Here is a 72,089-nt window from a genome sequence, read left to right as displayed (position 1 = left end):
AATCAACTGAAATATTGCAAGCCTTTTATTATTTTAATATTGCTGATCATGGCTTACAGCTTAAGAAAACTCAAATATCCTATCTCAAAAAATTAAAATATTCTGGGAATCTTAATCTTAAACTGTAATCCATAATCAGCTATATTAAAATAATAAAAGGCTTGCAATATTTCAGTTGATTTGTAATGAATCCAGAATGTATGATAGAAAATAAAGAACTTTATCACAATATTCTAATTTCCTGAGACAGTCCTTTAATCTATTTGTGCTAGTCTATAATCCTGCTCAGCAACCCAGTGTTAATACAAAGAGGTTTTAATTCATGATTCATGTCATTTTCTAAATGTACAGGCAACAAATTTGATGGTAAAAAAACTGACTGTAGATCAGTTGTCTTTTATTTTTGAAGTGATTGCAAAATGAATCAAGTCTGATACAACTGTTGCAACTTGATTTAATGGCCACGAATCAAAGACGGTCCGATAGATCGGCTTCAAGATGAATCACTGGAAAGTTCACTTATTGTTGTAATAATCCTTTAAAAACAAAACAAAGCAGAAATCAAGCATGTAAAAGTTGAACTTCCACGTATGATGAATGCCTTTGTGATAACCTACTTTTTGAAGATGTTACAAGACCAGATGTCTTCATTACTTATAACTTCAATATTAAAGTCATAAAGTACTTTTCAAATCAAAAATGGCATAAAGGATTATTTTTTTATACAGAAAGCAAGACATGTAGTTTGACACAAACAATTATTTATTTTTGTAATTATACTTGCAGGTCATTGGACAGTATGACAAGGACTAATTATCAAGTTATTCTTATAAAAAAAAAAAAAACTTTTTTCATGGATTGCAGCCTTTTCATAGTGACGCATTGTAAAAATATTTGAATTAGAAGCAATCTGACTTTCAGTCCCTGGTCTCTGTCAATGAAGATGCACTTAAAAAACAATTGTAATGTTTTAAGTAATCACTAAATCCCCATTTCAGTTCAGTGCATCCAGTGTTAAATCCAGAAGGGCTTGATTTCCACAGCAGAAACGGTTTCATGGTTTTCTTGCAGGAATTTCTGATGCTGTTCCCTCCATCATTGTGTTTTGGTTTGGTAGTTGCAAGCAAGCGTCTGTGGGTAATCAGATTACTCCTGGAACTGAAAGAGGCAAAGGCTCAACAAGAAGACTCGTATGAACGCGCGTGTTCCTGTCCAGTGCTTGTTTTCATCCTAGGAGTAAATCATGCTGGTTTCATTTCAAGACACATGTTTAGCAGGAGAAATGCAGAGGACAGAATTGTTTTGCAACATCTTTGCTCTTATTTCAACTGAGAAAATAACTAGTAGAACAAGGTGTTTAAACAAGGTGCAGACTCTGCTAATAATCCTTTGGAATTTGAGACCCCCCCAAAAAAGTCTCTACCTCATTATCAAACAAACTCGTTCAATTCTAATTTTGTTTTAAGTGCGAAGAATTTACTCTCGAATAAACGGTTTGTAAATGAACTTTTCCCTCGAATACAAAGAGTTTTCATTGAAATATTCATGTGAAAAGGTGCTCGAGTGCGCTAAACATCTTTGATCCTCCGTATATATCCAGGACCTTTGCCTTGAGAAAGAAAAAGCTAAACTAAAATTCATCATCTGGCGTGACATTAGCAGATCAAAGCACCATTAGTTTGAATACAATTACATGATCAAAAGGCACATATTTCCAAGAGCTGGGAGGGAATTCATGAAAATCGTGCACTTGGTGACAAGTTTTTGATATTTGGCATGGTGTTAGTTATGGACATAAGGTTTTCAAAAACCACCGCAAACAAATTGGGATTTGCGGTTTGCAGAAAATTCAAAATGAATCAATAAGCGAGGCGATAGAGGCAGGAATTGTAGGTGTTGAGTGAGTTTAAACATACACAGCTGATGGTTTTTGTGTGTTATTTTAATACAATCCTATTCTTTCACTGTGACTTAGTTCTGAGGTTATTGTTCATCTTAAATGTGAATGAAGGCCACTGTTCTCACGCAGTGATGTTATTGACACTACTGTCCAATAAACAGAAAATTGCATTCCTTATGGGTGAAAATAGGAGTCTAGAGCCCTCTATAATCTTTCTATGTGACTTCATTCTAGAGATATGGAGTTTTTTGGGCAAAAAACTGACCTTGAAAATTTAATTTGACCTTCAACATGACCTTGAAATAGGAAATATATCTCAGAATTTAATTCCTAGCACCAAAAACATAGAGAAAGTGACAATATTCAACAATCTAGGACTAAGAGGTGAGATATGACCTTTGGTCTTTTCGGCGAGAGCCATTTAGAATTTTCTGCAAACCGGCCACTAGGGGGCGTCACCAATTTGTTTGCAGTGGTTTTTGAAAACCTTATGTCCATAACTAACACCATGCCAAATATCAAAAACTTGTCCCCAAGTGCGCGATCTTTATGATTTTTGACATATTCCCTCCCAGCTACGATAAGGCTTTGCTCTGTCCTTCTTTTCCTCTCTCATTCATATCCACACACGCACTGACTAAGGTGCTGAAGCAGTTGCAGGTATATGAAGGCGTACGTGCACATATACGTGCACACGTTCTAGACAGCAACAGAGGACGAGCATGATTACAAGGAGGAGCATATTGTTCACAGAACAACACGCTGACATTTCCATACAGACACAAAGGAGCCGTCCTTCCACTGAGGGGACTGATTATTCTTCATTACACAAAGAAAACAGATATGTCTTTGATTCTTACGCTGATTAAACTGCTGCCTAAACTAAATGATTATGACCCACCAGTGACACATGGATGATGTGACGACGGTGCTTTTGTTCTTGCATGAACACGGTCAGCACACCCTGACGAACATAGGAACACAAAACCTTTCATCCCACGCTGCAGAAACTCTACATTTTAACAGGAAGATTTGTCTTATTTCTGGTTAAAATGTCTCATTTTTAGTCAAAAGAAATCTCATTACACTTAAAACAAGATTCATCACTGGAAAAAAACAACAATTTTCACCTGTTTCAAGTAGATTTTTACGACGAGTATTAGGGCCAAACTAAGACAAAAAAAAAGGAAATTACGAGAATAAAGTCATAATAATATGAGAATAATACGACGGAGTATTAGGCCCAAACTAAAATGGAAATTACGATCATAAAGTCATGATATTATGAAAATGAACTCGTAAAATTACGAAAATAAAGTCATAATGTTGCGAGAATAGTCATAACATTACGAGAATAAAGTTGTAATTTATGAGAATAAAGTCGTAATTTATGAGAATAAAGTCGTAACATTACGAGAATAAAGTCATAATATTACGAGAATAAATTCATAATATTGAGAGAATAATGTCATAATAATATGAGAATAAAGTCGTAATATTACGAAAATAAAGTCATAATATTACGAGAATAAAGTCATAATGTTGCGAGAATAAAGTCATAATATTACGAGAATAAAGTCATAATATTACGAGAATAAAGTCATAATATTACGAGAATAAAGTCATAATGTTGCGAGAATAAAGTCGTAAAATTACGAAAATAAAGTCATAATATTACGAGAATAAAGTCGTAATTTATGAGACTAAAGTCGTAATATTATGAGAATATAATTTATGAGAACTCTAACAGGAAGGGCAGTCCTGTGTTAAAATGAGGAATATTGAGCATCTTGTGAAGTTATATTTATATATTTATAATATATTTAATATTAAAACTTTATTCTCAAAATATTACGACTTTATTCTCGTAAATTCCATTTCTTTTTTTGTCTTAGTTTAGCCCTAATACTCCGTCGTAGATTTCCACTTAAAATAAGTAGAAAAATCTGCCAGTGGAACAAGATTTTTTTGCTTGTAATGAGAAGATAAATCTTGTCCCACTGGCAGATTTTCCTACTTAATTCAAGTGAAAATTTACTTGAAACAGGTGAAAATTGTCAAATAACAAGTTATTTTTCTGGTAATGACTCTTGTTTTAAGTGTAATGAGATTCTTTTGACTAAAAAAAAGAGACATTTTAACTAGAAATAAGACAAATATTCCTGGTAAGATTTGTTTGAGTTTTTGCAGTGCACAGAACCCTGCACAAAAACATCTATATTAAACGCTCACCACTTAGAAAACTTGTGAAGCCAGCTAATGTATTAACAGAGTCAAGTGAGTGGGGAAAACTGAGAGAGCGCATGACCAAGGCAAATGTTCCGATAAATCAAAGGTTGGGGAGGTTTACTCTCCCACATGGCTCTGAAAAAAAGAAGCCAAACATTTTATCTTTTTGTTTTTGCCCTGGACATATGAATTGTACTGTTGATGTGAGGTCAGGAGGAGCTGACGTCAGAGGTTTTCCTAATGACACTTGCACGGATCTCGCTGGTCCTGATGTCGCTGGTCCTGCTCTCGCTGGTCCTGATCTCGCCGGTCCTGATCTCGCCGGTCCTGGGCGTGAGAGAGTTCTGGCTCCAGCTGTCGATCTGGTAGCTGATCAGCGGCGTGGGGTCCCGCGTGCTGGTCACCCTGAAGTTGGGTTTGCCCGGATTCACAAAGGTGGCCATGCCAGGGAGGGAGCAGGAGGGGATCCTGAGGACGGGTTTGCTGTAATCCTGCTTCCATGCTGCACTAACGCCCTAAAGTACATGGAAAACATGAAGAAGAGGAGTCAGGGAAGCAACATAGATTCATACACTGGCAAAAACTCTAAATGACAAGTACAGGACTGTCTCAGAAAATTAGAATATTGTGATAAAGTTCTTTTCTGTCATACATTCTGGATTCATTACAAATCAACTGAAATATTGCAAGCCTTTTATTATTTTAATATTGCTGATTATGGCTTACAGTTTAAGATTAAGATTCCCAGAATATTCTAATTTTTTGAGATAGGATAATTGAGTTTTCTTAAGCTGTAAGCCATTATCAGCAATATTAAAATAATAAAAGGCTTGCAATATTTCAGTTGATTTGTAATGAATCCAGAATGTATGACATTTTTGCATTACAGAAAATAAAGGACTTTATCACAATATTCTAATTTTTTGAGACAGTCCTGTATTTGTTTCACCTTTAGTTGAATTTACTGAAAAGAATGAAGTTTTGCAATATATTCTAATTTTCCGACCTTCACCTGTATATTATGACATCAATAAATAACAGAGAGCGAGCCAACACATGTTGCTGTCTTTAATGTATCCTGTCCTTTATTTTGTTCATTATTGTTGGTTCGTTGTTTATGTGTGTGTGTGTGTGTGTGTGTGACAGACGTGCATGGGACAATTGTGAAATACGGAACGCAACTTTTAATTCCCAATTACGTAACAATTCCGTATTTCAAGGGACGGGTAGCAACCCTGGTTGTCATGAAAGTGAGCGTTATGTGACGTTATGTGACGTTTTCTTAAGCTGTAAGCCATAATCAGCAATATTAAAATAATAAAAGGCTTGCAATATTTCAGTTGATTTGTAATGAATCCAGAATGTATTACATTTTAGTTTTTGTAATTGCATTACAGAAAATCACAATATTCTAATTTTCTGAGACAGTCCTGTATAAAAATGGGGAGCTCTAAAGAACGTAATTTACCTTCCATATGCATTTCTTTGATTATTATTGTGTTCTTTGTGGGATGGATTATATACACGATACAAATGTAACTGCCTGCATTCAAGGCTGTTCGTGGATCATTGTAGAGGTGACTGGGAGATTGGACTTTTGAATTTAGGATATTGTAGGAGACCGGTTCAATTATGACTGATCTTGTTTATTGGTTGTTTGTGTTGTATTCATTTTTTGTAATTTTGTCTTCTCCTTCTTTTAATTTTTATTTTTATAGGTTATATATAATATGATATAGTGAGGAAGGGACAGGACTAAATATGCGTTTTGCTTCCTCCTGTTCCCTCTCCAACACATTGTTTTGCTGTGTGTTTTATTTTTGAATGAGACTGTTAAATTGTTTTGCTTTTTTTACATTTTGATGCTTTTAATTTGATTGCGTTTTGTTGTGTTCGCACAAAGCCAACAATAATAAAATAATAATAATAATAAAAAAATCTTACCAGGAATATTTGTCTTATTTCTAGTTAAAATGTCTCATTTTTTTGTCAAAAAATATCATTACACTTAAAACAAGAGTCATCACCAGAAAAAACAACAATTTTCACCTGTTTCAAGTAAATTTTCACTTGATATAAGTAGAAAAATCTGCCAGTGGAACAAGATTTATCTTCTTATTACAAGCAAAAAAAATCTTGTTCCACTGGCAGATTTTTCTACTTATTTTAAGTGAAAATCTACTTGAAACAGGTGAAAATTGTTGTTTTTTCCAGTGATGAGTCTTGTTTTAAGTGTAATGAGATTTTTTTGACTAAAAATTAGACATTTTAACTAGAAATAAGACAAATATTCTTGTTAAGATTTTGTGTTTTTGCAGTGTAATACTATGTAAGAAGTCACTACAGTGGAGATCTAATGAAAATTATGGTTTTATACAAAATAAACATTTGTTTAAACTAACACTGATATACCAGCAATATGTTGTAGTATATGTTGTATAGTAATCTAATATAACTGTAATAACTGTAATAATAACCGATCTGCATGATGCGCAAGATGCTCGGCACGTCACGTGTGAGAACGCGCAAGACTTTTCTATATGAAATATTTATTGATCAATTTTCACCTGTTTCAAGTAAATTTTCACTTGAAATAAGTGGAAAAATCTGCCAGTGGGACAAGATTTATCTTCTCATTACAAGCAAAAAAATCTTGTTCCACTGGCAGATTTTTCTACTTAAAGTGAAAATTGTACATGTTGAGTTTGGTGTCTGTCTTATGTCTATATGTATTTGAGTTGTTTTTTTGTTATTGTTATACTGAACGTCACTATGGTGTGGCACATTATAGAAAAATAAAGTATAAAAAAAATAAAGTGAAAATTGTAGTTTTTTATTTTAACTAGAAATAAGACAAATATTCTTGTTAAGATTTTAAAGAAGAGTTTTTGCAGTGTACAAAGGATTTTTGGGGCCCATTTCTAAGTCATTTTGAGGTGAATGTTTGCTGGATTACTCTGTTAATGCAACTTCAACCAGACAATAGCTAAGATGACTACACAGCTGAAACAATATCTCTGGGAATTATTCAAGCATCAGATGGTTCAAAAATTGTATAATGTGAAACCTAACCTCTTTAATATCTTCTGTATCACTGTCTGTCCCGCTGCCTGTAGAAATAAAAGTAATCACATCATCAGGTTGAAAAATGCAAAAAGGAAGAATTCAATTCAATGTTGAACACCACATCCAGTATATTGGACACCATAAAAAGTCACACAGTGCAACATTGTAAGATACAGTATCTATCTTACTATAACATATCTATGTTAAAGTTTAGGGAATATTTGGGGTATGAAGTACTGATGGGTACTTCACACAATTCCACAATACTGGAAGGTAAGCCAACCTGTGGTAGGTAAGGTCGGCTTATATGAGGATTCCAAATGTGCACTTGGCACCAGGACTGATCAGGACTGACCAGGACTGATCAGGGGCCTCATTTATAAAGCTCGCTTGCGCACAAAACAGGGCTTGAAAGATGCGCACGCCACCTTCTACACAAAGGTTGGGATTTAAAATGAAAAAACTAACCGAAAAATCTTTAAGCCAACCCTGACCCTCACGCAGGAACATTTTGAAGATATGGGGAACTGGCGACGCAGGCGGTGAGGTGGTGAAATGAAGCCAGATTCATGTCATACTGTTAATGTCATCACATATCAGACTTATAGATCCATGAACACCCAAGCCGGTGTTCTGCCGAGGTGTTCTACCTCGGCAGAAAATACTACCGTACCATCCCCGTTTTTTTTTTATCTCAGTTTCTTTTTGTTCAAAGGCTTTTTCATGTAAATAGATGATTTAACAGCAGCAAGTCAGAAAGTGCTTTACATAGATCTATGTGTACGACGCTTCAGCAAAAGAAAAAAACCTGTCAGATGACGCTTCCACATAGATACATGTTGATGTTGATGTCGGCGTGTCCGCGGTGCAGGACACGTCGTGCCAAAAAGAGATTGCCTGCAAGAATCTGATTTCTCCCCTGCTATCGCTCAACGGGCTGCTGTGCGCGCTCCCGCGGCCAGAAATCACATCCTGGCAGGGAATCACTTTTTACTACTGTGACCACCAAATGATGTGGTTTTCCTGCCTCCACCTCATCCACAACATCTCCATCTCAGTCTCCGTGAAATGTATTGGCACGGTGGCTCGACACGTCTCATTCATGCTGACGCACAGCAGAACCAGGCAGGTGGCGCTGTGCATGCTCAGCATTCATATGCAAATACAGTCATGAACTACTTTGCATTGCCCATTCATGGTAGAAAGTGGGCGTGTAGAGGGCGGGGTATGAGGCGAATTCACGTGGGCAACCTTCCAGCTGGACTGTGATTTATAAAGAGAACATTGCGTGCAGATGTGCGTGAACACGGTTTTATAAATCCAGATTTTTATGTGCGCACGCCATTTTCGGCTTTTGAGCGCACGTACACTTTTAGTATGAATCCTACGCACTCTTTTATAAATGAGGCCCCTGGACTGACCAGGACTGGTCAGGATATACAGGACTGTCTCATGAATCCAGAATGTATGACATTTTTGTTTTTGTAATTGCATTACAGAAAATCACAATATTCTAATTTTCTGAGACAGTCCTGTATAATAACTGTATTAACTGTAATAATAACCGATCTGCATGATTCGCAAGACGCTCGTCACGTTACGCGTGAGAACGCGCAAGACTTTTCTATACGAAATATTTATTGATCAATTTGAACTTTTACCTCATAGGCTGTTATTACTAAATGTTATCATTAAGTGAGAAAAATTAATTCCATGACTTTTCCAAAACTTTTCCAGGCCTTTGAAAATGACATTTTCAAATTCCATGTTTTTCAAAATGTATGAACCCTGAGTGTAAAAATGATTGTTCTGTGATGTGTGTGAATATCTTCCCAAGCGTTTGGTGCATGTTTGCGTCTCACCGCAGCACGAGGAAGCTGGAGAGATCTGTAGTGGGTAGGAATGGGAGGAGCTGACGGTCTGCTCTTCGTTCTCAGTGGTCACTTCGATCGTCTGGCACACGTACGGGACCTGCTCGCTGTTGATCACGTGGTCGTCCACTGAACTGTGAATTGCTTCATATAGACAGACGGTATTCATAATGACAAACAAACAAAAAGCAAAAGAAAACAACGAAATTTACAATGGAGATGACGGTATAGAAATCTAGACGCATCAATGGCATCAAAGTTAAAAGAAAAAAAAGAAATCCCTACTCTAGTACCTGATGCACTGTCTGTCACTGTGACCTCTACCCCTTCCTCCTTGATCAAGTCCTGCTTGCTATGATCAACAGGTCCAGGATAAACTTCAGGAGATGAAGAATAGATCTAAAAAGCAAACGGAGAAATAGAGACTTTTAATCATCAAGGAATACTGTAGTTAATTTATTTATTCATGTACACACATTATATATATATATATATATATATATATATATATATATATATATATATATATATAGTGGGGCATAAAAGTACTTAGTCGGCCACCATTGTGCAAGTTCTCCCACTTAAAACGATGAGAGAGGTCTGTAATTTCCATCATCGGTAACTTCAAATATGAGAGACAGAATGGGGGGAAAGAATCCAGGAAATCACATTATAGGATTGTTACTGAATTAATTGGTAAATTCCTGGGTAAAATAAGTATTTGGTCACCTACAAACAAGCCAGATTTCTGTCTTTCACAGACCTGTAACTTCTTCTTTAAGAGGCTCCTCTGTCCTCCACTCGTTACCTGTATTAATGCACCAGTTCTAACTGGTTATCAGTATAAAAGACACCTGTTTTAACTGGTTATCAGTATAAAAGACACCTGTTTTAACTGGTTATCAGTATAAAAGACACCTGTCCACAACCTCAAACAGTCACACTCCAAACTCCACTATGGCCAAGACCAAAGAGCTGTCAAAGGACGTGAGAAACTAAATTGGAGACCTGCACCAGGACCAGGACCTGGACCAGGACTAGACCTGGACCAGGACTCAGACCTGCCCCAGCTGGGAAGACTGAATCTGCAACAGGTAAACAGCTTGGTGTAAACAAATCAACTGTGGGAGTAATTATTAGGAAATGGAAGACATACAAGACACTGATAACTCCCTCCATCTGGAGCTCCACCAAGATCTCACCCCGGGGGGTAAAAATGATCACCAGAACGGTGAGTAAAGATCCCAGAACCACACGGAGACCTAGTGAAGGACCTGCAGAGAGCTGGGACCAGAGTAACAAAGGAACCATCAGTAACACACTACGATTAGGGACTCAGATCCTGCAGGGCCAGACGTTCCCCTGCTGAAGACAGGACATGTCCAGGTCTGAAGTTTGCTAGAGAGCATTTGGATGATGCACAAGAGGATTGGGAGAATGTTATATGGTCAGATGAAACTTTTTGGTAGAAACACAACAGCTGAGTTGCATCCAAAGAACACCAAACCTATTGTGAAGCACGGGGGTGGAAACATCATGGTTTGGGGATGTTTTTCTACAAAAGGGACCAGGACTGCTGATCCGTGTAGGGAAAGAATGAATGGAGCCGTGTATCGTGAGATTGTGAGTGAGAACCTCCTTCCATCAGCAGGACATTGAATATGAAACGTGGCTGGGTCTTTCAGCAGGACAATGATCCAAACACATCGCCACGGCAACGAAGGAGTGGCTTCGTAAGAAACATTTCAAGGTCCCCGAGTGGCCCAGCTAGTCTCCAGATCTCAACCCCATAGAAAATCTTTGGAGGCTAGTTGAAAGTCCATGATGCCCAGCGACAGCCCCAAAACATCACTGCTCTAGAGGAGATCATGGAGGAACGGACCAATCACTGCTCTAGAGGAGATCATGGAGGAACGGACCAATCACTGCTCTAGAGGAGATCATGGAGGAACGGACCAATCACTGCTCTAGAGGAGATCATGGAGGAACGGACCAATCACTGCTCTAGAGGAGATCTGCATGGAGGAACGGACCAATCACTGCTCTAGAGGAGATCATGGAGGAACGGACCAATCACTGCTCTAGAGGAGATCATGGAGGAACGGACCAATCACTGCTCTAGAGGAGATCATGGAGGAACGGACCAATCACTGCTCTAGAGGAGATCATGGAGGAACGGACCAATCACTGCTCTAGAGGAGATCATGGAGGAACGGACCAATCACTGCTCTAGAGGAGATCATGGAGGAACGGACCAATCACTGCTCTAGAGGAGATCATGGAGGAACGGACCAATCACTGCTCTAGAGGAGATCATGGAGGAACGGACCAATCACTGCTCTAGAGGAGATCATGGAGGAATGGACCAATCACTGCTCTAGAGGAGATCTGCATGGAGGAACGGACCAATCACTGCTCTAGAGGAGATCATGGAGGAACGGACCAATCACTGCTCTAGAGGAGATCATGGAGGAACGGACCAAAATACCAGCAACAGTGTAGAAAACCTTGTGGAGACTTACAGAAAACATTTCACCTCTCTCATTGCCAACAAAAGGATATACAGGACTGTCTCAGAAAATTAGAATATTGTGATTTTCTGTAATGCAATGAACAAAAATAAAAATGTCATACATTCTGGATTCATTACAAATCAACTGAAATATTGCAAGCCTTTTATTATTTTAATATTGCTGATCATGGATTACAGCTTAAGAAAACTCAAATATCCTATCTCCAAAAATTAGAATATTCTGGGAATCTTAATCTTAAACTGTAAGCCATAATCAGCAATATTAAAATAATAAAAGGCTTGCAATATTTCAGTTGATTTGTAATGAATCCAGAATGTATGACATTTTTTTTTTTTTTTTTTTTTTTTTTTTTTTTAAATTGCATTACAGAAAATAAAGAACCTCATCACAATATTCAAATTTTCTGAGACAGTCCTGTATAACAAAGTATTGAGATTAACTTTTGTTATTGACCAATAACTTATTTTCCACTTTAATTTGCAAATACATTATTTAAAAATCACACAATGTGATTTTCTGGATTTTTTTTTTTCCATTTTGTCTCTCATAGTTGAGATTTACCTGTGATGGAAATTACAGGCCTCTTTTCTTTTTCAGTGGGAGAACTTGCACTACTGGTGTCTGACTAAATACCTTTATGCCCCACTGTGTGTGTATGTGATATATATATATATATATATATATATATATATATATATATATATATATATATATATATTTATATTTGCATAAACTATATCTACACAAGCCTGCCACCACCATGAGCATAGTCTTCAGTTACTCGTATAACCTTCTACCTTTGAAACAGACGCTCTTCAATCAGTCCAATTCAAACTCACCTGTTAAAACGTCCCTATTTGCTGTGACCCTTATGCAACTTATCTGTTTAGCAACATTGTTATCTAATCTATTCTTTTTACTGCTTTTTGTCATGTCGTAATTTTAAGTGAGGTGACCTTGGTTATAGGAAGGTGAAAACAAATGAAATGTATTATTATTAATATCAAACTGATTATGTCGTAATGATTTTCCGACCTGAAAAAAAATTACATGTATTAACAGATTAAAATAAGCTCACTAGAAATAAAAACATGCAGTATATTCGGTTAGAAACAAAACACAAAGTAAGAATCACTGCTTTTTTTTTAAGATACAATTTTGATTTCTTATAGCTTCATAATGTCCAATCATGATACATAAAAAAAAACAAAAAAAAAAAAAAACCAACCAGTGGTCGTCTGCCAGTCTGTTTATGTTCATTTACCTCTTTCCTTCCCTTTGGGTTTCCCTCCTTATCTGTCTTCTTCTTTCCTAAATGAACACACCGAAAACTGTGAACTCTTACGGAAAAATGTTTAATAGCTAGTTTCAAGTATCTTCGTACAGTTAATACAAAATTATACTGTAACCTAAAACAGCCCCGGCATCAGCAAAACCACCACTCACCCTTTTTCAAGCTTCTCTCCGTGGACGACAGCATTTTATAAACTCTGAAGGCATTGGTTCCCTTTTTGATGCTTTTATCCTTCACCTCTTCGATGTCTGGTAGGCTGTTCATGGCGCAGCGGAAATTGGCCTTCCACGTCTTTGGATCTGGACGGTCGGCCCCCGGCTGATACTTCCCTGAGCACAGAGAATTAGACAGAGCTATTGGGCCGACTGCACTGGGACTAGGTGGGCTGAAGTTAACTATTTAATTAGTTAAGCTAATCCAAAATGCAGCAGCGTGAGTGCTGACAGGAATCAGCAGGAGAGACCACGTCTCTCCAGTGTTAGCATCGCTCCATTGGCTACCCGTAAAATTCAGAATCCAATTTAAAAATCGTATTACTTGCATATAAAGCCCAAAACGGCTTAGCTGCGCATTATTTGCAAGACCTGATAGTGCCTTATGTTCCTGGCAGAGATCTCCATTCTCGGAGTGCAGGTTTACTCGTAGTTCCTAGAGTATCTAAATGTAGATTTGGAGGGCGGGCGTTCTGCTATCAGGCACCATTACTTTGGAACCAACTTCCAATCTGGGTTAAGGAGGCTGACACCACCTCCACCTTTAAAACTAAACTTAAAACCTTTCTGTTTAGTAAAGCCTATAGTTAGTGTTTAGTAAACCTCTAGCTGGTGTTGGTAAATCTCTAGGTAATGTAAACTCTAGTGTGTTAGAGTTGCTCCTGTAGCTTCTTGTGCTGGCCCCCCTTTTCTCCTTTTTTCTCTCTTTTGTACATGGTGCAGCATGCTCTGCCGGTGGCGAAGAGCATCTCTGAATGCACAACACCGGAACCTGCAGCGTGGGAGTGAGAGGGGCAGGGTAACGGCCTGGTCAGGCGGGGGAGAGATTTGTCCGTCAAGAATTCTCTCCGTGGCCCTGCCCCTTCTCAACCTTTCCCCGACCCTGAACCTAACCTGGGGCTTGATGATTGGGCCGGAGCTTCGGGAGCTGTGTGCAATGTTACCAGGGTGTGTGTTACCAGTGTGTGTGTTACCAGTGTGTGTGTTACCAGTGTGTCTGTTACCAGTGTGTCTGTTACCAGTGTGTCTGTTACCAGTGTGTCTGTTACCAGTGTGTCTGTTACCAGTGTGTCTGTTACCAGTGTGTCTGTTACCAGTGTGTCTGTTACCAGTGTGTCTGTTACCAGTGTGTCTGTTACCAGTGTGTCTGTTACCAGTGTGTCTGTTACCAGTGTGTATGTTACCAGTGTGTATGTTACCAGTGTGTGTGTTACCAGTGTGTATGTTACCAGTGTGTATGTTACCAGTGTGTGTGTTACCAGTGTGCGTGTTACCAGTGTGTGTGTTACCAGTGTGTATGTTACCAGTGTGTATGTTACCAGTGTGTGTGTTACCAGTGTGTGTGTTACCAGTGTGTATGTTACCAGTGTGTATGTTACCAGTGTGTGTGTTACCAGTGTGTGTGTTACCAGTGTGTGTGTTACCAGTGTGTATGTTACCAGTGTGTATGTTACCAGTGTGTGTGTTACCAGTGTGTGTGTTACCAGTGTGTGTGTTACCAGTGTGTATGTTACCAGTGTGTACGGCCCAGCGCATGAAGAGCGGAGCGTCCTTCTCCAAGTCCCACCCGTGCCGTGCAGCGTGCATCCATGGGATCTGGAAGATTCTCTTTTCCTACAAACAGTATATAGATTTTAACATGTCAACTACAGCACTGTATAAATACGCGTCTTTGAGATCTTTTAAAAGCTCTATATAAATAAAATTGATTATTATTATTATGATAAATGTATTTGTGTACAAATGTATACTTACTTTGTTAACCCATTTCAGTCCTGGTATCTGGCAAGAATTGATCTGTTCTTCCAGCCACGGCCGCATCCGCATTCTCTCTACTGGCATACTGCCCTGAAAGACAAGCGGCTACATGTAGTCATGGGTATAATTTAGACATTAAAAGATGCAGATATCATGATTGCTGTGAAACACACATCCAATTTTTTGTTTTGTTTTTGATCTGTGGTCTTGTTTTTCGATTTGGGGTCTGTACTGCTGTTTGCACCCACTTAAAATGACACAACATTCCAGGAATATCCTTATTTCATATCAAATCAGAGTTTTATAAGAGGTTATATACACCTGTGTATCCAATAATCATGTCTGACAAATCCCCCATTTGTCTAGCTTAGCATAGTCACTGGAAATTGATCGATATACCTTGCCTAAGTGACAAAATAAACTTTCCAATATCTCAAAAACTGTTTTATTGACATGCTGTGACTTGTATGTTAACTTCTGTAAAAATAACTATAAAATAAAGACAAATGAGATGCAACAATCCTACAAATAGATACATAAAAAGAAACTATATTTTGTCAAGGCACCATTACGTGAGCACAGTGTTAGATGTGACCAGAGTTCACTACAGGACTGTCTCAGAAAATTAGAATATTGTGATTTTCTGTAATGCAATTACAAAAACAAAAATGTCATACATTCTGGATTAATTACAAATCAACTGAAATATTGCAATGTATTGCAATATTGCTATGTAACTTTGAGGAGCATGGTAGGAACCCTTCCACACTAAAGAACTACACATTTTTACGGCTTTGACTGCTTTACGGCATACGTCACTTCCCCCTCCTTCCCCATTCGTAGTGGAGACCAAAGCTGGGCGGGGCGTGGAGCGCAGAGCTCAGCAGAAGCTGGTATCATGGCAGAAGCAGCGGAAAAACCCAAGAAAATACAAGTTTTATCGGAGGAGGTGAAAAAAAGAAAGCGGGAGAGTAACAAGCTAAATGCCCAGACAAGAATAAACATTGTCCCGGCGTTCACTCGCTGGCGTGGGCTGAAAGACGAGGAGGGATGTACAATACAATTGAATAGAATTACAGCACTAGAGGAAAGAATGCAATGCAAAGAAAATGTATAGAACATTTCTACTATTTTTCCTGAGAACTGTAAAGTTGTGCAGGGCTGATCTGCAAAACATTCAGTTATTCACAGGTTATAAAGTATTTTTTTATTTTGTCAGTAAGTATGTTGGACTACTAATTTATGACAAAGTCCCTCTAAAAAACGTGACAGGAAAAAGGTGCAGCAGAACAAAACCAGAGCGTATTTGTAATTTGGGGCGCATTATCTGGCTGAATCAGGACTAATAAAACCAAGTTGAAATTAGTGATTTTCAACTTCGTCATATTATATTGTTTAGCCAAAAATAGATACATTACCTCTTCGCTATCCATCCTGCAAACGACCGCTGAAAACAGAAAAGTAGTTTTGAAAGTCCGTCCCGTCTTATTTCATTCACTATCAAAACAAATGCAGCGACGGGGACAGGAGTTTTCCGGCAGTACGCGCTGGTGCTCATGGGAAATGTAGTTCTTTCTGGTAAAGCACTACCGCTTTTGTCCAAAGGAGCCGCCAAACTCAACAAAAGCTGAAAGTTACATTGTGCTGCTTTAAGAAAACTCAAATATCCTATCTCAAAAAATTTGAATATTCTGGGAATCATAATCTTAAACTGTAAGCCATAATCAGCAATATTAAAATAATAAAAGGCTTGCAATATTTCAGTTGATTTGTAATGAATCCAGAATGTATTACATTTTAATTTTTTTTTTTTTTTTTTTTTTTTTTTTTTTTTAAATTGCATTATAGAAAATAAAGAACTTTATCACAATATTGTAATTTTCTGAGACAGTCCTGTATACCAGACTTTTTGAGTTAGGCCTTTTGAGAACTATTATATCATCTTACTTGATTAAACCTGGGGCTCTTTTTCCATAATATTTAATTATTTTTTTATTACTGAGAATGATGTCTTCTTTGTCAGAGATATCCAATTCAAGTCCGTTTCTAGTTTGCAGCCTATTATTCTTCTCAAATTGGATTCTCTTTTTGATAGTAACATATCTGTGTGAAAAAACAGCAGCTTCAAGAAACGGGTGTGAAAAAACCACAAGTGTGACATGTGAAACCCTTATTCTATTTGTGTACGTTGAAATGGTGTCATGCATTAACTTTTGTTAATGTGAAGTTGTGAACTGGAAGCTAATTATTGGAGTTTACCAACCCCAATTCTGACAGAAACCTCATTCTTTTGCTGGAATGAATAGGACCAAGTATTGTTAACGATATTGACGTATCTGGAAAAGACAACAGTGCACAAACTCTGTGTCAAAACTACAGAAGAATTTCAAGCTAAAACACAGTCTACATCCCTGGGTGATAAAATATAATGGAGAGAAATGAAGAAAAAAAAACATGCCAAATGGACATAATCAATTTAAATTATTATAATAATTATCACAATGCATAATTCACATGCTGGTCTATTATTCTCTATTATGTATTCAAATAACCCGGCAATCACTGTGTCCAAGTGCTGGGCTTCGTTAAAATATAGTTCCCTACTTTTATCTATTAACAAGGTTATGTCTCATTTTACATAGTTATTTATATGCAAGGAAACGTTTAAAATATATATGTCATGAAATGGTATTCTTAAATAAAACTGTTAAAACAGCAATCCTTTCCCATCTGCAGCTCCAGAAAATCTGACCCCAAATACATTAAAAACAGTGGATAAATGATGTTATTTACAGGGGAAACTGGCAGTGAGGAGGGGACTGTATGTTTTACAAATGGCAGGGTTCACACACATTTTAACCAACAAGTTTCCATGAATTTCCCATGACTTGGCAGCAAGTTTCCATGACTATACATGACCCTCTAAAACATCAATGTATGAATGAAATATAGGAATAAAACTATGTAAAAACTCACCACAGTGGAGATCTAATGACAATTATGGTTTTATACAAAACAAACATTTTGTACCAGCAATATGTTGTAGTATACAGGACTGTCTCAGAAAATTAGAATATTGTGATTTTCTGTAATGCAATTACAAAAACAAAAATGTCATACATTCTGGATTCATTACAAATCAACTGAAATATTGCAAGCCTTTTATTATTTTAATATTGCTGATCATGGTTTACAGTTTAAGAAAACTCAAATATCCTATCTCAAAAGATTTGAATATTCTGGGATTCTTAATCTTAAACTGTAAACCATAATCAGCAATATTAAAATAATAAAAGGCTTGCAATATTTCAGTTGATTTGTAATGAATCCAGAATGTATGACATTTTTTTTTTTTTTTTTTTTTTAAATTGCATTACAGAAAATAAAGAACTTTATCACAATATTGTAATTTTCTGAGACAGTCCTGTAAAAGTAAAGGTTCTGCTCTCCACGGCCTGCTGTGATCAAAGTCCAGTTTGACACTCCCTGTTGCACATTACACGCTGCCAACAGACTTATGACAAGAATGAGCTCGGGAACACGTTGAACAGGCTGATATAAGACTAAATATCCTCCCTTTGCTGAGCAGCAGGCCATGAAACTAATCTCAATACTTTAACAGCCCTTTGCTCACAAGCTGATTGTAGTGGAATATTATTGTATCTTTAATATTACTGTTTGTAACTAATTGTAATGCTAAATAACATAACTCACAAGTTTTAATACACATCTAAACTTTACATACAGTATAATATTTATGTACATTTGTTGGTGTTTTAATGATTCTGTTCTGTTTTGGTCTTGTCTATCAAACGCGTTTCAGTGGAGTAAACATGGCAGTAAAGTGGAGACACTAAAGGCTGATTTATGGTTCCGCGTCCGTAGGTTCTCCGTACGGTGCGCGTCGCCGCGTACCATATGCCGTCGCCGCGACGCGGAACTAAAGGCTGATTTATGGTCCTGCGTTACACCGACGCAGAACCTACGGCGTAGGCTATGTGCGTCGATTTGACGCAGAACCATAAATCAGGCTATACGCAGGTCAGATAACACACTGCACATAAACAACTACTGCTGTGGAAAACACAGACAGGAAAAGAGGAAACATATTCAACACAAGCCAGCCCAGTCCTCTTACCGACCCCGCTGTCATGTCTCTGTGAGGGTAATGTTTGGTTAGGAAGTAGAGTTTAGGTCCAAAGTTAACTGCGCTTCTGCCAAAACCTTTACAGCTAAAAGTGAGAACAAATCTAGTCGACAAACCCACTGGAAACACTCTAGCAGTGCTTTCACCTGCAGAGCGGAGTGTGGGTCTGTTATGTCGAGCTGCAGGAAGTGAAGTGTTTGAAAGCAGGGTTTATACGCGGAAATAAACCTACCTGTTCGTGTGGACGGCCTTATCGCTTCACTGTGCCGGTGTCGGGGCGACAAGTGCAGCCCGGGGAGGGAGGGACAGTTCGAGCTGGACCGGGGCGAGGGTGGGCAGCCTTAGTTCTGTTTATCCATTCAGACCGAAAGCAAAACAACTGCTGCTTCGGGAAGTGTGAGCTCGGGCTGGAAATCCCCCTCCCGACCGCTGCTGAGCTCCGGCCTGGGTTATGGTTCCGCGTCGCGGCCACGGCGTAGGGTACGCGGCCACGCGCACCGTACGCCGTAGGCCTCTGCGTCGGTGTGACGCGGAACCATAAATCAGCCTTTAGGGTCGGCTTCAAGCAACATCGCGGAAGTCGCAGCAGTAGAAAAAATATTTACACGAAGAAATCTCACTCGGATATTATTTCTAGACCCGATAGGCCACCCCGTCCCTTGAAATACGGAATTGTTACGTAATTGGGAATTAAAAGTTCCGTATTTAACCAATAGGGGCATATACAGGACTGTCTCAGAAAGTTAGAATATTGTGATAAAGTTCTTTATTTTCTGTAATGCAATTAAAAAAACAAAAATGTCATACATTCTGGATTCATTACAAATCAACTGAAATATTGCAAGCCTTTTATTATTTTAATATTGCTGATTATGGCTTACAGTTTAAGATTAAGATTCCTAGAATATTCTAATTTTTTGAGATAGGATATTTGAGTTTTCTTAAGCTGTAAGCCATGATCAGCAATATTAAAATAATAAAAGGCTTGCAATATTTCAGTTGATTTGTAATGAATCCAGAATGTATGACATTTTAGTTTTTTTAATTGCATTACAGAAAATAAATAACTTTATCACAATATTGTAATTTTCTGAGACAGTCCTGTATCGTGTTTTTATGCACAAGTTAAAAACAAGAACACAACATTTCAATTTATTTTGATAGGTTCGACAATAGTCTTAAAGCTAGTTTGAAATGTAGATATATGAGCCTACTTAAGTAAATAAAGCATAATTGACTCCTTTATCTACCCTATTTTTTCAGGTTCTCATTTGGCTACCCTTTGTGCTTAAATTTGTTCAATGGGTTGGCTATCAGAATCTACCATACTCAGAAATACATCCATAAAAGTATGCGACCCCACATGTGAATAGACGATCTTTGAAGTGGATTTCGTTTTCACTTCCTCGTGGGCCCCGCCCCCACCTGATCCACAACCGGCCGTTTCTGAGCGGCGGCTGCTGGAAACGAAACCAGAGACTCACAATAACAACACACTCAATAACACACTCATAACACACTCACAACACACTCAATAACTACACACACTCACAACACACTCACAACACACTCAATAAAACACTCAGTAACAACACACTCAATAACAACCAGAGCTGGTAGAGGAGCCAAAAATTGTACTCAAGTAAAAGTACTGTTACTTCAGAATAATATGACTCAAGTAGAAGTAAAAAGTAGTCATCCAAATAATTACTTGAGTAAAAGTGAAAAAGTACTTGGTGAAAAAACTACTCAAGTACTGAGTAACTGTTGAGTAACGTCTGATTTATTTTTTTTAACACAGCCATTCAAACAGACAAAAGTACAAAATAATCATCTTCAGGCAAATTAAATCAATAAAATAATAAAATAAATTAGAATTAATAAAAAATAAAAAATAACTTAAATTAAAATAATCTTAAAGTAAATTCAAGTACTTTAATAAATAATAAAATAACAGAATAAAAAATAAATTAAGCACAAGTAGCTACTCCTAAAAGTACAACATTTCCCAAAACTTACTCAAAATTTCCAGCATTTGTACTTTTCTTTTTTAACCAGGCAGAACTAGAACAAGCCCATGAACTCATAGAAACTCTGTGTGTGTTTGAGTCTGTGTAAATGTGACAAAACATGCAAAAACAAACATTTTTCCCAAAGAATCACTCAGTGATGTCATGAGATTGACGCGTACGCGGATAAAAGGGATAAAAGAAAAGTAACAGCTCAACGTAGCCTAATGTAGCGGAGGAAGAGGAACAGTTTCTTCTTCACAAATCTACTCAAGTAAAAGTAAAAAGTATAGTGATTCAAAACTACTCCTAAAAGTACAACATTTCCCAAAACTTACTCAAGTAACAGAGTAAATGTAACTCGTTACTACCACCTCTGCTCACAACACACTCAATAACAACAATTCCTGGAGGATTTGAAGCAGTTAGCGATTAGTTATACGTTTTATTCTTTAAAGAAAGATATTGAAAGTTTGTTTACTCAATTTACTTCTGCGAAGATTATATGTAGCCTACCCATTACTGTGCTGTTTCACCATCATCCACAGGTGATTGTGGGGGCAGAAGGAGAGTTGGGGTCATCTGAGAGGGGGAAAAAGTGACTTAGTTTCCTGCATTTCTGCATACATTGAGACTACATAGTGACTCACTTTTATATATTTTTCTGAGTGATTTCCATGCTCCAGGTAAAAACTATGCAACAGTTGTGAGTGCTGCACATGTTGTGGATTTCTGTGGCAACACTGTTATTCAGATTTCTACAGGAAAATGGATTTACTGTAGATGATTTAGGACAGAGAGCTGCAAATTAGGCTTCTCTCAGGAAGAGATGTACATTTTGCTTATTTCTCTGATACTGTAGCAGGATGAAGCACGACTCCAGCGGTTAGACAACAAGTCTTTATTCCAGACAACAAAATCCAAACTGCCAATGCAGTCCTGCATTGTCCAGGGCAGACTTAGCCCCCTCAAAGGCACTGATGCGGTCAGGAGTCCAGTCTACTGGGTCACAGCCTTTCTTCTGTTACATAAAGTGGCTGCAGGATGTGGGCGGCGCCAGGGAGGTTATAAAAATTAATCATACACAAAAACTCCTGCAGCACCTTAAACGAGGCCGGGCGGGGAAAATCCTGAAGAGACTGGTCCTCCACCACTTGCCCCCCTGGGCTTGAATGAACGCTTTGTTTCACAAAGCAGGTTTAGTGAAAACTCTGAGTCTGTTAACCCTGAAATGAGGGAAACTCTGAGTTTTCCGTTTCACAAAGGGAGGTAACTCAAACCAGAGAAAGAGAGGAAACTCTAGCCTGTTTCACAAAGAGAGGTAACTTAAGCTCTCGGTCAGTTACCGTAGTAACAGACTCTCTGAACCTAACCTGGTCAGTTACCGTAGTAACAGACTCTCTGAACCTAACCTGGTAGGGACCAGGTTTATCTCAATGAACCTGGAGTTTCTCTGTGTCTCCGCCTCTTTCAGAGCCGCACGGCATGGGCGGCGGGTAATGAAGGCTAGGGAAGGCTAAGCCTCCCCAAATACAATGCCAGGTATTTTGCAAAAAGGATATAATATGTGCGCAACATTAATAAAAAGCTGCAATATTGAATGTGTGTTGTTGCTTCAGCTCCCTAGTGACAATGCAGTGATAATTCAGCAAGGCTTTGGTTAAAAAAAATGAAAAGTAGCCAGTCACACCCCCCTGGTCTGCGGACCGCTCAGGTGATCAGAACCGCAAATGTTGCTCAAATTATGCTCGAATCATTACGCAACTGTTTTGGGTGAAAAAAACCTCACAATTTTCGCGCGCCCGCGCAAGGATTCCTCCCTGTATTTAGCTTCACCAAATATTTCAGTCACCCGCTGCCTATACCGCACGCACATTTGATTTCCTCATTCATTCAGTCAGCAGGCGAGTTTTGGTGAAGTTCTGCCGTCTGTCATTAAAAACAGAGTCAGTATAAATATTAGAAGTCCATTGTCACGAACATGGCATGTCCTTTTGATGAAGACACAATTGATGAAGGTGCAGAATTAATGCGCAGAGAATTAAATATTCATCGGGAGATGGTTATCAGACCGCGTAATACATGTACATTATACATAGTCTCATTACAGGCAAAGCAATATATGTTAATCCTTTATTTGTTATAATTTTGATGATTGAATTGTTTAATGATTTCATAATATATTCTAATTTTTTGAGATTTTTTATTTGGGGTTTTCATAAACTGTGAGCCATAATCATCAAAATTATAACAAATAAAGGCTTGAAATATCTCACTTTGCATGTAGTGGGAAATAATATTTGTTTCACCTTAAGTTGAATTTGCTACGAATGAAGTTTTGCAATATATTCAAATTTTCCGACCTCCACCTGTATATTATTACATGAATAAATCAGAGCATAATACAGGGGTCTCAACTCCGGTCCTGGATCCACCTATCCAGCATGTTTTAGGTGTCTCCCTGCATGAACACACCTGATTCTAATCAAGAGTCGTCATTAACTTGTCATCAAGGTCCGGACAGTTCTGTTGCTGACACAGCTCCTTGTATCATGGTGTGCTGAAACAGGGAAAGATCTAAAACATGCTGGATAGGTGCTCTCCAGGACCAGGGTTGGAGACCCCTGGCATAATATGTGTCTGTATTGGTTCAATACGGAACACAACTTTTAATTCCCAATTACGGAACAATTCCGTATTTCAAGGGACGGGTGGCGAGCCTACATAAACCTGTCCAAGCCATCAAGGAGTTCCACAGGATAGCAGGTGAATGATGTGGAGATCTGTTAAATTAATTTTATATTATTCTGTGCTGCGGTGTTACTCTTTTTTCGAAAAACATGTTCAAATTTGCCGTATGCGCACATTAAGATCTCTAATTCCATTCGGGTGAAAACGGACACGGTGTGTGTGAAGTATGTGGATGTTCAGATGCAAACAAATGTTTCCTCAAAGCGATTTTGTAAATTGAAATGTTAAATAAAGTAAAAAAAAAAAAAAGTATGTGGATCTTTTGCCGTTGTCGCCGGTTGCCATGGTGAATCGTTGTATCAGGGCGCTATAGATACTGGCTTTTGATAGTTGTGGCGCACAAGCTTAACTCCAGGTGAAACTACTTAGAGTTGAGTAAATTAACTCAAATCTGCTGTTCTGGAACCGAAAACTCAGAGTTTCCGATCTCAGAGTAGATCAACTAAGAGTTCAGGATTAGACTCAGAGTTTGTTGAACCTGCTTTGTGAAACGGACCCCAGGTCTACAGGAAGTTTTTTCCACCAGTGAGGAGCAGAATAACTGAACGCTGCCTCACCTTGCTTGGTTCTGGTTCTGGAACCACAACAAACCAGATCCAGATGAACCTCAGGGGTCTGGGAGCTTCATAGGAACTAACAGATCCAGATGAAGCTCAGGGGTCTGGGAGCTTCATAGGAACTAACAGATCCAGATGAACCTCAGGGGTCTGGGAACTTCATAGGAACTAACAGATCCAGATGAAGCTCAGGGGTCTGGGAGCTTCATAGGAACAGATCCAGCATGTATTTTGGTCCAAGACCATTCAGGTCTTTGTAGACCAGCAGTAAGATTTTAAACTCTATCCTTTGACTCACTGGAAGCCAGTGTAGCGATTTCAAGACTGGTGTAATGTGGTCCAGTTTCCTGGTGTAATATGGTCCAGTTTCCTGGTGTAATGTGGTCCAGTTTCCTGGTGTAATGTGGTCCAGTTTCCTGGTGTAATATGGTCCAGTTTCCTGGTGTAATGTGGTCCAGTTTCCTGGTGTAATGTGGTCCAGTTTCCTGGTGTAATATGGTCCAGTTTCCTGGTGTAATGTGGTCCAGTTTCCTGGTGTAATATGGTCCAGTTTCCTGGTGTAATGTGGTCCAGTTTCCTGGTATAATATGGTCCAGTTTCCTGGTGTAATATGGTCCAGTTTCCTGGTGTAATGTGGCCCAGTTTCCTGGTGTAATGTGGTCCAGTTTCCTGGTGTAATGTGGTCCAGTTTCCTGGTGTAATATGGTTCAGTTTCCTGGTGTAATACGGTCCAGTTTCCTGGTGTAATACGGTCCAGTTTCCTGGTGTAATGTGGTCCAGTTTCCTGGTGTAATATGGTCCAGTTTCCTGGTGTAATATGGTCCAGTTTCCTGGTGTAATGTGGTCCAGTTTCCTGGTGTAATATGGTCCAGTTTCCTGGTGTAATGTGGTCCAGTTTCCTGGTGTAATATGGTCCAGTTTCCTGGTGTAATATGGTCCAGTTTCCTGGTGTAATATGGTCCAGTTTCCTGGTGTAATGTGGTCCAGTTTCCTGGTGTAATACGGTCCAGTTTCCTGGTGTAATGTGGTCCAGTTTCCTGGTGTAATATGGTCCAGTTTCCTGGTGTAATACGGTCCAGTTTCCTGGTGTAATATGATCCAGTTTCCTGGTGTAATATGGTCCAGTTTCCTGGTGTAATATGGTCCAGTTTCCTGGTGTAATACGGTCCAGTTTCCTGGTGTAATGTGGTCCAGTTTCCTGGTGTAATATGGTCCAGTTTCCTGGTGTAATGTGGTCCAGTTTCCTGGTGTAATATGGTCCAGTTTCCTGGTGTAATATGGTCCAGTTTCCTGGTGTAATGTGGCCCAGTTTCCTGGTGTAATGTGGTCCAGTTTCCTGGTGTAATGTGGTCCAGTTTCCTGGTGTAATATGGTTCAGTTTCCTGGTGTAATACGGTCCAGTTTCCTGGTGTAATACGGTCCAGTTTCCTGGTGTAATGTGGTCCAGTTTCCTGGTGTAATATGGTCCAGTTTCCTGGTGTAATGTGGTCCAGTTTCCTGGTGTAATATGGTCCAGTTTCCTGGTGTAATATGGTCCAGTTTCCTGGTGTAATATGGTCCAGTTTCCTGGTGTAATGTGGTCCAGTTCCCTGGTGTAATGTGGTCCAGTTTCCTGGTGTAATATGGTCCAGTTTCCTGGTGTAATGTGGTCCAGTTTCCTGGTGTAATATGGTCCAGTTTCCTGGTGTAATGTGGTCCAGTTTCCTGGTGTAATACGGTCCAGTTTCCTGGTGTAATGTGGTCCAGTTTCCTGGTGTAATATGGTCCAGTTTCCTGGTGTAATATGGTCCAGTTTCCTGGTGTAATATGGTCCAGTTTCCTGGTGTAATATGGTCCAGTTTCCTGGTGTAATGTGGTCCAGTTTCCTGGTGTAATATGGTCCAGTTTCCTGGTGTAATGTGGTCCAGTTTCCTGGTGTAATATGGTCCAGTTTCCTGGTGTAATATGGTCCAGTTTCCTGGTGTAATATGGTCCAGTTTCCTGGTGTAATGTGGTCCAGTTTCCTGGTGTAATATGGTCCAGTTTCCTGGTGTAATGTGGTCCAGTTTCCTGGTGTAATGTGGTCCAGTTTCCTGGTGTAATATGGTCCAGTTTCCTGGTGTAATATGGTCCAGTTTCCTGGTGTAATGTGGTCCAGTTTCCTGGTGTAATGTGGTCCAGTTTCCTGGTGTAATATGGTCCAGTTTCCTGGTGTAATATGGTCCAGTTTCCTGGTGTAATATGGTCCAGTTTCCTGGTGTAATATGGTCCAGTTTCCTGGTGTAATGTGGTCCAGTTTCCTGGTGTAATGTGGTCCAGTTTCCTGGTGTAATATGGTCCAGTTTCCTGGTGTAATATAGTCCAGTTTCCTGGTGTAATGTGGTCCAGTTTCCTGGTGTAATATGGTCCAGTTTCCTGGTGTAATGTGGTCCAGTTTCCTGGTGTAATGTGGTCCAGTTTCCTGGTATTTGTAAGGACTCTGGCAGCAGCGTTGTGGATCAGATGCAGCTGCCTGATTGATTTCTTGTTCAGGCCTGTAAAGATGCCATTGCAATAATCCAACCTACTGAAAATGAATGCATACAGAAACAAAATCCCCTTAATTCTAGCAATGTTTTTTAGATGGTAGTAGGCAGATTTAGTGATAAACTTTAGATGGCTGTTGAAGTTCAGGTATGAGACAATAATTACACCAGGATTTCTGGCTTGGTTTGTAGCTGTCAATGACATGGAGCCAAGGTGAATGCTGGTGTTAGCTGGATTCCAATATTTACAAGTATTTTCATCCTGTCAGTGAATTCCAGAAGTGGGCAGTCCTGACTGCCTGGAGAGAGAAAGCTGGGTGGGCTCTGGGGGGGTGAGGGTTTGGTGTCTCCTGTTGGGGCTGGGGGAGACTCCCCCTGTTGGAGTGAGGATAAGGATGATGACCCTGCAGTTTCTCTCTTACTCTGTTCTCCGCGGTCAGTCCTTATCTCAGCGTTCTCACCATAGCGTCGTCTTATCGGTTGTTTTTGAACATCCTGACCCTTGTTCTTCTTCTTGACGGGGGCTTGTTTATTTATTTATTTATTTATTTATTTATTTATTTATTTATTTATTTATTTATTTATGTTTATTTGATATGGACATAGCAATTACATTGGACAAACCAGATACATTGTTTAAGTGTTTTAGCACAAGTGCTAATTCGCAACACTTGTCCAGTGGCGCAGATGATAAAAAATGTTGCTGCTTAGCAACTGTCCTCCAGCCTTGTTCAAACGGGAGCCACCTACCTCCTTAAAGAGATGTCTGCGACCCCAAAATATGTTGAAATTGTCAATAAAATTCATTGATTGAGCAGCAGATGCATCTTTGAGCCATCTGTTCAGCATCATCAGCCTGCTGAATCTCTCATCTCCTTGCCAAACCGTTGGTACTGGTCCACTGAAAAACACCTCAGTATTTAAAGGAGCATGAGGCTCTTTTTAAGAAATGAGACTCTATAGCGCCACCCTTCGCCACGACGGCCGTCGGGGGTACTGCAGCCAACAGCGAAGCCCGCACGGGAGAACGGGGAGAACGGGCATGCAGCGTCATTTGACGTCACATCCGCAGGACAGCGCGGGAAATTCCGGCCCGGAATTGCAGCACATTTTGCAGCACACAGCCTGTTCCAGGCAACGGAGAGATACGGTAGAGGGCTCATTCTTTTTGGTTTGGAACGCTTCACCTGACACTATTACTAGAAAACTTAAAACGTATACGAATTCTTTTCATAAATCCTGCCTCAATCCTGCCTCAAGCTCCTTTAAGCATGCAACTGTGCTCATCAGATCAGTGAAGTCTTGCTTTAATATCTCCAATTGTTGCTTCACAACATCAAGGGTCCTGTGTGTATGACGACAGCTTTAGCTGTCGGATGCTCCGCAGCAATGCTCTGGATCTTCTTTGTGATATTAGACTACTTTTGTGTACTTTTGTGTTTTTGCTGCAGAAGCATTTTATCTCATTGACAGCTCCGTCGCCCACTATCAGCGTACGAGGCCCAGTCATTAGCTCTGCCTGTAGCCCTTTAGCAAGGGATTTAGCCTCATACCTGTGTCTGGAGCCAGAAGATGAGCCTTCTCTCAGGGAGTCTGGAGTTTGAGAGAGTGGAGTAAATCTGTTCTCCAGTAGAATCCCTGGGTCTTGGGGAGATTTGCGCTTAGCTTTTGTTGTAGCCTTCTTTCTCTTGCCGGGTACTGGGGTTGAAGACCCCAGTACCCCATTCCTGTGCGATGGTAGTGCAGGCCACTCGGTGTCGTCAAAAGTCAGCGGATGCTGGGTTCTGCCTGATAACCGTCTTCTCAGATCTGAGGGAGGGGATTTGTAATGCTTTGGCTTCACACCAAGAGAGTTCCAGGGAGGACTTGTTGATTTATTTCCATTTATACCCGGCTCCTGTTGCGTCGTGGTGGTGTTAGTTAGCTTTCTGTTAGCCTGCTCCCTTTCACTGTTTTGGGAAATCGTCAGAGTAGATTCATTCCCATATTGTCCATTTATCTCCCCATTCACTTCAAGCCTGTGAATTTTTGTTTCCAGTACTGCTATCTTCTGGAGCAGTTTGTGGTAATCATCCATGGAAGGGGAAAAGGGAGGCATCTTGCTCCTAGTTAACTTCTGCTAACTGCTGCTAGCTGAGATCCTCAATCCCAGTCAAGATAGCGCAGGCTTGTGCTGCTGATAAGCTACGCTCACAGGGCCCGATTTACTAAAGGTTTGCGTGTGTTAAAACGTGTGCAAACTTGACAGCACCCGCAAAACAAAGTGCCAGCTGATCTACTAACAGCGTGCAAAGACGACTGCGTCTCTGAAATGCGCAAAATTGCACACGCAATCCAGTTAGTACTTTTGCCCTGATGAATAATCAATATGGGGCGTACCCCATAGAAATCCTAAATACTAAAGGAACGCACCACGAGATGTTGTAGTGTCGCGAGAAGCTACGAGGCAGCAGAATCCAACATGGCGAGGTAATACTCTCGTTTTCAATAAATGCTTTAAAAACGATTATATACTCAGATTAAAATAACGAAAGGGCAGTTTATAGGCAGATTATATAGTTACGAACCCAACCTGGAGCAAAGCGAATCTTTAGACCTATCCATAGACGAGTATTTTGAGAGATTTGTCATGGTGAAGAAGTCCGGGGGCGCGTCCTCCACGCCGAAGCGTTCACGACCTGAGGATTCCCCTGGAGCAATATCTCCTCCAGGAAATACCACCGAGGACATTCTGAGGTCTATCGACACCCGTTTGGCCTCCCATGACGCCCGTTTATCCCTGGTGGAAGTCCTGCACAAGGAATTCCAGTCATTAAGAGAAGCGGTGGAATATGGTTACCAGCAGGTGGAAAAATTGATGGCTGAAAACACCAGTCTGAAGGAGTCGGTGAAATCTATGTCAGAGGATTTTAGCCGGCTCCAGAATGAGAATAAATCTTTAAAGGAGGCCGTTTTAGACCTTCAATCGCGGTCCATGAGGGACAACCTGGTATTCTCAGGGATCCCGGAGAAACCTGATGAAGATCCTGAACAATCCGTCCAGGAGTTCATCCGGAACCACCTGAAGCTTCCAGAAGACCTGGCGAACTCCATCACATTTCACTGCGTCCATCGCCTAGGAGGAAGAAGATCCGAAGCCCAGAGACCCAGGCCCATTGTTGCTAAATCGAACACTATAAAGACAAAGAGCTTGTGAGAAGACGGGGGCCACAGCTACGCGGATTGCCGTTCTCCGTGAACGACCAGTTCCCCCGGGAGATCCTGGACCGTCGCCGAGTCCTCTTCCCAGTCCGGAGGAGGTTCATGACGGAGGGATCTCGTGCTGTCATCACCGTGGACAAGCTGTACGTGAACGGACAACTGTACCGCGACTCCAACATCACGCCCTGGCTCTTCTGAAAAGGATGAGTACAAAATGTACTTTCTTTTCCTCTCTTTCTTTCTCACTAACTGGTGATTAGGTTAGATATAGTTTCATACAATATTCTCGGTATATATTAAAGTATTAATAATTCTTGCTCTGCTAGTCTCGGTAAGTTATAGGCTCACACTGGTGATTGCCTTTCTCTCTCTTTTTTTTATTATTTTCTCTATTTTTTTTTCTATTATGTTTAGAATTATCTCCCTCCCCCCCACCTCACTCCCTTTCCCCTTTTTTTTTCTTTTATCCCTCTATGTCCCACTCTGCTGCACTTTCTTTCTCGGTTTGGTAAATTGGTACAAACACACATTTCACACATTTAGAATAACATGGCACACACACATACAACAGCTTCTCATGCAACATTACCACTTACATATAATGTTACTTTCAATGATTGGATTATGGATAAATTAAAGTTTGTCACCTGGAATGTAAACGGAGCCGGGAACACTTTAAAGAGATTAAAACTTCTTAACCAGATACAAACTCTGCAGGCAGACATTGTCCTACTGCAAGAAACTCATTTAGTTAAAGCTTCAGCAGATGCATTGGCCACGGCACATTTTCCGCATGTTTTCTCCGCCTGTTACAACTCCAGACAAAGAGGGGTAGCAATTCTCATTAATAAAAGAGTAAATTTCACTGTAAAGGACACACACATTGACTCAGAGGGTAGATATTTAATTTTAGTCTTGCAAATTCAAAGCTTGAATTTATGTATTTCCAATGTATATGGTCCAAATGTTGATGACTCCTCGTTTTTTCACTCTTTTTTCACCTCACTTTCTGCTCACCTAGACAACACAGTCATCATCGGAGGAGACTTCAACATGGTTCTGGACCCTGGAGTGGACAGGCTCAGTAATGCAGGTGGACACAGGAGTTGGCAGTCAGCAAGTATTGTTAAGCAATACATGATTTATCTGGGTCTTTGCGATACATGGCGCTCTTTACACCCAACCCTTAGGAACTACACTTTTTTTTCAGCCGTTCATCACTCATACTCTAGGTTAGATTATTTTTTAGTCAGTAGCTCTCTGATGAGAGATATCTCGGAATCACAAATTCACCCAATCATTATTAGCGATCACGCACCTGTTTCTTTCACTCTGGGGAAGAGGGGGAGCGTATCATCCTCCAAAATTTGGAGATTTAATACATCATTGCTCAAAGACCCCAACTTTACTAATTTTTTTAAGAAAGAATGGGATATATTTTTACAAAATAACGACCAGCCGGAAATATCAGCGAGCATTCTATGGGAAGCAGGAAAAGCAGTAATGCGAGGCAAAATAATTTCCTTTTCCTCAAATAAGAAAAAAAAAGACAACTTAAAAACAAAAGAATTAGAATGTGAAATAAAGATGCTAGAGGAGGCCTTCCAGACCTCTGCAGACGAACTTATCCTTAACAGAATAAGGAAAACTAAAATAGAATTAAATAAAATAATTGACGCAAAAACACAGTTTCTAGTACAAAGGCTTCGCCTGGAAAACTTTGCACATGCTAACAGATCGAGAAAATACTTAGCCAATCAACTAAAAATAAACAAAGAAAAAACAACCATAACATCCATTAAGGACCAGTCTGGGGAAGTTACACATGATCCCTGTTTAATAAATTCAGCCTTTAGAGACTTTTACTATAAATTATACTCGTCACAAATTGAACCATCTGATCAATCCATTAATGAGTTTCTTGGAGACATTAATCTGCCGAAGTTACATCAGGAACAGGTTACGAATTTAGACTCACCGCTCTCAATAGGAGAACTCCATGAAGCTCTTCAACATATGCCCAATAATAAAGCTCCGGGCCCAGATGGTTTCCCAGCTGAATTTTATAAGGAATTCTGGAGCATATTAGCACCAACATTTTATAAAATGATTCTAAATGCTAGGGAGAATAAAAGCTTACCCTTAAATATGAACTCTGCTAATATTAATCTTTTATTAAAACCGGACAAAGATCCCTTGCTCCCATCGAGCTACCGCCCAATTTCATTGATAAATGTAGACCTTAAAATAATTAGCAAGGCCCTTACTGAACGTCTGAAAAGAGTCACCCCTTCTATTATACATCCGGATCAAACAGGCTTCATTAAAGGTAGACATTCCTCTACTAATATTCGCAGATCATTGAATATTATAGACTATTCGAGTATCAATAAACAGGAGACTACTATTATATCCTTAGACGCGGAAAAAGCATTTGATAAGGTAAATTGAAAGTTTCTATTGGCAACTTTGCATAAATTTGGATTTGGCGAATCTTTCATTGACTGGATAAAAATATTATACAGCTCTCCCAAGGCACGTGTAAGGACAAATGATCAAATCTCTACAAGTTTTACCTTGCAAAGAGGCACTAGACAGGGTTGCCCTCTCTCTCCCTCATTATTTGCAATATTTATTGAACCTTTAGCAGCAGCTATTAGACGAAATCAAAATATTAAAGGTATACAATGCAAAATATTAGAGCACAAAATAAGTCTTTATGCGGATGACATACTCCTCTTCCTCCAGAACTCACGATCTTCACTATCACAGACAATTGCACTTATAGAGGGATTTTCATCTCTGTCTGATTATTCTATTAATTGGTCTAAATCCACTGTTTTGTGTGTTAACTGCAATTTTAGGAATATAACCAATACTCAATTACAAACATTAGATATTTAGGCATAAACATCTCCCCTAGGCTGTCAGAGTTAATAAAATTAAATCATGTTCAGCTTATAAAGAAAATAGAAGATGATCTTTCCAGATGGAGCTCTCTCCCCATCTCGCTCATGGGTAGAATAGCCACCATTAAAATGATGGTTTTACCAAAAGTAAATTATTTTTTCTCAATGATACCATGCAAACCCCCTCTTTCCTGGTTTAAATCGTTGGACTCATATGTTTCAAAATTTATGTGGAAAAATAAAACTCCACGTATTAGTTTAAAGACATTGCAAAAATCCAAAGAATATGGAGGTTTAGAGTTACCTAATTTTCAGTATTACTTCATAGCCAATAAATTACAGTATATTGTAAAATGGTCAAAAGATCATCCTTTAGATAGTCAATGGCTGGACTCAGAGCAAGTGTTTTGTAATGAACTAGAAATCTCAGAGTTACCATTCATTAGTCAAAGTATCAAACATCATCAATGTTTCAAAAGCATTAATATTAGCACAACTTTATCAGCTTGGTGGGAATTTCTTAAAGTAGCTAAAATTTCACTTTTTCCATGTGACCGTACACCCATATGGAACAACCCAGACATTGTGAAAAATGATAAAAAGATGGTTAATTTCGTTCAATGGAGAGATCAAGGAATACGGTATTTACAGCACGTAATTGTAGGAGGAGAGTTTGTACCTTTCAATACACTTATTGTTCAATACGGAGTTAGCAGGAATACATTTTTAGAGTATCAACAACTCAAGGCCATAATAAATAAAACATACAAAATTAGCCAATTAGATTTACAACTTCCCGCTAAGATAACAGATTTATTGAATCTAAGCACTCTAAAGTTGATATCAAAACTCTACAGGTTAGTGTCTAAACTGGACGATTCAATCTCTCTCCCGGTCTCCAAGTGGGAGGCGGATCTCTCTCTGAATACCGACCAGTTTTCTTGGTCACAAATATGCTTAAATACGTTTACTATGACTAAAAACCCAAACTTACAACTTATACAGTACAAAGTTCTTCATAGAATACATTATACTGGACAAAGGATGTTCCAGATGGGCTTTGTCACCTCTAATATCTGTTCACAGTGCACAGAGAACACTCCTGATAATTATATGCATGCTTTATGGTTCTGTACACCGGTACAGAGGTTCTGGAAGGAGATTTGTGAGGATTTATCCACATGGATCAACCACAGAATCCCAGTGTGCCCCACGGTATGTATATTAGGTCACCTGGGAGACACTCAAATAGAACCTAATTGGACACACCGGGTTCTCACTGCCTTATGTATCGCAAAGAAAACCATTCTAGTAAATTGGAAACAAAAATCCAGTTTATGTATCAACCATTTTAGGAATCTTTTATCAGATCATATTAGTAGTGAGATAATGTCTGCCTCCACTGAACAACATTCGGCTGAATTGCACTCTCTGTGGTCCCCGATTATTGGCTTCGTTACCTAGTGGGGGCGGGGGGGGTGGTGATCTCGTAGCCCTTGGGGTTGGGGGTCGGCTTGGGGGGTCTGGGGCGCGGGCCTCCGGTGGCCCCTGGGGGGCGGTGGGGGGGGGCCGCGGGGCCCTGTCCCTGGCCGGTGGGGGCCTGTGGGGGGGGTTGCCTCATGGCGGTGGGGGGGGTGGCTGGGGGGGCTCGGGCGGGGGGCTGTGGCTTGGGCATCTCCGGGTCTCCCGGGGGGGGCTGGGCCGTGGACGTGGGGGTCCCACTCGGAGGGCCCGGCCCTGCCTGGGTGGGGGGTGGCTGTCTGCGCTGGGGGGGCATTGCTGCCTTGGTCTTCCGTCGCTGGGCGGGGGCCGAGTGCCCCTGCGGATGTGGGGACTCCGTGACCCTTGGGGTGTCCGCCGGGGTGGCCTCGGGGAGGGGGGGGGGTCAGTGTCAAATCGATACTTGGCCCTCCCCCCTCCCTGTTTTTATGGCATTAATCACATGCACTCAACACCAGGGGCGGGAGGGGGTCCCACATCACCCGCGTTCCCTCACCGGCCTGGGATAGGTGGGTCGGGATACCCGGGCCTGGCGGGGCTCGCCGTGCAGCCTGGGGCGCCTTCTGGCGGTGCTGGACCCCTCCGGGGAGGGGGAAACGGTGCGTGATTGTGTGTCTGTGTCGGTGAGAATGCGGTATGGAAGGGCCCTGCCATGGAGGATTCGGGCCTCCATTGGCAGGACATCAAAACTTAATAATTTATCATTATTATATTATACAAAGATGGTTATTATTATTATTATTATTATTATTATTAGTATTATTAGTATTATTATTATTATGTATAGTATATCATATTATTATTAGTATAGATATCGGATAGGTGAATGGATGAATGAATGGGATGCCTGGATCTGGGGCCCTCCGTTGTCGGGCCTGCACGTGTGTCGCCTTGTTGGGGGGTTCCCTCTCTCCGGGCCCGTCTCCGGTCCCCCCCGCTGCCTCTGCGGCGGGGCGCCCCTCTGGTCTTGGAGGGCCACTTCGTGGGGGGCGGGTGTGCCTGCCGTGTCGGCGGCCGTGGCGGCTCTCTCTCTCCGGGCAGGCTGGCCCCCTGCCGGGTGGGGGTCGTTGGCCTGAAGGGTGAGGGCCTCCTGGCCGCGTGTCCGGCCCGGACCGGGTGGCCGGGGATTGCCTGGGGCGCGGTCCGCCGCCGCGGGATCCCTGGCTGCTTCTTCCCGCGCCGCGGGGGCCCCGCCCGCCGCCGGGGGGGGGGGCTCGCAGGCGGTGGGTTGCCTCCCTCCTACTTCTCTCCTCTGTGGGGTTGCCGGTGGCCTGGGTTCCGGTCTCTTCCGTGTCGGCCTCTGATCTCGCGGGTGGCGGGGTTGCTTCCCCCCCTCCCCCACTATAGATACACTTCAGGTGGAACTTTGTTTGGTTTATTACACACACACACACACACACACACACACACACACACACACACACACACACACACACACACACACACACACACACACACACACACATGATCATATACATACACACACACACACACACATAGACACACACACTGGCTTGTTCACCTGCATGCTGGCTCTCTAGTTTTTGGGTTTAGGTAGCGGTAGCGCTAGCTTAGCTCAGACCTGCAATCAGATCTCAAGATTTAGGTCGATTGCTGTTATTGTTTTGGTTGGCTCCGTGCCGGTTTCGTGCTTTGTTTGTGGTTTTTTGTTGCAGATTTCCAGTGCTTGACGTGTGTTTCCGTGTGTTCCTGCTTCCTGGATTGGCAGTGGATGTCGTCACCCCCCCCCCCCCCCAAAAAAAAAAAAAAAAAAAAATCACTGGGTATGTATGTGTACGCATATGTATGCGTATATATATGTATATATATTAAATATAGTAATAATGCACATATATATACTTTCGGTTTCTATCGTCATGGTATCAATCATTAATATGTGTGCAGACAAGGGGAAAAAAAAAAAAAAAAAAAATCCTAAATACTGGGAGGGGAAGATGCAAATTGCTCCATTTACCACGCGCAATGAGATTTACCGAGCCTGAAAGTAATTGCGCGTATTGTGATTGCGTCTGTATTTAATACGTTCGAAAGGAAGGTGCTAATCTGCTGCTGCTGTTATTGTGGCAAGGAGGCGACATCCAAAATCAAAGAATACGCAGAGAGAGAGTCTTTATTCTGCTGCATGCTATTTTAAAAATGGTTGCACAAGTTTTATTAAAGGCCACTTTTTCTTTAGTTCTCCGCCTTATATCTTGCCACCTTCTCTTATTGTGCCCCCCTCCACTCGCCCACAAGCAGGCCAAGCCTTTGTGCCAAAACTTTGTATTTTATTGATTATTTATCTTATTGAACGTGAAATCATCCTTCGTAAATTACATTTAATTAAAACCCGTGCTTATTAATCACAAAACACAGGTTAAACATCATGACCAAATCCACTCCGACCCGCTGTGTCAGGATCAGCGCAGAGACTGCAGCTTCGCCTGAATTATGCTTCTGCGTTAAATCGACGGCGTAGGGTCGCGGTGCGGTGTGCGTCGCCGCGTAGCCTACGCCGTCGGTTCTGCGTTGGTGTGACGCGGAACCATAAATCAGCCTTTAGTGTGCGCTCTGTGCGCTGTTCTGAACACTTCTCTTCTTTCGGCCATATGATGGTCCCGTCTGTCACACATTTACTGTCAGTGTTTGCTATATAATATATAATATTTGCAATATACTGTGGACATCTGAATAAAAACTTAACTCATAAATAGATGAATCAAAGCGCTCTCCAGCTCTGATTGTCTTTTTCTCCTCAGATCATGCCGAGCACCGCGGGGTCACGTTAACCCGACCAATTCAATATTAAAATCAAATTCGGTCCTGTGGCCCGTTTCTCTATTTCGTATTTTTGATCTGTGCCTAAAATTGAAATATGAAAAACCAGACGTTTTTCCGTTTTTTGTGTTACCAACTGCATTTATTCTATCGCAGGTTTTCTCCCATATTGCGTTTCTTTTGGTAATGTTTAAATTTCTTTGCTGTAGTTCATGAATGTGTTTATTTGCCTCTTCCACTAATATCTCTAACTCCAACTCGTCAAATTTCATTTTGCGCTTGTGACTTGTGACTGTGCATTCCATCCAGACTCTCCATGGCGCAGAGTTTGCGCTCGCAAACCTTAAGACACGCAACACCTCATTTAAATACTGCTGTTTGCACCTGTTATCAATTGCGCACGCAATCTTAGTTGATCACCCGCAAACCACACGCAAACAGCACGCGCAAACTTTTTCAGTGCACACGCAATTTAGTACTCTTTATTTAGGATCTTAGTAAATCGGGCCCACAGAGTACTAAAACGGTTTTAAATAAAAGTGGTAGTCTTCTGTAACTATCATAAATTAAGCTCCCGGTGGTAAGGTATCCAGGTCCTGCTTTCCAGAAATTGTTTTGCAGAAAAGAAAGGATTGCAGTGGAGAGAAGAAAAACAAAGTGGGGGAGCAAGAGAGCGAAGCGTCATACTGGCGCTCACATGGCAGAAGTGCTTAAGAAGGTTACAGAGGAGTGGAAGCTCACAGAATAAGAGCCAGTAGTGGTTACTGACAACGCAGAGAATATGTCCGTAGCTGTTGAGATTACAGGATATCTACACGTTCGCTGTTTCGCACATGTGTTGAATCTCGCGTGCCCTGAAACTGCCAAATGCTGCTCGACTGTTCGGGAGAATTAGGAGAATTTGCACGTTCTTCCATAGGAGCAGCCCAGCAGCTGAGGCCCTGAAGAGGAATCAGAAGATGCTAAACCTTCCGCACCACAAGCTGATAGCTGATGTTGTTGTCCGCCGGAACAGCCTTTGAGATGATCAGGCGGTTTCTTGAGCAACAGCTGTTACTGCTGCCCTCTTATCTCTAGAGATAAGGTGTTTATTATATCTTGTTACTGAATTGTATGGAAAATCTGTAGTGTGTGATGAGTTTCAACATTTATGAATGATATACAATGTAAAAAATGGTGTTACTTTTATAAAATACACGTGCAGGGCTTCAGGGGGGACAGGGGGGGTGGTACTCCCCGGCCCAAGGGGGCCTGGGCCGCAGGCCCCCTCCGCCCCGCAAGATTTTTAATTTTTTTTGGTAGCACCACTTGGTTCATATTAGGTATAAAGCATTGTATAATATGTTTTGCTGAGATTTTCACACAGAGTTAACATTTTTTTTTAAACTTTGTTTATTAACATTTTCAGTTTTTTATAAAGACAGGTACAAAAAACAAGATTATGGTCAACATCTAGGAGGAGGCCGAACATGCATGAACTACAATATAAAACATGGTATATACAATAAAGTAAGTAATACCCTCAGCAAAATGTAAAGTCAGAGATAACAACAACAAAACAAATTAAAGCTGCAAGCAGCAATGAACGGGCCCTCACGCGTGCAAATTTCCACCAATAAAGGTCAAGGACTCAAAACCGAGTCTGATGACACCACCCACGAGTCTTTATGTCAAACCATTCAAAAGTTATAGCAGAAAATAGGATCTATCAAATATCGACCAATCAGAAAAAGGGGCGGGGCTATTTTGCACAAATTATGTTCAAGGACTCAAAACCGAGTCTGATGACACCACCCACGACTCTTTATGTCAAACCAGTCAAAAGTTATGGCAGAAAGTAATATCAAATATGGACCAGTCAGATGAAGGGGGGGCGCGCTTTTTGGCGTCTAGCGTCGCCAAAGAAAAGTAATGACTGATAAAAGTAATGCGCGTCGTCGCAGGATGGAGACGCACATTTTGATGTATAACACACCTGGGTGCACGTTACGGTTCGAGCCGTATTAACGGCCGAAGGAATGGCATAAATTTCGCCAAAATTACACGATTAATTAAAAATGGCCGACTTCCTGTTCGGTTTTGGCCATGGCGCCAAGAGACTTTTCTTTAAGTCATGCCATGATACAGGTGTGTACCGATTTCCGTGCATGTACGTCAAACCGTATTGTGGGGCTTGAGGTTTTCTAGGGGGCGCTGTTGAGCCGTTAGGCCACGCCCATTAATGCAAACCATTAAAATATCAAATTTTTCGCCAGGCCTGGCTTGCGTGCAAAATTTGGTGACTTTTTGGGCATGTTTAGGGGGAAAAAAGTCCCTCATTTCGTCAAAAAAAACGAGACAAATTCCTACAGATACAATAGGGCCTTCGTACTGTCAGTGCTCGGGCCCTAACAAGAAAGAAAGAAAAAAAAACACAAGTAGGCACTGTCACACATGGTGCATGGGGATCAGAAGAAATGAAGCATGGTGGTTTTTAAATTGGTAGACAGGATTAAATAATTATGGGACTGCAGACAATTGAATACTTTCTTTAATGTGTTTCAGGAAAGGGTTCCACAATTTAGAAAAGGTTTTAGCAGAGCCTCTTATGGAATGCTTTATTTTCTCTAGTTTCAAAACATAGAGTAAATCCCTTATCCAGTGAGTAAAGGTGGGGGGGTGCGCTTCCTTCCATTTGAATAAAATTAATCGCCTGGCGAGCAGAGTGGCAAAAGCAGTCGGCCTCTGTCTTTGAAAGTACAATTGTATCTGGGGGAATGCCGAAGATGGTTATAGATGGGCACGGAGAAATTCATTTATTAAGGCAATCAGAAATTGTTCTAAAAATAAGAGACCAAAATTCTTCAAGTTCAACACATGACCAGAACATGTGTGCATGAGTGGCAGCATTAACTTGCAGCGATTGCAAGTTGAACTCACATCTGGAAAGAATTTTGACATCTTGGGCAGAATTAATTTAGAGCAGAGTTGTTCAAAAGATGAAAAAACGTCATCTGAGTAAAGATCGTAAAAGATACCCAAATTCTGCCACTCTGTGAAAGTTTTATGGGATAAGGACGGTTTAAAAGCATGGTTGGAGCGAATAGGGGATTTAAGCGAAAATGATATCCAGCCAAAGTGTCGTCGTATCTGTGTCCAGATCCTCATGGTTGATTTAACTATTTTATTCTTAGTGACTCCTGTGAGGGATGTAGAGACAGAGGAGTAAACCAAGGCCGGCAAAGATGAAGGCCGACATGACAAAGATTCGAGAGTGTACCATGAAGGAGCATCAGCACCAGGGTCTTCATACAGCCAATGCACAATCGGACGGATATTGGATGCCCAGTAATACGCTGAAAAGTTTGGCGCAGCCATGCCTCCTTGGCCAGTGTTCCTAATTCGGGGGGCTCCGCCATTCCAAATGAAAGAGGAAATAATAGCATCAAGCCTGATGATGAAAATGATTTGGGAATGAATATAGGAACACATTGAAATAGATACGTGAACTTAGGGAGAATATTCATCCGCACTGAGTTGATACGACCTGCAGCAGAGAAAGGTAAAGACATCCAGCGTTTAAGAGTAAGTTCCGTCTGAGCAATTAGGGGAAGAAAATTAGCAGAGAGGAGCTTAGAAAACTTATCTGTAACACAAACACCTAGATACAAAAACTTATCTGTGACCTTAAAGGGGAGAAAAGTGAATGGGAACAGACGCGCAGCCTCGTTAATTGGAAATAACTCGCTCCTCTGCAAATTTAGTTTATGGCCCGAAAGAGCATGAAATTGTTCTAGGATGCTAAAAACATGAGGTAGAGAGTTGGCAGGGTCAGAGATGTACAGGAGCATGTCATCAGCATAAAGTGAAACTTTCTGCTCCACACCCTCCCTACGGATACCCGCAATTAGTGTGTTATGACGAAGTTCCAGAGATAGGGGTTCGATGGCAATAGCGAAAAGCAATGGCGAAAGGGGAGATCCCTGTCTTGTGCCGCGACCTACGCAAAAATAACTAGAGGAAGTGTTGTTGGTGCGAACTGATGCGGCTGGAGATGTGTATAATAGCCGAATCCAAGACACAAACCTTTCGCCAAAGCCAAAGTTTTCAAGGGTATAAAATAAGAACCTCCATTCTACCCTATCAAAAGCCTTTGCGGCATCTAAGGAAACTAACAGTTCAGGGGTAAACAAGGTTGAAGTGTTATAAATAATGTTGAACAGCCGTCTCACATTGTAAAAAGAAAATCTATCCCTAATGAAGCCTGACTGATCAGCGGATATGATGTTCGGTAGAACTCTCCAAGCGGTGGGCAAGGATCTTCACAAGGATCTTCACATCAACATTTAATAAAGAAATTGGATGATAACAACCGCAGCAGTGAGGGTCCTCGTTCTTCTTAAGGAGACGAGAGATTTGGGCTACACGTAGCGTCCTGGGCAGAATGCCTGCATCAAGGGACTCATTATACATGTTAAGAAGGAGAGGAGACAGCTTTATAGAATTTTTTTTTTAAAATTCGACGGGGAAACCATTGGGCCCGGGACTTTTCCCACTTTGCATACCTCTCTCAAAGTGATTGGGCTATCAAGAGCTGCAGAAGTATCAGCGGCCACTACTGGTATAGGAAGATTTTCAAGAAACTTGTACAAATCTTCAAGACTGGGGTTTTGCCCCGAAGTGTACAATGATACATAAAAATTCCGAAAGGCGTTGTTTATTTTAAGGGGATCACGGGTTAGGCCATTGCTTGTGCTAATTTCTGGGATAAGACGTGAGGCAGACGATTGTCTGAGCTGGTGAGCTAGCAGTCTGCTCGGCTTCTCACCATATTCGTAAACGTTGTGGCTGGACTTAATAAGCATGTCTTCTGCCTGTGTAGTGGAAAGGTTATCAAACTCTGACTTAATAAGAAGTATCTCCTTATAGAGATCAGGCGATGGAGAGCAAACATGGTCATTCTCCAGTTCCAGAATGCGGTCGGTGAGACTAGTAAGAGTGGAAGAGCGCTTACGCTTTTCAAATGCTACACGCAAGATTAATTGCCTTCTCATGTAAGCCTTGAATGTCACCCATAAGATGCTATGATTAGTGTCAGAGGTTGCATTTGTTTTAATGAAAAAATCTATCTGCTCAAAAATAAATTCAACATGGTCAGCAAGAAAAGAAGAAAGAAAGAAGGCGGGAGTTTAGTCTCCAAGGTGGCGAGAGGCAGAATTGTTCATAAACTTGATAATCGGTAAGAGGGGTGAGTGATCCGAGATTACCCTTGCTTGATAGCTGCAGTCCTGAATGATTGGTAATAGTTTATTGTCGACCAGAAAATAGTCTATGCGGGAAAATGAATGATGAACTGGGGAGAAGAATGAATATCCGCAAGTGTTTGGGTTGAGGCGTCGCCACACATCAGACACGCCATACTCGCTTAAAAACATGTTAATCACATTCACAACTTTAGAGTTAGTGGTCATCCTATTGGAGGAGGAGTCGACGCTAGGAGTCCAAGGGTCTTCATTTTTGAAACTTAATCATTAAAAAGTTGATTTCATCGTTTTGAGGAGAATCTCCTAAATCTGGGTAGCCAGGTTGGGCAAGTTTCAGCCCTGGAGCCAAGAATTGTAACTCAAAATTGTCCTAAAAGGATTGAAAAAGACGCAGACGCTCCAGATATGGAGTCTCTTTGGCTCCTCAGTATGATTTAATATAAACATCAAAGTACGACTGAGCAGAAATGCAGCATTTGCAGCATGAGGAGGAGCAGGGCAGCGGCTCAGGACCAGGTCTCCCTCTGCAGCCGGCCCGTCTTCTCCATGGCCGTCAGCATCTCCTCAGCATGGTCCTCCTGGGACAAGCCGCCCTCCCGCCGGAACGCCTCCGTCAGAGCGTCGCAGACGCTGGCCGGCATCTGCTGCGCGTTTCTGTTGCAAAGACAAACCTCACGTGTGAAGTTGACATGAACGTGAGATTAGAAAGAGGAAGAGAAAAAGGACTGAGACTCACCCAGCGATGTAGACGCAGGCTCCTTTCTTGGAAATCAGGTCCCACAGGAGGGCGGCGTTCTCCTGGACCCGGTGCTGGACGTACACTTTCTCCTCCTGGACGGATGGGAGCAAAACTTCAGGGTCTGGGCGGAAATTTGCTCAATCTGGCAACACAGATTTAGAATATACTAAATCTGGGTTGCCAGATCAAAAGTTTCAGCCCAATTGGGCTGAAATTTGTCCAACCTGGCAATCCAGATTGAGAATCTCCTTTATCTTAAATCTGTGTTGCCAATTGGGCTGAAATTTACCCAATCTGGCAACACAGATGGGCGGGTTTCAGCCCAATTGGGCTGAAATTTGCCCAATCGGGCAACACAGATGCAGAATCTCCTAAATCTTAAATCTGGGTTGCCAATTGGGCTGAAATTTGCCCAATCTGGCAACACATCGCTTGGTTGGTTGGTAGCATCTGCTACATGAGACTGTGTTGCCAGATTAGGCAAATATCGATTTGGGCTGCTTTTCCTGGTTTTTACTAAATATTTCTAATAATTTAGGGGTTTAGTGTAGAGAATGATTGATTCAAGCTGGTTTTTCATCATTTTGGCGGGTTTTACGTCACGTTTGGGCTGGAAACTGTCAGATCTGGCAACCTCGACCTCAATTTAGTTTGAAAATGGTATTAAAAAGTCTTAAATCTTGATCCAAGGGTCTTAATTTTTGAATCTTAATCATTAAAAAGTTGATTTCATCGTTTTGAGGAGAATCTCCTAAATCTGTGTTGGCAGGTTGGGCAAGTTTCAGCTGAAAAATGTATATTTGGGCTGCTTTTCTTGGTTTTTACTAAATATTTAGGAGAAATTATTCAAAAATAATTTAAAATTTAGGGTTTTAATGTAGAGAATATTTGATTCAAGCTGGTTTTTCATCATTTTGGCGGGTTTTACGTAACGTTTTGAGCTGGAACCTGTCAGATTTGGCAACCTCGACCTCAGGTTTCTTCAATTTTCTTTGAAAAACGCTCTTAAAAAGTCTCAAACTTAAACATTTAGCCACCCTGAGATGATAAAACATTGACCTGGTCTCGAGAAAACGCGGTGAAGAGCTTCAGATGTCCCGCCTCCACCATGTCCTCCCACTCCGATTGGAAGTAGAAGTCCTTGTTCTCGGAGCGGCAGCCGAAGAAAAGCACGTTGGCTAAAGATTAGCACAAAAAAAAGATAAAACGAATCTGAAAACAGAAGGATGGAGGAGCTGATTGTGATAAGAACTGACCGGTTTTCCCCTCGGCGAGCCTCTCGTGGAGCACCGACCGGAACGGGGCCACTCCGGTCCCCGGGCCGACCATGATGACCGGGGTGTCCTGGTCCCGGGGGAACCTGAGAGTTCCCTTCTTCACCCAGAGGGGAACGTGGACGTCCCCTGCAGGGAGGAGCAGCGTTTCCATGACGACTGCTATTACTATTACTGCTACTGCTACTGCTACACCACCCTTGCAGGGAGGAGCCAGGAGCAGCGTTTCCATGATGACTACAATTACTATTACTGCTACTGCTAATGCTACATCTCCCCTGCAGGGAGGAGCCATGATGCAAGCAGTGTTTCCATGACGATGACTGCTGCTGCTAAAGCTACTGTTACTACTACTACTGTTGCTACTACTACTACTGCTGCTACTACTACTACTACTATTACTATTACGGCTACTACTACTATTACTATTACTGCTACTACTGTTATTACTACTATTACTATTACTACTACTACTGCTGCTACTATTACTATTACTACTACTACTACTACTGCTACTGCTACTATTACTACTACTACTACTACTACTACTGCTACTGCTACTATTACTACTACTACTACTACTGCTGCTGCTGCTACTATTACTATTACTACTACTACTACTACTGCTACTGCTACTATTACTATTACTGCTACTACTGTTATTACTACTATTACTATTACTACTACTACTGCTGCTACTATTACTATTACTACTACTACTACTACTACTACTGCTACTGCTACTATTACTACTACTACTGCTACTGCTACTATTACTATTACTACTACTACTGCTACTATTACTATTACTACTACTACTACTACTACTGCTGCTGCTACTATTACTATTACTACTACTACTGCTGCTGCTACTATTACTATTACTACTACTACTGCTGCTGCTACTATTACTATTACTACTACTACTGCTACTGCTACTATTACTATTACTGCTACTACTGTTATTACTACTATTACTATTACTACTACTACTGCTGCTACTATTACTATTACTACTACTACTACTACTACTACTGCTACTGCTACTATTACTACTACTACTGCTGCTGCTACTATTACTATTACTACTACTACTGCTGCTGCTACTATTACTATTACTACTACTACTACTGCTGCTACTACTTCTACTGCTACTGTTACTGCTACTATTACTACTACTACTACTACTGCTACTGCTACTATTACTACTGCTACTACTTCTATTATTGATACTACTAAAGCTACTACTACTGCTACTACTATTACTGCAACTGCTATTACTACTGCTATTACTAGTACTACTTCTACTGCTACTACTACTACTGTTGCTACTTCTACTACTATTACTACTACTACCACTACAACTACTACTGCTACTACTACAACTGCTACTACTAATTATACTACTACTACTACTGCTACTCCTGCTACTACTGACACCGCTACTACTCCTACTGCTACTACTTCTATTATTGATACCACTAATGCTACTGCTGCTATTACTAATACTGCTACTACTATTACTGCTATTACTACTACTACTGCTAGTGCTTCTATTATTGATAATACTACCGCTACTACTACTACTATTACTATTACAGCTACTGCTACTACTGCTACTACTAGTACTACTTCTACTGCTACTACTACTACTGTTGCTACTTCTACTACAATTACTGCTACTACCACTATCACTACTACTACTACTACTGCTGCTACTCGTGACACCGCTACTGCTACTACTACTACATCTTCCCTGCAGGAAGGAGCCAGAACCAGCGTTTCCATGACCACGACTGCTAATGCTAATATTACTGCTGCTACCATTACTGATACTACTGCTGTTACTGCTACTACTAATGCTACTACTACTACTACAACTGCTAATACTGCTACCGCTACTACTCATGCTACTAATGCCACTACTGCTACCGCTACTGTGCAGAACCTGAGGCATGTTTGATTCAATAATACCTCGTGTGGGGTCCAGTGAGGCTAACCAAGTGGAGCAGAGGCCTCTTCGTGGTTTGTGGAGTTTGGTTTGGTACTGGACCACCGCCACCAGAACCTGTAGCCGGCCCGGGTGAGCCTGAGGAGCACGGTTGGTTGGGATTAGTTCTCTGGCACATGATAGGACGCTGAGTTGTTGGGGGAGGGGGTACCTTGGGGGAGGAGGCGATGGAGAAGGAGCGGGGCTGGATCTCGGGGAAGAGGTCGAGGAGGTGGTCCGGGTTCAGGTCTCTGGCGGTGTGGTGGAAGTCTGCCAGGACCTGGAGCCATGACACCACGTTACACAAGGAGATGGAAAGAGACACCACTGTTTACAGGTCTGGTTCCTGCTAGAACTAATGAAGCAGTTCCTGGTGGGTCGACCAGATAACAACAATATGGCAGGGTTCACACTTACAAGTCCTTACTGCTACTGCTGCTACTACTATTACTGCTACTGCTGCTAGTACTATTACTGCTACTATTACTGCTACTGCTGCTACTACTGCTGCTACTATTACTGCTACTATTAATGCTACTGCTATTACTACTGCTATTACTATTACTGCTACTGCTGCTACTACTGCTATTACTATTACTGCTACTGCTGCTACTACTGCTATTACTATTACTGCTACTATTACTGCTACTGCTACTACTACTGTTATTACTATTACTGCTACTGCTGCTACTACTGCTATTACCATTACTTGTACTGCTGCTACTACTGCTACTACTATTACTGCTACTATTACTACTACTGCTGCTACTACTGCTATTACTGCTACTATTACTGCTACTATTACTGCTACTATTACTACTACTGCTATTACTGCTACTATTACTGCTACTGCTGCTACTTACTGCTATTACTATTACTGCTACTATTACTGCTACTGCTGCTACTACTACTACTACTGCTATTACTGCTACTACTATTACTAATACTGCTACTATTACTGCTACTACTATTACGATTACTTCTACTGCTACTACTATTGCTAATACTGCTACTATTACTGCTACTACTATTACTATTAGGGCTGCAACTAACGACTATTTTAATAGTCGACTAGTCACCGATTATTGAAACGATTAGTCGACTAATCGGATAATTAGTAATTTTTTCTTAAATTTAGTATGTCGCTTTAATTATGTGGCAAATGATAATAAACACAAGAAAGATGGAACTTCAATGAAAAATACAGGACTGTCTCAGAAAATTAGAATATTGTGATAAAGTATTTTATTTTCTGTAATGCAAAAATGTCATACATTCTGGATTCATTACAAATCAACTGAAATATTGCAAGCCTTTTATTATTTTAATATTGCTGATCATGCCTAACAGTTTAAGAAAAATCAAATATCCTATCTCAAAAAATTAGAATATTCTGGGAATCTTAATCTGTAAACCATAATCAGCAATATTAAAATAATAAAAGGCTTGCAATATTTCAGTTGATTTGTAATGAATCCAGAATGTATGACATTTTTTTTTTTTTTTTTAATTGCATTACAGAAAATAAAGAACTTTGTCACAATATTCTAATTTTCTGAGACAGTCCTGTAGATATTTTATTCAACTTTGCCGCTGTTCATACAAAAAGTTAATAAAATGTCCTATTTAAAACCAAGGACAAGTATAGACATAAATCCCTAAATAAATAAACCTCTGTCCATTATTATTCATTTTTTAAGGACAGGCAAATGTGTTATATAAAAAATAAAATAAAACGTCTCATATTTTTTCTCTATCAAGTGGGTGAAATCGGTTCTGGATGGCAGGACGTACTCTGGGTTGAACTGGTGTATCATTTGTTGAAACTCGTCACCCAGACCCGACGTGCTCTCTCTTCAAATGCTTGTGCATTACCAACGTGCTCCCGTGATAAGCAAGGTCTGCTTTGCAAACCTTGCAAGTCATTTTTTTATTTACCGTATCCAGGCTAAAAGGCTCCAAAACTTTAGAAGTTTTGTTACGCGCAGCTGCTCTACAGGACGGGACGCCGTCATTATTGTTTACACGCTACCGCTCGGCAGAGACGCTAGCGCGCATGCGCGACTCTCGGCAGAGATTGTATTGAAGTGAGACGCCTCACTCCGTTGGAAAAACACGTCTGGCGACAATTGTCGACAATGGAATTCATTGTCGACAATTTTGATTATCGATTTTTGTCGACAACGTCGACGAATCGTTGCAGCCCTAATTACTATGACTGCTACTGCTACCACTACTACTACTACAGTACTTCTACTGCTACTACTATTACTACTGCTGCTATTACTGCTACTACTATTACTAATACTGCTGCTATTACTCTTACTACTACTTACTGCTATGACTGCTACTACTGCTACTACTATTACTATTACTAATACTGCTACTATTACTTCTGCTGCTATTACTGCTACTACTATTGCTAATACTGCTACTATTACTGCTACTACTATTGCTAATACTGCTACGACTATTGCTATGACTGCTACTACTATTACCACCACTACTACTAGTACCACCACCACTACTACTACTACTACTTCCTACCTCCAGCGCCGTGCGTCTGGGCCGGTTGCAGTAGCTGTGCAGCTCATCCTGACCCGCCGCCGAGCTGAACTCCAGCAACTTCTCCGCCTCCAGCTCGTTGCTAGCCATCGTGGCCAGCAGCTCAAAGAAGGAGCGCCGAGGCACCGCGGCGATATCCAGGTAGCATTCCACCAGGTAGCGCACCGAGCAGGGCTGAGGTAGACTCTCTGGAACTTCACAGACATTTCCACATTGTTACTGGTCAGCGTCGCTAAGAACCGGGAAAATGTCCAAACGGCTACCTGCTGCATCGCCCGTGGCCTTGAGGGTAAATCTGGCCCCTGGATCCAACCCGAGTAGCTGGCAGAAGAGCTCCACATCCTCCGGCGCGTTGCACGGACGCATCATCACAACGTCCCCGGCGGAATATCTGCCAAACGACATCATCGGGTTTTAACGTTGCTACTGCTGCTGCTACTACTGCTACTGCTACTACTGCTACTGCTACTACTACTACTACTGCTACTGCTACTACTACTGCTGCCGCTACTACTACTACTGCTACTACTGCTGCTACTACTGCTGCTACTACTGCTGCTACTACTGCTGCTACTACTACTACTACTACTGCTACTACTACTGCTGCTACTACTACTGCTACTACTACTGCTGCTACTGCTGCTACTACTGCTGCTACTGCTGCTACTACTACTACTACTGCTGCTACTGCTACTACTGCTGCTACTGCTACTACTACTAATGCTGCTATTACTGCTACTACTATTGCTTATACTGCTGTTATTACTGCTACTACTATTGCTAATACTGCTGCTACTACTACTACTACTACTACGGTTTTAACGTTTTTTTAAAGTATGTCAAAGTCTAAAAATATGTGGCAAAGTGTAGAAGCGTTCGGGGTGACGTACTCGATGTCGGACCCGGTGATGTCAAAGTCTATGAGTCGCACATCCTGGAAGTGCGACGTTGCCGTCACTCGTCGGTTGGACGTCATCCTGGCGGGGAAGGGGCGTGGCCCCCGGGATGTTGGCCCCATCCCCAGCCGCGGTCGCTCGTCCGCGCCGTCCGTCCCGGCATCCAGGAAGTGGAACGTGTACGTCGGGGGAAGTCTGCGACAATTACAGGGCGTCTACAGGTTTGTTCGAGGTTGCCAGATCTGACAGGTTCCAGCTCAAACGTGATGTAAAACCCACCGAAATACTGAAAAACCAGCCCGAATCAAACATTATCTATATTAAAACCTTAAATTATTAATTATTTGTTGATAATTTTCCCTAAACATTCAGTAAAAACGAGGAAAACCAGCCCAAAAAGATACATTTTTCAGCCCAATTGGGTTGAATCTTGCCCAACCTGGCAACACAGATTTAGGACATTCTACTCAAAAGGATGAAATCAACTTTTTAATGATTAAGATTCTAAAATTAAGATCCTTAGGTTGAGATTCAAGACTTTTTTTATACCATTTTCAAACTAAATTGAGGTCGAGGTTGCCAGATCTGACAGGTTCCAGCGCAAACGTGATGTAAAACCCACCAAAATGATGAAAACCCAGCCCGAATCAAACATTCTCTACGTTCGTCAGTACGTCAGTCAATAATTAAATTATTTGTTGATCATTTCTATTGAATATTTAGTAAAAACCAGGAAAAGGAGCCCAAATCTATATTTTTCAGCCCAATTGGGCTGAAACTTGCCCAACCGGACAACACAGATGTAGGAGATTCTCCTCAAAACAATGAAATCAACTTTTTAATGGTTAAGATTCAAATATTAATACCTTTGGATCGAGATTTAAAACTTGTTAAGACAATTTTCACTAAGGAACCCAGCGCTGAGGTCGAGGTTGCCAGATCTGACAGGTTCCAGCCCAAACGTGTTGTAAAACCCGCCGAAATGACGAAAAACCAGCCCGAATCATCCATTCTCTATGTTAAAACGCTGAATTGTTCATAACTTCCCCTAAATATTTAGTAAAAACCAGGAAAAGCAGCCCAAATATCTATTTTCCAGCCCAATTGGGCTGAAACCTGCCCAACCTGGCAACCCTAAAGACCCTTGGATCAAGATTTCAGACCAATTAAGAGATTTATTTGAGACTTTTTAAGACGTGAACACTCACGGTTGGTCGTCCCTCAGCGGGGCGATGGCGGCCAGCGACGGGTGCAGGGCCGCGGCGGCGGCCCAAAACGCAGCTAGCCACGGCCGAATCACCGCATCCTGCCTGTGTCAAAAAAAAACAAGATGGAAGATGTAACATGGAGCTTTTACACAACATAAAACCAGAAGTTAAAAACCCACCCGACGTCGTGCTGGTCGTCCGCCAACCCCACCGGCGTGAGCATGTTGGCGCCGAGCTGCTGCAGGCGCTTGTGGAGCTTCTTGGCCACGAAATTAAACCTAGCAATAGAAGAACGAGTGAACACTGCAAAAGTTCAAAATATTACCAGGAATATTTGTCTTATTTCTAGTTAAAATGTCTCATTTTTAGTCAAAAAATTTCATTACACTTAAAACAAGAGTCATTACCAGAAAAATAACTTGTTATTTGACAATTTTCAACTGTTTCAAGTAAATTTTCACTTGAAATAAGTAGAAAAATCTGCCAGTGGGACAAGTTTTATCTTCTCATTACAAGCAAAAAAATCTTGTTCCACTGGCAGATTTTTCTACTTATTTTAAGTGAAAATCTACTTGAAACAGGTGAAAATTGTTGTTTTTTCCAGTGATGAGTCTTTTTTAAAGTGTAATGAGATTTTTTTTGACTAAAAATTAGACATTTTAACTAGAAATAAGACAAATATTCTTGTTAAGATTTTGAGTTTTTGCAGTGAAGAAAGGGGAAGATTTTTTTTATAGTGCACTTCGAAAAAAAAGTTGAAATGTTGAGAAAAAAGTCGAAATGTCGAGATTAATGTTGAAATACAATTTCGAATAAAGTTGAAATTTCGTGAATAAAGTCAAAATTTCGCCTTTTTTCTCAACATTTCAACTTTATTCACGAAATGTTGACTTTATTCTTGAAACTGTATTTCAACATTAATCTCGACATTTCGACTTTTTTCTCAAAATTGTATTTCAACATTATTCTCGACATTTCAACTTTTTTCTTAAAATGGTATTTCAACATTAATCTCAACTTTTTTCTAGAAGTGCACAATAAAAAAAAATCTTCCCCTCTCAAATATTTTTTCTCCTGCATGGCCCTAATATAATACTCTTCCGTACGAGATAAAGCCAACAATAAACAATAAAAATTAATAAACGATGAAGTGCGATATTTACGGACTTGGGGTAGGAGGAGTCACCCAGGCCGAGCACGGCGCAGTCCAGGCAGCTCAACGAGTCCCCGGGGAGGGACTTCCTGAAGAGGAACCTCCAGAAGTTCTAGGGAGGGAGGGAGGGAGGAAGGAAGGAAGGAAGGAAGGAAGGAAGGAAGGAAGGAAGGAAGGAAGGAAGGAATCATGTGACTGTTTGGGTTGGGAAATCCCTCCATGTGGGGCGTGTTTCTCCGTTTGTGTTACCTTCATGTTGTCCGGAGCTTCTCCTTGTCCCGTGGTGGAACACACGAAGACCACCAGGGACTCCGAGATCAGCTCGGCCTGTTACACGGAAGGAGATCAGAGTATTAGGGCCATGCAGCATACAAAAATATTTGAGAGGGGACATTTTTTTTATTGTGCACTTCGAGAAAAAAGTCGAAATGTCGAGATTAATGTTGAAATACAATTTCAAGAATAAAGTCAACATTTCGTTAATAAAGGCGACATCTCGACTTCTTTCTCGAAATTGTATTTCAACATTAATCTCGAAATTTCCACTTTTTTCTCATCATTGACTTTTTTCTCGAAGTTTGCATGAAAACAAAATCTTCCTCCTCTAAAATATTGTTCTTATTTTTGTCCTTCCTGGCCCTAATACTTTTCCGTAGATGTGGAAGTGGATTCTGACTTAATTATATCTGCAGTATTAAAAAAAAACACAAGGTTAGAGGAAAGAAGTGCTGATGTAAGCAGGGGGCGGAGTTATTAAAGAGGGGGGCAGAGTTATGAAAGAGCTAACTGACGTTAGCGGTGACGTAACTGACGTTTAAGTGATTAAGTGACTATTTTTAATGAGATAAATGTCCATCTGTAAAAGTGTAAAAATACGTGCGTGTTTAGCTCTGATTTCAGACCTGCAAGACCAGCTTTCAGTTTTTTGTGGGGGGTTGAGGTGGTGGAAGTAACTTTATTTTGATGAGTAACTGATGGCTATTTGTGATTTGTGTACTTCAGTTTTAAGTTTTTTATTTATGTATTATTTCAGCTTGATTTTTTTATTTTATTTCATTTGACTCATACAGTCAAACTACTTTATCTACCATACATTTGTTATTATTGACGGGTCGTGAAGTTAAATGGCATGTTGTGATACTGTGGCGGACACGATTACGGAGCTGGCACCCATCAGGACTGTAGGGAAGGGGCCGTGGTCACGGGGAGATTTATGGTTGCTTAGTTACACTGTCAGTTGTCAGCCCAGTTGTCAGCTGTGATTCCGTTGTCTGGAATAAAGGCTTGTTGACCAAGCTCTGGAGTCGAGCTTCATCCTGCCACAATACGGTCATTCTGTACCAATGATACATTTGGGATGGGGAGAGGTTTGAAGGCGGGGGGGCCTCCAAATAACATTTCGCTTAGGGCCCCAATTTGGGCAGGGTCAATTTGGTCAATTTGGCCCTGACTTTATAAACAAAAGCAGTGCGTCCAAAATGCCATACTAAACAGTATATATACGAAAAAGTATAATTAAGTTCGGCACACTTTTGAGTGTATGTACCAGTAGTATGCCACATGTCACTTCCTGCCGTTGGGAGGAAGTGACATGTCACAGCAGCAGTAGCAGCTGTTACCATGGTAACAGCAGCAGTAGCAGCTGTTACCATGGTAACAGCAGCAGTAGCAGCACACCGATATTTCCCGTTTATCCTGGCCAAAACAAGATGACATTATATAATATTTTTATATACGAATATTATAATATTAATATTCTATAATAACATTAGTATACTTAATATTATACTGACATATACGTATCACTTAGCAACCAAACACCGCTGCATTGCATTGTGGGAAGTTTCTGCTTAGCTAGTGTCCATGGCTGCGTCCAAAATTGCATACTTCCACCCTAATGAGTATGCAAGATTTTTTAGTGCGTATATAATGATATTATATAATGTCATCTTGTTTGGACCAGAATAAACGGGAAAGAGCGGAGCGGTGCTGCTACTGTGACAGGTTACCATGGTAACAACTCCCCCTCCCAACGGCAGGAAGTGCCGTGTGGCTCTGAGTAGTACGTCCCAATTAATGCACACTACTGATATTTACTCAAAGTGTGCCGAATTTAAGTATACTTTTTAGTATATACTGTTTAGTATGGCATTTTGGACGCACCGCATCAATCCACACTAAAACATTTCTCCAGAATGAGTATGGATAGTACATACTATTGAGTACGTACTAATGTTTCGGACGCACTAAAAAATTTTGCATACTCATTTTGCATACTCATTAGGGTGGAAGTGTAGGATTTCGGACGCAGCCTTCACTCACCACGTTGTAGTCGTCCAGTGACGCCACGCGGACGCGCATGTGCCGTCTCTGCGCCTGGCGGCCGACGGTCCGGGCCGTGTCCTGGGCCGTCCCGGTCTGGCTCCCGTACAGGACGAGCAGCGCCGGCTCCGGCATGATGGCTGGAACAGCCAGAGGCACGAACATTAGTATAGTCAAAGATACTCTATACAGAAGATCACGCATTACCGTTACTGCCAATGGTATACACGTCCTGTCTCCTAAGTGGGCGTGGTCGCCCCTCTCCCCACATCGTTTTGGAAGTGTTGTGAACGTCCAACATACAACACTAGATACAGTACAACTTTAATATTTGCGCCTTATTTTGCCGCTCGTTTTTTTTTAACTGCTACTTTAATGTCTGATATCAACCCAGTACAAGATCATCGGATCAGTCTAATATTCTTTTTTTCCTTCCAAAAAGACTTCAATAATAACAATAACAGTAATATTAAGCAAAGAAGCAAGTTTTATTTTAATTTTAAATTTCAGTTTATCCGATGGGAAAACGACTTTGGCAGTTCTGCACATAGATATATAAAGGCTATATATATGTCTGTGGTTCTGCAGTGACCGACGGCTCTGAATCAGCACCATAGACATACATATACATATACATATATATATATATATATATATATATATATATATATATATATATATATATATAGTCTATGATCAGCACCACCAGAGAGGAGAGCTATGAGAGCCAAATCTCGCGAGAGTGTGTTGCTCAGACAGAGACAGGTCTCAAACAAAGTTCATTTTCTCCTAATCTGTCGGTCTGAAAATTGCCATTTTGGTGTCAGAATGTTCAGAAGGTTTGTGGCTTTTGAAAAATGGGTCCCATATTTACTTAGGTTACTATGGGGCGAAGGAATTGGTAATAATCTGTGCTCACGTTCACTTTTCCCATAGGACTCAATAGACTCAGGAGCTGCTGTTAGTCTCCTAAAGGGGCGTGGCAGTGGGGAAACTCACGTGACACAGATACAGGCAACACAACCGGAGTGGGGGGGGAGTTTATAAAACGTCTCTGGTTTTTAAAATAAATATTGCTTCATCATTCGCCTGTGGCGTCAGAAGACAATACACTTAAGGCTGATTTATGGTTCCGCGTTACACCGACGCAGAACCTACGCCGTAGGCTCTGCGTCGATTTAACGCAGGTCCATAAATCAGGCTTTACGTCCTCTCACGGTTGCGTGAACGGTAGCGACCACAATCGCGGATGGACGACTCCCAATCTCGGTTTATACCGGATGTACAATGAAAATAAAGGCTTTACTGACTTTATTTACTTTATTTAATTCACGTTATCGACTTAACTTACGTGAGACCTTCAGAAATTACTCGGAGCCGCCGGCAGGAAGCTAAACCGACAACAACATTGGTTTCTATTCGCCTTTACCTTCCTTTTGTACAACTCTTCAATAAAATCCAAACCCTCGGATTAATTTCTGCCATAAACTATGATTAAATCGATCAAAATCTTGCTATTTAAACTTAAATTAAAGCGAGAACATCAGATGTAGTTCAATAACAGAAACGCCACACTTTACGGCAGGTCAGTGAAGGCGTCTCTCATTGGCTCTTGCGCGGACGGTGCGTCCAAAGCCCAGCAGGAAAAGTCGTAGAATGTGGTTTCATAATAAACATAGGGTGTCAATTTTAGAAGATCAAACCTACTTTGATTCCATTTCCGCCCGTTTTTGTTGTTCTTTCAGCGTAAAAACACAATTAAAAATCCTCTAGTCGTGGTGGTGCTTAGTAAATACAGACTTACAGAGAGTATAGGAGTCGTGCCAAAAAGTGATTGCCTGCCAGAATCTGATTTCTCCCCTGAAAATGGGTCTTTTCACCTGCCAAAAATTGATTGAAGGTCAAATACAGTTGATGAAAGGTTGTTTCTACCTAAATATGATTTGATCTCATTCTTGAGCTTCATAATATAAACACTAGAGCTCACAGGATCTTTTAAAGGACCAGTACAACACAAAATAAGTATTTTCACCTGCCAAAAATTGATTGAAGGCCAAATACAGTTAATGAAAAGTTTTTTCTGCCTAAATATGACTTGATCTCATTCTTGAGCTTCATAATCTGAAAATTGCTCAACGGGCTGCTGTGCGCGCTCCCACGGCCAGCAATCAGATTCTGGCAGGCAATCACTTTTTGGCACGACATAGGCAGCTAAATGTCTTTATAAACCTTTTTACCTCAAGTACGTTTTTAGATTAAATTTATCTTTCCCTTTTTTCTTACACAGCTATATTAAACTCATGTACACCAAAATATTGTTGAAAAGGTGCTTAAGAACGGAATATTCTGCATACATTGCACCCTTTTTCACCGTGATGTCATTTTCTGACATCAACAAAATATCCAGCATGCATTGCGTCCGAAATTGCAAACTTCCACCCCAATGAGTATGCAAAATGAGTATGCAAGATTTTTTTAGTGTGTCTGAAACATTAGAACGTACAGTACTCAATAGTATGCACTATCCATACTCATTCCGGAGTATTTTTTTTATTGTAGATTGATGGACACTAGCCGAGCAGAAACTTCCCACAATGCAATGCAGCAGTGTTTGGTTGCTAAGTGATACGTATATGTTATAAGTATAATATTAAGTATAATAATATTATATTCGTATATAATAATATGATATGTCATCTTGTTTGGGCCAGGATAAACGGGAAAGAGTGGAGCGGTGCTGCTACTGCTGCTGTTACCATGGTAACAGCTGCTACTGCTGCTGCTGTGACAGGAGTTGTTACCATGGTAACAACCCCCCCCCCCCCCCCCCCTCCCAAGGGCAGGAAGTGACGTGTGCGCTCTTAATAGTATGTCCGAATTAATGCATACTACTGATATTTACTCAAAAGTGTGCCGAACTCAAGTATACTTTTTAGTATATACCTATATGTATTAGGGCTGTCAAACGATTAATTTTTTACTTGCGATTAATCGCATATTAATCGCACATTTATTCACACATTTTTTGCTGTTCTAAATTACCTTTAGGTATTTTTTTAATGTTTTTAATACTGTTAACAACATGAGAAAGGGCAAATATGCTGCTTTATGCCAATGTTTATTGACACTTTTATTTTGTAATTCCATGTATGACACTTTTATTTTGTAATTCCATGTGTCAAAGGGGTGGTTCTTAATAAGTTCGTTCTTCGAGGGTGAGCAGCGCTTAGTAACCCACAAACAGAGCAGTGGTGCAGCAACAAACATTTATTGCGCAAAAACTGTTATAAAATCAGGGGTGGGGAAAATGTCACTAAAAATGGGAGAACTGTTCTTAAAATGGCCAATCCATAAAAGGTTAAAAAGGTTAAAAGATGAACAGTCTCAGTCATGCCGTTCCGGGCTTCCTGTCCTCTAGCGCCCCCTCTGGAAGCATCGGCAGTCAGGCCCACGCCAACAGGGATCCCTGGTCCGAGTCCGCCGGGGGCTCCCCAACCACCTGGGCCCCCGTGGGCCTCTGTCCATCAGTCCATCCTCCTCAGCTCTGCCCATTCTCTGTCCAGCCACCACAGTCCCTTCTCCGTCCAGCCACCACAGTCCATCCACTCTCGTTCCTCCACCCTCCAGCTCGAATGGATCTCCCTTGAATATCTAGGGGGAATGGAACCCTCCCCTGGTCCACCATTGGTCTGGGGGGGGCAGCCTGCAGTGGTTCATTGGCCACTGCAGCTGTCAGTCAGACTCCGGTTCCTGCCTTAATGGTGTTCAGCTGTGTCTAATCAACTCAAAAAACAGGTAATTGCATGCCAACTCAAAAACACAGAAAAAGTTACATTTCAAAGAACAATAACTAAACAAAGCAACAAAAACATGCATGCAAATAAAATGTTTAACACAATAACATAATAAACAAACAATTAGACACAGCCTGGCACTCAGCATGACACATGTATGACACTTTTATTTTGAAATGCCTCGTATTACGTACATTTCTTGACACTTAAAAAATATCCCACACTAGAAAATGAACAAAAAATACAAAAAAATACACCCGCAGAAATAGCGACCCACACGCACACAGCCCCCCCATACCCAGGTCTTAATTAGATCATATCATAACTCACTCCACAACAGCCAATACCAACCCTTACAGATAATTAAACCCATCCATACAATAATAATATGCAGTCCATGTCACAGAGAAACACACAAATTGAGGATTTTATCCCATATAAGTTACCTTTCTCATTCTATCCCAGGCTTTAAATAAAATTTCAGAAAAAACTAAAATATTTTCAAAAAGATTTTTAAACACCTTCCTCCATACTTAACAGATCTAAATCAGGATTATAAATTCTTTCAAACAAAACGTGACGTAAATCATGATATAAAGGACAATATAAAAGAAAATGAATTTCACTCTCCACCACATTTAATTCACAGTACTGACATATTGTATTTTCTTCAGGTTCACCTCTATATCTTCCTGTTTTAATATGCAGGGGTAATATACCACACCTTAACTGTGCACAGAGGGATCTCTTACTTTTAGCCAGATTATAATTAACATATGTTTCACATTCGTACACAGGACAGCGAGGGAAACTCAGCCTGTTCAAGGCAAAGGAGAGATACACTAGAGGGATCATTCTTTTGGGTTTGGAACGCTTCATCTGACATTATTACTAGAAAACTTAAAACGTATACACATTTTTTTCATAAATCCTGCCTCAATCCTGCTTCAAGCTCCTTTAAATAAACAATATATTTGTGAGTGGGTCTAGTGACCGGCCCACATCACACATGTGATGTACGGAGGAACCACAAGATGTCAGTGTCCAGCCGTGGCTGAAGCTGCAGACAGCTGCCGCTCTGAGACACAGGCCTGCTTTTCTAAAACAAGCTGAGGAAGCCGTCATGAGGCCCAGGAGCGTGCACAACACCCAGGAGCGTGCACAACACCCAGGAGCGTGCACAACACCCAGGAGCCTGCACAACACCCAGGAGCGTGCACAACACCCAGGAGCGTGCACAACACCCAGGAGCCTGCACAACACCCAGCTACCACAGCTTTCCTGTTCCCTCCACAGAATTTAGATCTTTAACTATCCCAATAGAGTTCATTCTACTTACGAAAAGCCACTTGAGTTACAGTGAATACAAAACAAGTCAACCTGTACGGATGCTGAGTGGAATAGAACTATCTGATAGAAAGTGTAATAATAAACATACAGGACTGTCTCAGAAAATTTGAATATTGTAATAAAGTCCTTTATTTTCTGTAATGCAAAAATGTCATACATTCTGGATTCATTACAAATCAACTGAAATATTGCAAGCCTTTTATTATTTTAATATTGCTGATCATGGCTTACAGTTTAAGAAAACTCAAATATCCTATCTCAAAAAATTAGAATATTCTGGGAATCTTAATCTTAAACTGTAAACCATAATCAGCAATATTAAAATAATAAAAGGCTTTTGGCAGTTGATTTGTAATGAATCCAGAATGTATGACATTTTTGCATTAGAGCGGAGCTCCTGACACAGCTGCAGCTCGTCAGCTCATCTATGGAGAAGTTAAAGGTATTGTGACATGAAAAACACATTTTTCTTGATTTTTTTGTGTTTTGTTGGGTGTCTTGACATCAATTACACCCAAAAAACAACGAACTTTTAACATTCAGTGTATTGTGTGCTTTCTGGGATTTTCCGCATAACTATGCAAAAACGGCGCATCTGGTTTGGTGGCGGGTCGTTACGTATAGACCCGCTAAATCACCGCCCCCTCCACCCAGCTCCTGCCTCCTCTCCTCTCCAGCGCACCATAAAGGCTGATTTATGGTTCCGCGTTACACCGACGCAGAGCCTACGGCGTAGGGTTACGCGGCGACGCGCACCATACGCTGAACCCTACGGCGTAGGCTCTGCGTCGATTTAACGCGGAACCATAAATCAGGCTTAACACGGAGCTGTTTAGAGCCTCTTTTGTTCTAATCACCGGAGGAAAACTGCTAAAAAGACCCGCAGCCACTGACTGGACTTAAGATAAGGGGACACTGCTGCTTGCATGCCTTTATTTTTATGATTGTTTGCAGTGGACTACTTCGCCCTGCTCCTTTTCCGTGCATGCTTCGCCTGTCGCTCCCTCCGACGCCGCTGTTAGAAGTCCGTGACCAGAGGACTCGACTTCCAGTCGAGTCCTCTGGTCCCGGACTTCATCCCCGGGCTGTAGTCTGGGCTGTGTGTGTGGGTGTTTGTGGTTCGGTGTGCGCGCGTGTGTGTGGAGACGGCAGAAGTGTGTAGCAGTTGGGTTGGAGGAGGTTTGGAGGAGGAGCGGAGCAATGATTGACAGGAAAGGGGGAAAAGGAAGCGTTTTTCACGGCGCAAAAAATCACTGTAATAAAAAGCCAGGAAAAGAGTACTAGATTGAAGTTTTTCTTGTTACACCCTTTTAGACACATTTGAGGGATGTTGGCCAAGACTTTTAATAGTGTTAAAAGCATGTTAAAAATGATGTATCAATACCTTTAAAGAGCATCTACCGCTAACTTCTCCTTTCATCAAGGCAGGGAAGAGCATCAGACCAGAATAGATGAATGTCACCAGCAGTGACTAAGTTTGTGGTGTTGAACATGTTATTGGACATTCTTGTGTAATTGCCACAAAATAATTTGTTGTATTTAGTTAATTTCTACAGAAGAATATTTATTTTATTATTATTATTTTATATTAAATACACATTTTACTGTATATTACAAATCATTTTGTGTGGACCCCCTGGCACCATCGAGGAGCCCAAGGCTGGGGGCGTCTTAAGACTATTTTTTTGTTCAAAGATATAAAACAAAGTTGATACTAAAATTGTTTCTTCTCCTTTTTTCCAAATGAGAATCGATAAGAGAATCGATAAAGAATCGAATCGTTAAGCAGAATCGAAAATGGAATCGGAATCGGAAAAATCTTATCAATTCCCATCCCTAGTTACCTCCGTCCCCTTGGTCATCAGTCTGCAGCTTCATCCCTCTACGCCTTACAGGGTTGGATTTCAATGAACGTTAGAATGACCCGATATTTAATCAAAAACACAAATTAAAATTTCAAAGTGTTTTTATACTGCTGTACATTGCTTTTATTTTAAGAAAATGATGTATCTTCTTCCACCATCATCACAAAAAAACAAAAACCAATCAATTATGGTGGAACCAGTATGGAAGAGAATCAGGGCCATGCAGGAGAAAAAAATTTGAGAGGGGAAGATTTTTTTTTATTGTGCACTTCAAGAAAAAAGTCGAAAAGTCGAGAAAAAGGTCGAAATGTCGAGATTAATGTTGAAATACAATTTCAAGAATAAAGTCGAAATTTTGACTTTTTTCTCAACATTACGAATTTTTTTCTCGAAATTGTAAGTGTTCACAGTAAATCAATTTTTACGAGGAAACTTAAATTCTATTTAAGACAGTAATTTCATCTGTTTGGTGTGTTGTGGATATGATTTGTTTTAGATAGATCTATTGTATGTATTGTTTTGGCTTTTATTTTTTGATTTTTGTTTTTTTGCTTTGTAATTGTGATTGTACTGCATGTGTTGTGGACCCCAGGAAGACTAGCTGGCTGCTATGGCCCCAGCTAATGGAGATCCTTAATAAATAAATAAATAAATAAAAGTGTTAACAGATGTAAGAAAAATGGTACTGGGCAGTGGTTTATTTGTGCCAGTGTTTTTCCTGATCTTGTGTGTTTGGCACTGCAGTGTGTTGTCCAACACCCCCTTACCCGCCCGAACACCTTATCTGGTTTGTCTTGTCTCTCTTTGTGTTTTTTGAGGGCGGCTGTAACATCTTCAGTAGGAGGGATGCTGGCTCTCTGGCCAGAAAATAGATCCCTGCTTTCAGCAGCGGCGCCTGCAGGATTTTCACCAACAAGGAACAATATATTGTCCCATGTTGTGAAGGAATCTGTATTTTTAAGGAACCGCTGGCGACAAACTCAAGCCAAAGTCGCTGTTACTGTAAAAACAGTTTTAACAAGTCTGTGTCGTCACGGAGAAGTTACTCCAAGCTCATTTCATCCTCTCGTAAAGGACTGTCTCAGATAATTAGAATATTGTGATTTTCTGTAATGCAATTATACAAAAACAAAAATGTCATACATTCTGGATTCATTACAAATCAACTGAAATATTGCAAACCTTTTATTATTTTAATATTGCTGATCATGGCTTACAGTTTAATAAAACTCAAATATCCTATCTCAAAAAATTAGAATATTCTGGGAATCTTAATCTTAAACTGTAAACCATAATCAGCAATATTAAAATAATAAAAGGCTTGCAATATTTCAGTTGATTTGTAATGAATCCAGAATGTATGATATTTTTGTTTTTTTTATTTCATAACAGAAAATAAAGAACTTTATCACAATATTCACATTTTCTGAGACAGTCCTGTACAGAAAAATAGGAACAGATTATTTTATTTATTTATTCTTTATTAATTCATGAAAAGAAAAGCAAAACAGTTCAATATAATTACAACAAATCTCTTTCTTTGAATGAAAGGGAACAGAAAGAAGACATTATTGTATTTGTCCCTTTTTCGTAAGAAATCAAATTTCAATCAATGTAATAATAAAAATACAAAAAAAAAAAATAGAAATTACGCAATTTAAAAAAAAAACGTAATTAAAAAAAATAAAATACAACAAGGTTATAAAATAACACAAAATAGTATTGTTTTTTGATTCAAAGAAAAAAGATATGACAATGGTGCTAAAAAGAGTATATGTGGCTTCAGATGCTGGACGGTGTAGGCCCGGTGACTGCCAGTCATGTCCGGAACATTTACAGCTCTGGCACCAACGAGATGCACCATGAACATCAGACAGTCAATTTAAATCATTCAGTTCAGTTTACAGTTTTATTTATATAGCGTCTATCACAAAACTAGTTGTCTCACGGTAGTCTCTAGAGACCGGAACATGACCTCCATCAATTATTACATAAACAATGGCAGGTAAAACCTGCCCTTTAGGAGGGAGGAAACCTGGACCAGGGCCTGGATTATAAGGGGGGAATAAACCTGGCAGCGTGGCTCTGTAGCAGCGTAGCTCTGTAGCAGCGTAGCTCTATAGCAACGTAGCTCTATAGCAACGTAGCTCTATAGCAGCATAGCTCTACAGCAGCGTAGCTCTACAGCAGCGTAGCTCTCTAGCAGCGTAGCTCTCTAGCAGCGTAGCTCTACAGCAGCATAGCTCTACAGCAGCGTAGCTCTACAGCAGCGTAGCTCTCTAGCAGCGTAGCTCTCTAGCAGCGTAGCTCTACAGCAGCATAGCTCTACAGCAGCGTAGCTCTACAGCAGCGTAGCTCTCTAGCAGCGTAGCTCTACAGCAGCGTAGCTCTACAGCAGCGTAGCTCTGTAGCAGCGTAGCTCTACAGCAGCGTAGCTCTACAGCAGCGTAGCTCTCTAGCAGCGTAGCTCTACAGCAGCGTAGCTCTCTAGCAGCGTAGCTCTACAGCAGCGTAGCTCTCTAGCAGCGTAGCTCTACAGCAGCGTAGCTCTACAGCAGCGTAGCTCTACAGCAGCATAGCTCTCTAGCAGCGTAGCTCTACAGCAGCGTAGCTCTACAGCAGCGTAGCTCTGTAGCAGCGTAGCTCTGTAGCAGCGTAGCTCTACAGCAGCGTAGCTCTCTAGCAGCGTAGCTCTACAGCAGCGTAGCTCTATAGCAGCATATCTAGGATTAAGCTACGTTTCAGACCAGCTGCTCTAGTCTGGTCCTGCAGCTGCAGCTATGACTATTGGCCCTAACACACTAATACACTCCGTCGTCCTTCAACCAAACGTAGGTTTGGCTAAGCAAAAGTACTGAAATGTAGGTGCAGAGGAGAAAAACAAGATCCTTCTCCATGCAACCCCCCAATCAAAGACTTTACAAACTTATTGTACATTATAACAAGTGTAGATTACAGCTTTTCTTCTTCCGGCTCTCGGTGAAGGCGGACGCTTTTCTGCTCCCTCTCCCTCCCTATCTGCCCTGCTGCTGCTTTTTGTCTTGTCACTCTTAGAGAATCTCTTTTTCACATCCTCCGAAACTCTCTACAATCATGGAATTGGTTACTACTACTAACACTAACTAGAGGTTTACTAAACACTAACTAGAGGTTTACTAACACTAACTAGAGGTTTACTAAACACTAACTAGAGGTTTACTAACACTAACTAGAGGTTTACTAAACACTAACTAGAGGTTTACTAACACTAACTAGAGGTTTACTAAACACTAACTAGAGGTTTACTAACACTAACTAGAGGTTTACTAACACTAACTAGAGGTTTACTAAACACTAACTAGAGGTTTACTAACACTAACTAGAGGTTTACTAAACACTAACTAGAGGTTTACTAACACTAACTAGAGGTTTACTAAACACTAACTAGAGGTTTACTAAACACTAACTAGAGGTTTACTAACACTAACTAGAGGTTTACTAAACACTAACTAGAGGTTTACTGAAACTAACTAGAGATTACTATACACTAATTAGAGGTTTAGTAAACACTCACTAGAGGTTTACTAACACTAACTACAGATTACTAAACACTAACTAGAGGTTTAGTAAACACTAACTAGAGGTTTACTAAACACTCACTAGAGGTTTACTAAACACTAACTAGAGGTTTACTAACACTAACTAAAGATTACTAAACACTAACTAGGGGTTTAGTAAACACTCACTAGAGGTTTACTAACACTAACTAAAGATTACTGAACACTCACTAGAGGTTTACTTGTGCATGAACGAGTTCAAATGAACGCGTTCATTTCAAAAGAGAACGTTGAACTGAACGCAACATACTTGCAGTTAAAGAACTAGAACGTGAACTTGTTCATTCTGCAGATCACAAACTGGAACTGTTCAGATTATGTGAGTTTCAGCTTCAGTGTTTAGGTCCAATTATTAGGGAATAATCCTCCTTCTCATTTCACCAGCCAAAATACTCGCCGAGACGAGGACTTCACACTACATTACCCATAATGCAATGCACACTAGCATAGCAACGGGCGCCAGCTCCATGGCAACGGCGGCCCGAGCCCGGTGCATCTTTACATGACCAGTGAAGAGAGAGACGTCTGAGGGAATTTTACACATCGTCTCCCAAAGAGTCGGACGGTAAAAATCTAACCTTTCTGTGCAAATTATGTCCACCTGCGCTGAGAAAACAAGTCTGAACGTCTGCCTCGTCAACTTCACATTTGAAACGTCATGTGGAGTTAAATACAATATCTGCAAGTCCTTGAGAATCAAAAAAACTAATCAGGAAAGACCAAGAAGACCCAATGTCCCCAAACGACCCGAATCCCACTGCTGCTCCTTAAGGGGGATGATTTCCCAGCAACAGGTAGATAAACTGATAATGGACTACATTGTTGGAGATTTACAGACTCTGAGTAAAGTTGAAAAGCCACTAGGACAATACATGATTGTATACAGTGAACCGTGTTAGGATAGGGTAGGGTTTCATTCATACTTCATACAAATATTGAAATGAACTGAATTTTAACTAGTTCAAAAAGAAAATGGTGAACTATAAACGTGAACTATTCATTTTTTAACTATGTGAACTGAACTTTGAACTAGTTTATGAGAAGTATGAACTTGCACAACACTGAGGTTTACTAAACACTAACTAGAGGTTTACTAACACTATTCAATTCAATTCAATTCAATTTTATTTATATAGCGTCTAATACAACAGAGTTGTCTCTAGACGCTTCGTCTAGAGACAAACACTAGAGGTTTACTGACACTAACTAGAGGTTTACTAACACTAACTAGAGGTTTACTAACACTACCTAGATGTTTACTAACACTAGAGGTTTACTAACCCTAACTAGAGGTTTAAACACTAATTAGAGGTTTACTAACACTAACTATAGGCTTTACTAAACATAGGTTTTAAGTTTAGTTTTAAAGGTGGAGGTGGTGTCAGCGGCAGCACGGTGGCTTAGTGGTTAGCACTGTTGCCTCACAGCAAGAAGGTTCCCGGTTCGACTCCCAGGCCCGGCAGGGGCCTTTCTGTGTGGAGTTTGCATGTTCTCCCCGTGCTTGCGTGGGTTTTCATGTGCATGGTTTGTGTGTGTATATGTGGCCCTGCGATGGACTGGTGACCTGTCCAGGGTGTAACCCCTGCCTCTCACCTGAAATGAGCTGGGATAGGCTCCAGCAGACCCCCGTGACCCCGCAAGGGATAAAGCGGGTATAGATAATGGATGGATGGATGGATGGATGGTGGTGTCAGCCTCCTTAACCCAGATTGGAAGTTGGTTCCATAGTAATGGTGCCTGATATCAGAATGCCCGCCCTCCAAATCTACATTTGGATACTCTAAGAACTACGAGTAAACCTGCACTCTGAGAACAGAGAGCTCTGCCAGGAACATAAGGCACTATCAGGTCCTGGAGACACCAGGAGTTTGGACGTTCAGGACTTTAAGTAATAGTCTGCCACGATGAAGCCACGATTCTTCCTGGAAGGAGGAACACGCAGACCTCCGACTGATAACACCTCCCAGCATGCTTGTTTGCTCTGACCTGGATCTCCTAGGACTGTGAGCATCTTTCTTCTTGGTTCAGTTTTCTTTCCAGACAGAGATCCAAGCGTTGCTAAATGTGTTCCTTCAAAAGATACAAGAATGTCATCACCTGTGATGTGTCTAATGTGGGACAAAATAATATGACACAAATTAATACTATAGCTATAAATACTGAATCTTCATTGAAATTACTTACTGTTACTACTACTTATTACTTACTACATTACTGTCTTTATTTCAACACTCGCTCATTTTCTCTTCCGTAACTTTCACTGTCACCAATCACCGATACATTTTCTGTCTGTTAGCCTCCGTTAGCATCTTAGCATGGCCTCTCCGTCTCCCACCATTTCACCTCTTTGCTGCTCAGTGTGTGAAATGTTTAGCTATTCCTCTGCCTCCTTTAGTGAAGACGGTAAGTGCTTAAAATGTAGTTTATTTACAGGGCTGGAGGCGAGGCTCAGTCAGTTAGAGGTCCGGTTCTGCCAATTTGACCATAGTCCGATAGCCTCCTCAGCTAACCAGGCTAAGCTAGCGGCGGACCGGCCTGTAGCAGCAGCTGCTAGCCGCTCCCCTGCAGCTCCCGAGCAGCCGGCCAGTCAGGACCGGTGGGTGACGGTTCGGAGGAAGCGTAGTCCTAAAGGGCTCACGGAACACCACCACCCGCTTCATGTGTCTAACCGATTTTCCCCACTCAGCGACACACCCATTGAGAAGCCGACCCTGGTGATTGGCGACTCCATAGTCAGACATGTGAAGCCGACTCCAGCGACCATAGCTAGGGTTATCCCGGGGGCCAGAGCGGGCGACATTGAAGCAAATTTGAAGCTACTGGCAAAGGGTAATCGTAAATATGGTAAAGTTATCATCCATGTCGGAGCTAATGACTCCCGTCTTCGCCAGTCGGAAGTGACCAAAATGAATATTGTCTCGGTGTGTAACTACGCCAAAAGTATGTCGGACTCCGTAGGTTTCTCTGGCCCCCTCCCCAATCTGACCAGCGATGACATGTTTAGCCGCATGCTCTCGCTCCGTCGCTGGTTGTATCGGTGCTGTTCAGAAAACGACGTGGCCTTTATTGACAATTGGGAAACGTTCTGGGGAAAGCCCGGTCTGATTAGAAGAGACGGCATTCATCCCACCCGGGCTGGTGCTGCTCTTGTTTCTAGTAATTTGGCCTGTTTTATTAGACCCTCTCCCTGACATCGCAGGGTCCAGGCCAGGATGCAGAGCTGTAGTTTAACACACTTCTCTGCTGCTTCTCGAGGACCAACGCCTGCCAACAAAACTGTAGGATTGCATGATGTAACTGGTAACTCTAACCAGGTGCCTAGCAAAATAGAAGTGGTTGCAGTTCCCCGCCCTCCACAAGTTCACCAGGTGCGGCGTTATAGAGGCGTTAACCAAAATAATCTTGTAAAAATTAAAACCAATGCACATTTGGTACCAATAAGAGACCGAAAATTAGGACGCCATAATTATCAACTTCCAGCTGAAAATGAAAAGACGTATTTCTTAATGAGGATATAAAACATTAGAACAAACACTGGTAGAGTTTTATTAGGTGATTTCTTTCTCATTTCTTAACAATATTATTGATATTAAGAGAGTGAGTTGTTAATAGTGAAGCAGAGCTAATCAATGAAAATCCGTTTCTGAGTGAGCTGCCAGCACTGTGGCTGGAAAGGAAAGAGGCTGGGGAGGGAGGTTCCCTCTGATGCCCTCCAGCTCTACGGAAGAGTATCAGGGCCAGGCAGGAGAAAAATAAAATAATATTTGAGTGGAGGAAGATTATTTTTTCATTATGCACTTCGAGAAAAAGTTGAAATGTTGAGAAAAAAGTCGAAATGTCGAGAAAAAAGTTGAAATGTCGAGAATAATGTTGAGGAGTGTAGAACCCTATAATGTAATAATTTCCTGAAAATGTAATAAAATTTCCACTTAACTCAATCGAAAATGTAATAAAACCCAATAATGTAATAACTTCACCAATAATGTAATAAAATCAAATCAAATCCAGTGTATATAACATTCTTAGATTGTTAAAACACAAAATGTAGAACTCTGGACTGAAAATGAACATATTACATTATCTGTCAAGACACTGGATCCCTGAATGACACATTTTCAAACTTTGGTGGTTCAAACGAGGTGATGGGGGTGTGTTATGTTGGGGCTGTCAGTTAGTAGTTACTAGGCCAGTGTTAAAAAAATCGATTCTCGATTCTAAATAGATTCTCATATTAATTCCTAAAAATCGATTGGTATGTCTAAAGATCGATTTTTTTTTGTGTCATTATATAACAACTTTTGGTATTTTTTAGTTTAAGCCCAAAAAAGGAATGTTTTGTTGGACACGAGAATAACTGGTACCATGTTTTTGCCTTTAAATATCGTTTAAAGGAGCCGTCTGTAAGAAATGTCCAAAACTGGTACTGCAGTCACTTTCAAAATATTGTTGAGCGGCGTGTACCCTCCCCCTCCTCCCCCCGACCAGAGGTTGCCAGGTAGGCTGCAGAATGCAGCAGGAACGTAGGCTGCCATGGCTGCGATAATTAGAGCCGAGCTGGCAACCCGGATGCAGAAACAATACTGACTTGGTGATTGGGAGATAGGTGGAGGGTGGAGCTTCAGAAACAATACTGACTTGGTGATTGGGAGATAGGTGGAGGGTGGAGCTTCAGAAACAATACTGACTTGGTGATTGGGAGATAGGTGGAGGGTGGAGCTTCAGAAACAATACTGACTTGGTGATTGGGAGATAGGTGGAGGGTGGAGCTTCAGGCCAAAACAGAAAATGACAACATAAACATCAGTTGAGGGCTGCAACTCCTCTTTTTAAACTGGAATATCCTGGCTTGAGTGCTGTTGTCAGTGACATAAGTATTTGAAATGAACATGATTTTTAAATGTCTGTTGACATATCGGGGTCATTTTATGATTCGTTTTATTATTGCTCTTACATACAGCTCCTTTAAATGTATGAAAACATTAAAGTTTTCAGTTCTAATTGCATAAATTGTCTATATTTCATTACTTTATATATATAAAATGCTAAAAACCAAATTCTTAAAAATTAAAAACCGAAATAGATGGAAAATGGAAAAAATTAAAACGGAACGTGGGAAAAAATAAAACCGATTTCATTCATCTCTGTTTCCTCCCTGGATCTGTTTGATAATTCTGACCCACGATGTTTCTGAAAGCAGTTCTATCAGCATTCTGGGAGCTGATTGGTCCTTACAGCATCATTAGCTGCAATACTTGCTGTTGAATCTCAATATGATACTAGTATCAATATGTTGCAGAACTACAGTCATATAATTCATGCAACAGCTGAAAAAACAGTTTTAATAACACTAACTCGAATCAATATCGGAATCAAATCGATTCGGATCTTTATAATCGCTTCTGAATCTTAAGAATCGGAATCGAATCGATTCTTGACATTTGAATCGATCCCTAGCCTTAGTTGTCACGTCAGACGGTTGTGAAGTTTGCACCTTTACCTTGAATCAGTTTGTAACAGCATGTTATAACTAGTTTACTGTGGTGTCTTGTGTATGCATTGTTGAAACTGCTCTTTTTGGTGACCTAGTTAAGATTCTCCAGACGTGTCAGACTTGCCTGGCATCACATCTGCCTGTCCGCACGGCCGCCGACCGTGCGACCACCGTCCACATCCACGTGTGGTGAGACAGGATGTGCTGGGAGTCTGAGAAAGGAAAGGTCTCCCACTGTTCATTCAGCTTCCCGTCACATCTGAACATCAAGGCTCATCGCTGCAGCTGTTGGAAAAGTCACTTTACTCACGTCTCAAAGGTTTTATTCAGCAACAGCCGGCTGTGCTTGACGGTTTGCCCATGTTTCTGATTTCTCTGTCCTTCTACAGTTACAGTTACAAAACACTTTGGGCTGTTTACATTCCCAAAGTTATTAGGGTCCGAGCACTGACAGTGCGAAGGCTCTATTGTATCTGTAGGAATTATTCTTGTGCTCGTTTTTGTTTTTATCCTCGTTTTTCTTCCGACGAAAGGAGGGCCTTTTTGCCCCCCTAAACATGCCCCAAAAGTCACCAAATTCTGCAAGCAAGCCAGGCATGGCAAAAAATGTGATATTTCACAGTTTGCATTAACGGGCGTGGCCTAATGGCTCAACAGCGCCCCCTACAAAACTTTGTGCCTCAAGCCCCACAATACGGTTTGACGTACATGCAGGAAAATCGGTACACACCGGTTTTCCACAGACTTTCTGTTTGCACTTTTGTTATTGCACTAAAAATGTGCACTATTACAGATTGGATGTTCTGCTTTCTTTCAATTGTTTTATATTCATTTCTACAATTTTAAGTTAAGCAGGACCGGTTTCTGTTTAAGAAAGATACTTATTTTATTCAGTTCATTTTGTTATTTTGTATTAAAGTTAACTGCTGGATAATAATTTTATTTTCGATGTGTTCATGGCATTCAAAAATATGCATCTAATTCAATTCAGGTTCGAGTCAAATAGTTAAAAAATTGTCTCACTCACAAAAAAGGGGCTAAAAGAATTCCCTTAATTATTTTTCAGGGAGTTGGCAACCCTAGTAATGACAGAAGAGCAAAGGAGTGACAGAAGACGGGACCAGGGTGGATCTGAGACGGTTGTTCTGAGCAGCTTGACCTCCCGCGTCTGTTGGGGGACTAAAAGTGTCCGGCTGCAGCCGTCGTAGCAGAATCCCCTGCCGGATCGCTCCTGATCTCACGCCCTTTATTCAATGAAGTGATTGGTAATCCAGTAATAGTCAGTTCTGGAAAATCAGCAAATATTTGTGTGGTTGTCAAAGTCTCCGGGTCCAGATGCTGCACAGATGTTCCATTTTCCTCAATAAAAACACAAACAAGTCA

At 40.9% G+C, this 72,089-nt stretch overlaps 2 protein-coding genes across 8 annotated transcripts; both read right to left on the bottom strand.

The window, feature by feature from the left end:
• Nucleotides 1-3,445: 3,445 nt before the first annotated feature.
• irf2b (interferon regulatory factor 2b) lies at nucleotides 3,446-19,515 on the bottom strand. Of its 4 annotated transcripts, XM_061725967.1 has the most exons (10): nucleotides 19,244-19,515; nucleotides 16,283-16,311; nucleotides 14,862-14,954; nucleotides 14,621-14,720; nucleotides 13,047-13,223; nucleotides 12,865-12,911; nucleotides 9,360-9,465; nucleotides 9,058-9,210; nucleotides 7,202-7,239; nucleotides 3,446-4,644 (listed from the first exon to the last, which is right to left on the bottom strand). In XM_061725967.1, the coding sequence occupies exons 2-10, from the start codon at nucleotides 16,295-16,297 to the stop codon at nucleotides 4,339-4,341; spliced, it is 1,035 nt and encodes a 344-aa protein (XP_061581951.1). In that variant the 5' UTR covers nucleotides 16,298-16,311; nucleotides 19,244-19,515; the 3' UTR covers nucleotides 3,446-4,338. The 4 variants fall into 4 exon arrangements, with proteins under 4 accessions (XP_061581951.1, XP_061581953.1, XP_061581954.1 ...); XM_061725969.1 differs by lacking the exon at nucleotides 16,283-16,311 and having other exon boundaries at nucleotides 14,862-14,969; XM_061725970.1 differs by lacking the exon at nucleotides 16,283-16,311 and having other exon boundaries at nucleotides 14,862-14,949.
• Nucleotides 19,516-42,878: 23,363 nt separating this feature from the next.
• Nucleotides 42,879-56,241, bottom strand: ndor1 (NADPH dependent diflavin oxidoreductase 1). Of its 4 annotated transcripts, none has more exons than XM_061725964.1 (15): nucleotides 56,191-56,241; nucleotides 54,611-54,750; nucleotides 52,538-52,615; nucleotides 52,303-52,400; nucleotides 51,315-51,413; nucleotides 51,136-51,237; nucleotides 49,922-50,122; nucleotides 49,295-49,422; nucleotides 49,014-49,225; nucleotides 46,639-46,746; nucleotides 46,451-46,565; nucleotides 44,459-44,605; nucleotides 44,262-44,380; nucleotides 43,200-43,294; nucleotides 42,879-43,117 (listed from the first exon to the last, which is right to left on the bottom strand). In XM_061725964.1, exons 2-15 carry the CDS (start codon nucleotides 54,743-54,745, stop codon nucleotides 42,970-42,972), a joined length of 1,785 nt encoding a protein of 594 aa, XP_061581948.1. In that variant the 5' UTR covers nucleotides 54,746-54,750; nucleotides 56,191-56,241; the 3' UTR covers nucleotides 42,879-42,969. The 4 variants fall into 4 exon arrangements, with proteins under 4 accessions (XP_061581948.1, XP_061581946.1, XP_061581947.1 ...); XM_061725962.1 differs by having other exon boundaries at nucleotides 55,962-56,209; XM_061725963.1 differs by having other exon boundaries at nucleotides 56,040-56,209.
• Nucleotides 56,242-72,089: the final 15,848 nt, after the last annotated feature.

This window comes from Cololabis saira, chromosome 7 (assembly GCF_033807715.1).
Source record: "Cololabis saira isolate AMF1-May2022 chromosome 7, fColSai1.1, whole genome shotgun sequence".
Taxonomy (NCBI): domain Eukaryota; kingdom Metazoa; phylum Chordata; class Actinopteri; order Beloniformes; family Belonidae; genus Cololabis; species Cololabis saira.
This window is presented reverse-complemented; position numbering and strand designations above follow the sequence as displayed.

Bases quoted from the DNA above. Each gene is read 5' to 3' on its own strand.
- ndor1 (XM_061725964.1), bottom strand. From the start codon at position 54,745: ATGCCGGAGCCGGCGCTGCTCGTCCTGTACGGGAGCCAGACCGGGACG. The intron at 51,238-51,314 runs GTGGGTTTTTAA...TTTTTGACACAG, and splicing joins GACGACCAGCACGACGTCGG to GCAGGATGCGGTGATTCGGC. The intron at 46,566-46,638 runs GTACCCCCTCCC...CGTGCTCCTCAG, and splicing joins CCATCGCCTCCTCCCCCAAG to GCTCACCCGGGCCGGCTACA.
- irf2b (XM_061725967.1), bottom strand. The intron at 13,224-14,620 runs GTAACATACACA...CTCTGTGCTCAG, and splicing joins GCGCTGGGCCGTACACACTG to GGAAGTATCAGCCGGGGGCC. The intron at 4,645-7,201 runs GTTAGGTTTCAC...CATGTACTTTAG, and splicing joins ATACAGAAGATATTAAAGAG to GGCGTTAGTGCAGCATGGAA.